We start from the raw sequence: 52,500 nt of genomic DNA on the forward strand, positions 1-52,500 counted from the left end.
TGCCTTTCTGGGGTTGCCACACAAAGGTATCCAATTCCCGGGGCCAAACGTGCTCCAGATGCCTTGGCAGGGCTTTTGAGAGGCTTGTAATGAGGAAGGCCTCCACAGCAAACCGTGGGCTGCCAGCCAAATACCCGCCCTCCCCCACCCTTAACTTCCACTTCAAAGATTCTTCCTGGGTTCTCTCTTTCTCTTCCCTTTCCCCGGCGCTGATAGATGAGGTTAATTTGCGATTAAGGGGGCCGGCCCCGCATACAGTCCTTGTATGGTACAGCAGGGGCCCCTCTCTGTATCAGACCGGCAGGAAAACCAACGGATAGGGATAGGTAGAGAGGCGTGTGGAGGTTGGATTAGGAGGGAAGGGAAATGCGGTGGGTAGGGGGTACCCAGAAGTTAAATCTCTCACCTTGTAGTGATTGTGTGCCCCCCCCCCCCCCCCCACTGTTCTTGTTGAGTCACCATCCCCCAGGGACCTCTGCAGGACTCCGGCAATGAGGCGCACCTGGTGCTGTTTTTCTGAAAGCCGTTGTGTAGGGCCCCTGAACACCCACCCACCCACCCCCTGGCCCTCACTTTGTATTCTGACATCCGCGCCAATAGCCCGAGATTAAAGCGAAGACCAGAACAATGGTTTTCCTCTTGAGGAGTACAAAAGAAACATTCCCCTGGACATTATTTGAGGTAATGTGGCTCCATGTATTTAAAATGCCTATTTTCCTGCTTTGTATATTAGTGCCTTAGGATAGGCATTGGCTAACCATTTTATTTTTTTCACTTTGTATAAAATAGTGTTTTATTTTTTGTGTGTTTTACCTTTTTGTATGTCTTTCTATAAATGGTTGACAAGAGATACATTTAAATAAAGACAAACTGTACAGTCAAATGTATACTTTGTGTGGCGTTTCTGGTTGTGTTGGTTGCCGCCTCGAGTCTACCTCGGTTGAGAGCGGACCCCCCGGGGAGGAGACCCGCTCCCACGGGGGGCTGTGATGTGTTCCTCTACGCAGACCCACTGGAAGCACACGATTTAATCCCATTTCCAGGGTGAAATGCGATTAAATCTACGCTGGTTATGATGATTATGAACTATTGTCATTCCATTGTGAGCTACTTTATTCATCCAAGTGGAGGGGGGGAAAACGTTGGTTAATATTTTTTTTATCAAGGCTTTTCTGTTGGAAAATCCGACTGAGTCATAAATTCAACCAGAAGCCTGAGAAGATGAACCACTTCAGTTTGGCCCTATAGTTCATCTCATCTCAACATGCCATACAGATGTCAGATACCACAGGGATATCAGATATCTCCACCCATTGTGAAGGTAACCAAAGCAGGTGGAGGTGGGGGAAATTCCGCTCATCACACATGTGATTTAATTGTGAATTTATGTTTGAAATTATCAATAAATCTCATTTAAAACAAACAAACAAGGGAAATGGTACAGGAAGTAAATACATTGAATGAGCATTGCCTACAATCTATGCATCTATACAGTGGCCTACACTTAAACATTCATTATTAAAGGCTGTTAATGAAGTTGCTTTAAACAGTAGCTTTATGATGATGAGATCGTTTCTGGATAAATTTACTTTTTATAGGGCGACCTGTTAATCATGGGATCAAGTCTGTGCCCTCACTATAACACCACAATCACTCTGCTAATAGATGGTCTGTCTTCCATAAGACCGATGGCTATGATATAAACTTCCGGCCAAATGTTTTTTTTTTACCATTTGCTTTAACCATTATTGTGTTTGATTAAAAAAATACTGCAGCTAGATAGACCAGGCAGTGCAGGCAGGGAAGTTGCTGCGTGCGTTTAATTTGGAGGAGATGAATTACCACGCGTTCATTTAATTGCCACGATGTAAAAGTGTGTTTATATGATTCTTGATGGAGTGTGACACAGATCACCAGAGCGTACACAGTTAGGGCCTATGGGCCAGTACCACCACAACACCCTGGGGCAGCAGATTCCAAACCAAAGGAAAAAATAAAGCAAGAGAAAAAGGGATTCACCCATTAGGGAAAACAGGACATAATCCTTGGCGCACTGCAACAACCCATAAAGCCGGGCTGAAGACTTGATTTATGATTGAGTGCTGAGTTATACCGTTTCAGCTCGGGCAGCAAGGAGTTTGATTCATGCTATGGCTCTCTTCGGCTATTAAAAGTCCTCTGTAAGTAAGCAGTGCGCGGCGGATCCCGTTGCTGCTAATTAAGTGTCAAGTGCCAGGGATCTGGGAGGAGGGGTTTTTAGTAAGAGTTCCCTCCCATCCCACCTCCCGTCCCTCGGTCGCCATCCCCAGCACCGGCGACCAGGGAGCGGGGAGTTATGGAACTGGAACGCCCAAACCAAAACAAACACGGGGCTCTATCCACACAAACAAGAAACCTATGGGGTTTTATTGGTGGGTATGGTGAGAAAACACTGTCATTCCGGGTTTAAAACACTATTAGTCATTCTGAGACTGAATATATTACTGCTTTGCTCTCTCCTGGGTCTAAAAGAATAGAAAATGGAACACATTTTACTGCTCGGTTAGTCTTGTGGGGTATTTAGTTCCAACTCTTAACATTTACTGTGCTCCACTCCGAATTATCGTTTAATCGATCCATTTTTATTCAAAGCGCAGTATCAGCATGCAAAGTCGTCCAAATACACTTTACCAGGAAAAAAATAAGAAACAGGACTAAGGACACAGCAAGCAAATGAAACAGATTAGAAAAAGAAAAAGGTTAAAGGGATGTTTGAAAAGGTAATGGACTCGACTGAGTTCTAAGACCCAGGGTAAGCTGGAATGAATTCATTAAAGGTTTTCAGTCTTGATTGAAAGATTTCAACTGAATGTGCTTCTTTAATCTGTTATGGAAGGGGATTTGTTGACTGAGGGAATGTACCGGAGCCGGGCACTGAGTGTGCAGAGGGCGTGCCAACACAGTGTAATTAGCTCAGGAGGTGGTGCAAGTCCATCTTAAGTCAGTTTCAATTATGTTGAATTATGTTCTTCAGTGGTTTGTGATGTGTCTTCAGTCGGTTTTAAAAGTTCTTCACGGTAACTGGGCAATTCATTTTCACACACACATTTTCCTGTGTGTGTTGTGGTAAATGAGCAAAATGTTCACACATCAGCTGCCCCCCACAAATACAAAAGTGGAATGTAACTTCCTTTGCAAAAATGTATGGATAAGAAGATGGTTGAAGTACTTTGGAAGGCCTTATTGAAACTCAAAAATACAACTAAGTGCAACATAACGTTGTCCATCAAAACCGACATGACGGGTTGTAAATCCTACGCCACAAACGGAAACGACGCCAGTCTCGTGAGACCAGGCAAATCCATGATTTCGGTGGCAGCCGTGGCATTCTGCTAAACCCCACTGGTCCAGGAACAAGCCACGTCTAAAAAAGTGGTTTGAAAAAGAAAAAAAAAACCTCAATGGCGGTGGTGGCGGGAAAGAGACGACAGAATCTGGTATTTTTGAGATGCACCGCAGAGTACTGCATTTAAGACGATGACAACAAGCATATATAGACGTCCCGTTCTGGCCTGTCTCCCAGTAGGCGGTGACTGTGTGTGAGGATCTGACTGTTAGATGGATGTGGTTTTCGTAGAGGAACATGGCAGAATGCTGGAACTAAGATGGATGCTGCTGGGTCCACATTGTCTCCCAGTCTGCTCTGTGTAACATGTTATTTTGTGGCTTCTGCGTCAGATGAACTCTGTTTTTAGCTCTGTTGCTTTGCATTCAGCGATGAGGGGTTGAGAATGTCTACAAGTGTTACACACATACCCACATAAACAAACTCACACATACACACAGAAATACAAACACGCACACACACACAGACGTAAACAAACTCACACCAACACAAGCACACACAGAAACAAATCACACGCAAACACAAGAATAAACATACACACACACACAAAGAAAGTAGCCCACTCAAAAACACAGAAACAAATACACGCACACACACAAACACACACTCACACACACATATATACACCTACACCACAGCAATACACAGTTATTGGCATTGTGGCCTAGAAAATAGCAGTTTCATTGGCATCGGTGCAGAAGAACCATTTTTATTGATCTAAAAATGGTCAAAGGACAAAACGGGTAAGACTGTATAGTGTCAGCCGTCAAATTGCAAGGCAATCTCCCTTGACATATTGATTTTTCCATGAACGGTCATTACAGAAAGTAAATCTATTTCAGAATCTAGGTTTGGTTTTGTTTGTCTTTCGTAGAGAATCTCATAGAGGGAAGAAAAAAAACGTGCCTAAGGTTTTAAAAAAGCTTTAAGTCCTATTAGATTTGATGCAACTCCAACAGGTTTGGAGATATAATAAGGGCTATGGGCAAAGGTAACACAGTCCTTGCTGCAGTATGTCATGAATAAGGATTTCCTAACCAGTGGCCCTATCCACAGTGTGCACTGAAAGGTGTTATGCTCTCTCCCTCATGGGTTTCTCATGCCGGTGGCCAGCGAAGACATTTTTAGCTTGGCAGTGTATTCCAGCAATTAAAATGCCTGCACAAAATGAGCAGCCAGTGAATACTATTTCGCTCTTCCTATTATAGACAGCTTCGTCTTTTTGTTGGCGGCCTACATTGCCAATTATACGGCTACGGCGCTGAGACACATTAATTACCGCTGTACACCCCCTCTATCCCACCAATAATTAATGCAAGTTCATCAACCTTGTCCTAGCAATGATACATTTGGAATAACAGCATGAATATGCTACTCCATAATTAATGTAACAAGACTGCAATCTTTATGAATGGACATGTTTTAATTGTTACTCTCATGTGCTAAAATAGATATATTTGTTGTGTGTTTGGCCCAATATAAATTCTGAAGGCTTGCAGTTGCATTCTGCCAACAATAGTCCAATCACAGTGACCGTGGTCAAGAGCACAAACTCTGTTTATATTCTTCTTTAATTATCACGGCCCGCCATGCATATAGTGGTCCTGTTTTACAGTGCTAGGACTGTAACACGCAGGGCCCTTGGAGAAAACTCCACCAAGGTCCACACAGAACTGGCCCAGTCCGGGGTGAACCCAGCCACCCTCCCGCTCCGAGCCAGAACCGCCTGGTATGTTTTCTCATTGGATGTCATCCTATTTCTTGCCCCCCACCCCACCCCCACCCCATTTTTCATCGGTATGCATCCGTCGCTTTCTCCCTCATGGACCTTTCAATTTTGTTGACATTTGGCTTTGCTGACAGCCGTTAATCAAAAGATGTGCTGAGCGGTGGGAAGAATGCGGCCGACAGGAAAGGAGAAGAGAGGAAAGTCAATGTTTTGTCGCACGAAAGCCTGGAGGGCCGAGGCCAAGGTCCTGGTACTCGGAGCGGAACCTCGCCCCGGGGTTCTGATGTCATGCTCTTTGCCTCACAGTGCGTCTTTATGCTGCGCTCGCATAAAGCGGTTCAGTCACATGCAGCCCTCATTGTGCCCAAATGGGAGAAGGGCAAAAAAGCGAATGCCTCCTGGTTACATTCAAAGTGATTAACTTATGTAGGTTCATTCAATTTAAAGGAGAAGATGGTTGCTAGTGTGTGGATACAGAAAACAACATCATGGAGTAGAGGGGATGCTTGCGTTGTTCCAGCCTTGGATTGATTCACTTCCGCAGCCCCTGGCTCCTGGCACTGCTGCTGCTGCCGCTGTGGAGGTCATGACTTGACAATACTGCACTTCTTCTTCCCTGGAGAGAGGGGGGGGGGGGGCAGAGACGGAGAGAGATGGAGAGAGACGGAGAGAGAGAGAGAGAGAGAGAGAGAGAGAGAGAGAGAGAGAGCGAGAGAGCAAGCACCAGCCTTGTCATCTGGCTGCTAGCCATTCCCCCCTGAATCCCACCACCAAATGACCCCGACGAGGGATTTATACATTTTATATGTTTACACACACACACACAGAGTTCTTGTCAGGTCCGCCAGGGGGGTCTGTGACCCTCCTTCCCTCCCGTAAGCCATGCCAGGCTTTATAGATTTAAACTGGAGGGCACAGAGCCGGCCCCGGAGGAATAATAGCACTGGCTAATGTAAACAAACGTTCTGCATAACTGAGGTCGGCCACCGGGGGCGCTGAGTGACAGGACCCCTGCAAAGGAAACGGCCGAAAGGTGCAGTTCTAGTGTGGGGGCCGGTGATGTCACCGTGGAATAGAATCACGCCTTTGAGGCCACATAGGTGAGCATACAGACATCCTTCCATAGCATGAGACACGAGGTGGCACGTGGCCTGTATACGTCATTTGAGACCTTAGGTGTAATACAATTTTTAAAAAAGAACCATCGCCAATACATTTGACAGTAAACCTTATATTCTCTTTATTAGGGATAAACTGCGCCCCTTGCAAATACAGGAAATATTTGGCCTGTTCTTTTGGCTCCAGATGTTTTGATAATGGTTGTATTTTTGTGTAGCCCTGTTTATATTGGATGGAGCTGTATTATATTAGGGGCCCTTGTAGATGGTACGCAGACCAGTATGATGTGGATTTTAAACATTAGGTTGACATCAATTATTTTAATTCCACGTGTTTTTCAATAAAGCTTGGATGTCGTGAGAAAACCAAAAATGTCCATTAACGCCTACTCACATGTCTACTATTAAAACACACAACCAAAGACGAATAACAACCAGCCTATCTTATGCTAACATTGATCGATGTAATAATGTAACCATGTTTTTTTTGAGAACTCATTTGCTGACGTTCTTTCTACGTGGAGCCAGCCGGGGTGGATGCGGTCAAGAGGGGGAGCCAAACTCACAACACAGCGTGGCGGGAGTAAATCAATGTTCTATGTGAGAATTTAGACCCATATGGGTTAGAACTTCTCTAGAGTCGATTAGAGACAAATGGCCAGTCCAATGTGTGGGGTAACAGGTTTAGTTCATGCCGATAAGGTGCCTTATTTTCATTAGTAGTCTGCAGGGCTAAGAATATCTGTTGTATTGGAGGGAGTCTGTCGAGTTTCCGCATGTTCATCATTTGCCTGTTTTTGGTAGTTCGTCTTTTGATATTGACCCTTTCACTTCTGATAGCAATGACATTAAGGTTTAAGTTAGTCAGCTAACTAGCAAATAAACAGTTTTCTTTTTAATGTTTTTAAAACTGTTTTTTCTCCTGGTTAATCTATTGGCTAACAATCGGTTCATTAAAACCACGATGGATATGGATTTAAATAGGCTCATTATTTTAGTTCTTACAAAAAAGCCGACAACCAATAGCTCATAGGCCTAAGCCTCACTATTTCCAAATGTAAAATTTTGCTATGTATTTACAGTGAACTAGCGACACTGTGCGGTAAAATGTGATCTTTTTTTTTTTTGCTTTACTGTATATACAACCGCCAAGTAAAGCCTTACCTATACGTGGCTATAGACAAGGATCGTTTAAGATTATGGGAGTGTACATGCACCATTGACCGTGTGTAGTTTGTCAAACGATGCGAAAGTATTTCGTACATTTTCAACGAGGGTATATATAATATTCCAAGTTGGAAACGCTATTTGACGGTGCTCAAGACGACGCCTAACAGAATCGTTTAAAGTTGTCATTTACTAATATGAAGGTTCTACCGAGATTTGAACTCGGATCGCTGGATTCAAAGTCCAGAGTGCTAACCATTACACCATAGAACCAGCTGACTAAATTGGTGAACTGTCCGTACTAATACCCATTTCTGCTCTGGACTATAGTCTATTTTTTGTCGCTTAACAAGCATAATACACAGTGTGTCAACAAAAATAACCACCATACAGCTTGTTTATAGGCCTGTATGTCCTCACACTTTGGACTGAAAACCTGACAGCAGTACTTGGGAAAACCACAGGATGGCAGTAGCGTGCAACTGTATACCAATGTGCTCCACTCGTCAAAGAAGAGGAGCAATCGTTGTCTCTAGGCCAGACAGCAGAGGATGTGAAAGGACGCTTGTAGAACGTGGGAGGAGATCCCAGGGGATCTTACTGGGTCCACTGAGAAGATAAAACCTCCTCCAACAGGTGAAGCTAACAACAGTATGTAAACCAAACAATGCAGGTAGTGGAATGTGTAGTGGTTTGATATCGAGCTCTATATATAAAGCTCAATATATATATAGGTAGCTCGATTTATGTTGAGCAAATATGTATAATGTATCTATATAATATATTGAGCTCTATATATATATATATATATATATATATAGAGCTCAATATACATTTAGCACATTATATATATATATAATGTGTGTGTGGGGGTTGGTGCATGCCAGCATGGTGCGTGCATGTGTGCGTGTCTGTGTGTCTGTGTGCCTGTAGGGTGTGTGTGTGTGTGTGTGTGTGTGTGTGTGTGTGTGTGTGTGTGTGTGTGTGCCTGTATAGTATGTGTGGGTGTCGGTGCATGCCAGCATGGTGTGTGTGTGTGTGTGTGTGTGTGTGTGTGTGTGTGTCTGTGTGTGCTTGTATAGCGTGTGTATGTGTGTTTGTGTGTGTGTGTGTGTGCGTGTGTGTGTGTGTGCGTGTGTGTGTGCATGTGAGCATAGCTGCTGCTGATGTGGGTCATTACCCCTTCTCTCCCCCCAGGGGCCATGCAGCAGGAGAGAAGTGCAGGCGGGGCCTGAGAGGGGGAGGGGGGCCAGCGTAGTGTGGAGGGGGGGATGGGAAGAGGGGGAGGGGGGGGATGGAGGAGGGGGGAGGGAGGGGATGGGAAGAGGGGGGAGGGAGGGGATGGAGGAGGGGGGAGGGAGGGGATGGAAGAGGGGGAGGGAGGGGATGGGAAGAGGGGGGAGGGGGCTTGAAGAGGAGGGGGGAGGGTTCCCAGGAGACTGAAGACCAATAAATCACCGTGCCGTCTCTGCCGTGACACCGGGCTTGTCTGATGAGGGGTGGGGGGGGGGGGGGTGGCAAGGGAGGTGGAATGAAGGGAGGGGGGGACTGAGGGGGGGGGGGATGGGAGGAGAGTGCAACATGACAACACTGTGGCCTTGTCTCCCTGTCACTCAGGCCCACACTGATCGGCCAACGTTCCCCATCCCTATTCAGTGTGTGTGTGTGTGTGTGTGTGGTAGTTGGGGGGGGGTGTAAAGTATTTAGTGGTAACCTAAAAACCTCACTTCACAAGCCTCCTCGTGTTCCTGGGTGATACCATTTAGTAACCAAGGATTCTCTTTGTGCTTTGTAGTTTGCAGCCACATCAGATCACCACGGTCTATCAGGACATCCAACAGATTATGCATTAACACACAGACCTTCTGATCACATGGAATGTGGTGCGGCTAAATGTGGTCTCTAAGCATGTACAATATAGTGTTGTGCGTGTGGTGATCTGATGCGAGGGGTTTGGAACCGACGGAGGGAGACCAATTAATCAAAATATTCTATTCTTAGAGTTCTAAGAAGAAAAGGGAGAAGGATCATAGTTAAGGTATTTGACATGACTCACAGCCACTGTGAAGGAATCCAGAGTGTGTGTGTTTTTGTGTGTTTGTGTGTTTGTGTGTGTCTATGTGTGTGTGTGGGTGTAGATGGGCTATGGCGTTCACGTATAGTACAAATGTGTGTCTGGTGTTAGGACTTTCTTTACGACCCCTTTGTAATTTGGCAGAAGACAAAGGTGTCCTCTCCCTACGTGGGTCCACTTTGATGTCTCAACATGTTAGGGGTTTGAAAGACACACAAACACACACACAGACCCACACATAAAAGCGCATACACACAGGCCACCAGTTTCGAGAGTAAACAGACACAGAGTGACACTTGACATGAATTAATATATGCACACCGACAGAAACACACCCACAAACACACATACTCACACGTACATACACAGATACTCACACACAAACACATACAAACACACACACACACACCCACACAGACACACATCTGACTACACACATCTGACCATCTCCTGTGCGCTGGGCAAACTGCAAAGCACTGCATTCTTCGTGCATTTTTTTTCCCTAATAAACGTGATCCCAGATTCCAGCAGTGAGAACAGTTCTCTGCATTAAAATTCATGGGGAAAATGGCAATAAAAACTCTCTCCCTCTCTCACTCCCTCCCTCTCACCCACATCCCCTCCCCCCTCTCTCTCTTTCTTCTTCTCTTTTGCTTCATCTCTCTCGCTCTTTGCGTGATTTGCCTCCCTGTGTCTCCCCCTCTTTTTATTTCCTCCCTTTCCCTTGTACTGCTGAGCACATTGCTAAACATGCATGCACACACACAAACACACACTCATGCACACACGCACGCACTCACGCACACACACACACACACACGGGTGAACACATATATGCCGGAGCCACACGCATACACGCAATCTTTTTTTCTTTCATCAGTCACTCTCTCTCTCCCATTCTCTCACTCCTTCTCTCACTCTTTCGCTCCCCCTGACTCGTCTTTCTCAGCATCTCCCCTGCTGTCTTTCATTCTTTATATTCCTCCAACTCCACCTCCCCCACTCACTTCCTTACCCCCCTCTCTCCATCTCTCACACACACCACAAACACACACGCACACATACACACACACACACACCACAAACACACACGCACACACACCTATATTTTCCAACTCCACCTCTGGCAGGTTGTGATTTTCACTGTCAGAAATTGCTTTTTCAATATCTCTCTTTCTCTCTCTCTCTGCCCCCCCCCCACCCCCACCCTCCTCTAATTATGAGCCCTGCTAAAGGGGTTGTACCACCAGAATACCAATTTTTACACCAGTTCTCTCCTTCTCTTCCACAGAATGTTTTTACTCTGGGTAACAAACAATGCACTATACCTCATATTTGCAGGTGGGGCTATCATGGCTCTGACTTCAGCCACCATTACATTATCACTGTTCGTATTCACATTGTGATTATTTTCGCATATTGTTTTGGTCTGAAGCACTTTTATAATGCTGTCAAGTGTTCTCAAGGCTATTTATCGTTGATACTTAGGTTGTTTTAGAACTCTGCAAAATCAATATTTATTTGCATATTGAGTATGATCTAATGCAGGGGTGGTAAATATAATATTTTTTTAAACGCACTGACGGTTTGTGGGAAGAAAAGGAAAACCGCCGAATTTTCATTTAGCTACCGCTATACTCCTTGTACTCAGTCACTAGCAGTACCCCTACAGGGTTAACTCTCTCACAGGGCAGCTTTGGTGCCTTTGATTGACGTGCAGCGTAAGGCGCTGCCGACTCACCACCAATCAGCAAACGGTCAGTGCACCCCACGTGGGTATTCTCAGTGCTCATTGGTTATTTTTACCAGTGTTTACCGCCGAAGCCGAGCCCCACGTGGAGAATTCATTCAATCATTAAACAATTCCACTGCGCCCTATTTGTATTGAGATTTTTTCTACTGTTTGCGAAATTTGAATTTTATAAATATATGAGGGGAAACAAATATCGTTTTTTTCAATTACATAAGAACAATCAGAGCTAGACTAGAATACTAAATAGGAAGAGAACCAACAAAGGATTTTTTTCACAAATATCATGAGGCTATTTGAAGAGTGGTATGTGTTCATGTGGGATGCCCTACATTATGCGAAATGTTTGCAGAACAATGCTGAATTGGTATCATGTTGTACATGGTGGTCTACGTTCTGTGGCTAAAATGGTTGTCCTCAATTCGGACTTAATAAACGAGGAGGCTACCAAACATAAGGCTACTTTAGGTTATCTCCCCAAAGTAACTCATATGTCCCATTGAAATTCTGGCGAGGAACCGAGAGAGGGGGTTTGGTGGGTGGTGGTGGTGGTGGTGGTGGGGTGAGAGAAGCGAGGGATTGGGAGTGTTGTGTGTGTGAAAAGAGTGTAGGGCAACGAGCGAAACAAAAGAGGCTGCGGCTGCATCGATGTGATGGTGGTGGTGTGTCCGTCTCGGAAGCCACAAGCAAACACACACATATCTGACCCGTATTCTGAATGGTTGGAAAGGTTTGGCGGAAGGGGAACGAGTAGCTTGATGATCGGCGATTAAAACAAGAAAAAAAAAACAGTTCGAAGAGCGAAGTTGCGAGGACTTGGACCGTCTTAGACCGGCGGGCGCATCTCTTCCCCTAACGTCGAGAGCAGTGCAGTGTGGGTTGGAGAGACAGCCCAGAACAAAGGAGTCTTGAGCAAGGAATGAGCAAGCTGAGACTAGCTTTGCCATTACCGCTTTTGAAATCAGGCCAATGCCTCTCTGAAACACCAACGTAGTAGACGGTCTACTCCATTTTAAACGAGCCCTTTCGCTCAAAAGGCAGAAAGAAGATAAGACACGAATAACCCGAACGCAAGTCGGCGGCCACAATGTTTCCTCAAAACCGTCCACCGGTAAGTAGGCTACTTCGCTACTATGCAACACCGGCAGCATTTCCATTTCGTCTACTCCTCGTTTCACGATGCTATGTTTTTTTTTTTTTTTTACGAACTCGGATCCCGGGTGAATGCACAATGCATGTTTAACACGAGTTAGCCGATTCTTGAAGCGAAAGAAACTCAGATTAAATAGGTTAAAACGAGCCCAAGTTAGTTCAAACCGGGATTGTTACATATCGTCTTTGTCATCCTTGCTATTTAGTTCCGGGATTTCCTTCGGAGATTGTGATAGCATACTCCAGACTTGAAGCTCGGAAATACATTTGATATGTTGTTTTTTTAAATCGTGATGACCATGTTATCATTGCATTTCAGTAGACAGATGGTTACGTGTTACCCATGTCCATCAGTTTGGATGTAGTCCCCATGAGTCCCTCCATAGACAACATCCACTTGAATCAGTTGGACCTATATTCTCCTTGTGGGCAAAGCCAACGTCCTTGGTGCCTAATATCGTCCGGGTAGAATAAGGAGTCTTGTATATAGATAGTTGACCCAGATGATGAAGTGGCTCTTTATGTTTGCCCTCCTGACACAGGGCGAAGGAGTGAGTGAGTCAGCTTGGCTTGTTGACACATTCTCTCAGTAATCTCCATTTGTAATAGGACTATTTGCTCTCTCCTTGTAATTATCCTTTCTTTTCATAAGCATACAATAGATAATGCACATGCTTTGTTGTTATATAAATGTGGGTTTTCTATCGTAGGACAACTACAACTTTTAGAAATCCTCTTTGGGTGGCTCATCTTTGGGATGTGCATAAGGAATGCAAACTAGAAACCAGCATGCTCTTATACTCCTATTTCTGCATGTGTAATGGGTGGACATTTTGTGGTGCTTCATGGCTTTAATTTGTGAAGATGACTTGGGTGGAGAGCGTTTGAGATGACGGAAATACATAAACACTCGTCCTCTAGCTTTGTGAAGTATCAATTAGGACCTGCTCATTTGCTTAACCCCATCCACAGCCATCCATCCCCCTCCATGCCACCCGGCACCCCACCCAACAGAGTGCTTCCTTAACCCCACTCCATGCATCGGTTAGGGGGCATTAATCTTGCTGTTGCGTGTGACTTTACACATGCATTTGCCAAGGGACCAATTGAAAAAGAACTTCCGTTAATAGATGGGCCTATTTAGTTACCTACATATTTCCAGAATGAAATCATTATAACGTTTGAATTCGGGGTTTGGCTTATGACCAACGGGGAAATGTTTACACTGTCAATCTGTGTAACAGTTATTCCTATTTTCCTCTATACCTCTTCTGGCAGAAGTGACGATGTGATGTATGCTACGCGCCGCGCCACGTGCATGTGTTTCACGTGTCGCCAGCTGTGTATATCATGTAGCTTACTGCAGGAAACCAGACAGGCAGTCAGGCAGAGGCCGGGCCGTGGCACTTCTGTGGGTTTTTTCAGTGTCAAAAAACGTGATCCCTCTCATCCCAGCCGCTGTGTTTCTGTACCGAGTCCAAAACCGCATATAAACGCATGGTCTGGCTTCCCGGGGAGTGGGAGGAGGAGGAGGAGGGGGGGTGGTCTGCCACTTCCCTGGCCTGGGTGGAAGGAAGGCTAAGGGGCCCGGCTCCCAGCTCTGCATCATTCCAGGGGCTTCCGCGGCCCTGCAAACTCAGGTCCCCAGAGAGTGTGTGTGTGTGTGTGTGTGTGTGTGTGTGTGTGTGTGTGTGTGGGGGGGTTCGGTGAGGCCCTCGGGGTCCCTGAGGACAACAGCTTAGCTCCACTCATGTGCACTTCACCGGTGACAGGACTGTTATCAATTGGTAACGGTGGCCGTCTCCACTCGCGGCACCGCGAGATGGAGTTGTGTAAGTGAATAATCTTTTGGACTCGGCGCCAACCAGGTTGTTTGTTGTTGAGCTAGAAAAAAACAAACGCATGCAGGTCAGACCTGAAGGTACGGATGCTTTAGGTGAGAGACGTGTAACAAAGTCAACTCTTGCACACCCACGTCTTATTAATTGTAATCCCTGACTCCTTAAAGTTTTAAAATATCCCAGGTTCACAATTCCACCATTTTCTTGGTGGCAACAATTTTACTAAGATGGAGGCCAGTGGTAGGATAAGAGACCACTCTTCTATGGTGGGTAACCACCAGTAATTCTGATATCCTCTGTCTCTCTCCTCCCCCATCGCAATGGGAGCCAGCTTCAAAGGTCGTTATTACGCATCCACAGAATGTGTACTTCAGCGAGTCACAAAATGCCACCAACTGCCACAAAGAGGACTGTTTTCTTTGCTCGGTTGGGTAACTTCTCTATTTTTCTGAGCAACATCGGGCCACATTTACAGTGTGCAAGTGTTGGGGTGGGGATTGCTAATTCAGCATTTGAGTGACGATAATGGGGGGCCTACTTGCCTCCAAATCCTAGTAGTTTTGTACCTTCTAGTTTTAGTGTTAAGAATACCTGCTCAGACTTTGTAAATCAATCACCAAAAGTTGTAAGGGAAGATCCATCGTCGTGTACACATAATATATTGTTTAATAAATGCATAATATGCCAGAGGATATGGGCTAAAAAGGAAGAGAGAAAAATCTGCAATAAATTAGACCATAACCTCTCCTTCTCAAAGATTTTGTCTCGATTTGAAGGTAGATACCTGCAACATTTCTCGGTGTTCACCGATCTTGTTCAAAACATTGATACAATCAAGTCAACTGGTGGAATCGATCGTTTGTTCTCAAATGCCGACAGGAGATGAAGGATAAATCCAAGGCTTTTTGCATTTCTTTGTCTTTTAATCTTTAACACATGGCCAATGGCCAAGACACATGTGGGTCCTCTCTGCCCGAATGTAACGTAATCCCAGGACTGCTGGCAGTGGGATGCGTATGTACCAAGCCGTCCTGTCCTGTGAGGTCACCCACCACATCTTGGCTCGCTTGACCCTGGTCGAGTTCCAACCCGAAAGGCTCTATTGCAGGCATGGGAAGGTTGTCCATAGGCAGGGTGAAGGATTGGTTACGCTTACAGAGAAGTCTAGAAAGCGGCTAAAAATTGCAATGCATCGGTTTCATCTGCCAGTATATCAAAGTATAATGCACATCAATAAATTGCGCACGGGACTAAAACCATTTTCTCTCAAAGGTCTGCTGGGTTGAAATCAGACAACATAAAGGTTTCTCTTTTATGATAGTCAAACGAGAAAAGAACCGCGTCCACCTGAAGTGGTAACCGGGGCTCGCTAAAGGTTTCAGCCGATGAACCCGGAGAAGAGACCCGCTGCACCCTCTGAGCGAGCTCTCTGCTTCCTGACTCACAGCATGCTTTCAGCTCTTTATCCCCACCGCTGTCCTGCAGAGAGAGCCTGGCTATCGATCAGCCACTCGCCTGCCTCCCTCGCTCTGCCAACAATTAGAAAGAGAGAGAGGCGGGGGGGGGGGGGGGGGGGGGGGGAGAGTGTGCGTGCGAAGAAGGCAAGGAGGAGAGACGGAGGAGGTAAAAGGAAAGGAGCTCAGGTTTACACAAGCTTTTGTGGAGGTGCGTCTCTCGGCGGAAGGAACAAACAAGCCGGGAGGGGGGTGGGGGTGGGGTTTACCTAATAAAGGAAGGCACCTCCAGCAATTACGCCAGCTGACAGCCAAACTGTGGCGCACCGCTAATACTGGCTGACAGCAGGGAAATTTGAATAACGAGGCTTGCAGGGGAAGCGGCAGGGTAGGGGCTTGGAGGCGGTGGGTGGTTGTAAGAAAATGGCAGAGAAAGGAAGATGTGTAATGCTAATGAAACAGGTGTGGGGGTGGGAGGGTTTCAGTCCTCCCTCTCCCAAGCTTTAAGCCTGCAAATAGACCTTTGCCTCCTGGTGTTGCAGTCGCGTCATGCATGCATGAGTCTTGAACTTAAACGCGTATGTTTATTATAAAAAAAAAAAATGGCGTTCCGGATTGCGTGTTGTTGTTTTTCGAGGCGTTGACCCCCGTGTTGAGGGGTGTACGGGGGCGTTCTCCATAAAGTGTGTGGGAGATGGGGAGACAAGTGAAGGATGAGCGTAGCGCGAGATGCTATTTTGGGTACGGAGACCTACCCTCGCTACCGTGTAACGTGGTAGACGGGCCAGAGAGGGAGACGGCGCTCAGTGGGTATTTACTCTAAATAATGATTGACTCTGTGGGTAAGCAGCGTAATTAGCGGTCTGGCTAATGAGCCGAGATAGGTGGTAGAGGCACGAAAAATCTGGTATGAGCAGGGAGATGTGGCTCCTCTTTTAAGCAATTATTTTTGCTTTACTCGAGTGAATGTAGATCTTCACATCTGTTTTTCAAAGAGTGCTGTTGCCCATTTTTGGTGTGTGATGTGATTAGTTCAGGTTTTAATTTGAAGCTCAGTCACGATAAGCTTTATGTTCCTTTTTGGAAGATGCGTGTTAAAATATTTATGTAATGTGAGACGTGTAGCCCTAAAGGTGGACACCATCCCATTCTTTTCCCCCAAACATGTAGGCTAACAGTGTTGTTGAATTTGTGTCACCTCTGCCACCTTTAAGACATTATGTAGAGAAACTGCGGTCTTTAATGGACTGGGGAAGTTGTATTGCAGCACCGTCTGCAGGAGCAGAAGTGTGATGTAACATCCCTGCATATGCTATAAGATTGTATCATCTAAATAGAGCAGTAAGACATAAGCAGGAAATGACCTGACAACTTGAATAACCTCAGACTTTGAGGTAGTAGCCTGGCTACTGTCTAGCCAGGCCTCTGGTCTCCTTGATACCATGTGGTTGGATGATCTTGCTATCTCATTTATTGAAACATTTGGCTGGAGTTCCACCGGACAAGTCATGGTCAAACCCATTGCAGAGCATTCAGCATGCATCCAAATGTTGACACCGTCTTATATTCACCTCAATGTTCTCTCAGTTATATCGGCAAGCGATATTTTCCCATTCATTAGTTTTGTTGTGGATGATGCAATGAATAGATATTTTGGGAGACTGTATCAACTTCAATATTTGGTACTATTATCATCGAAGCATGGCTTTAAAATGTTGAGCCAGTAAATACCTCTGGGACATTCTGTCTGAGTGACTGTGGTTGCACATGTGTGCACACACACGTGTGTCTTTGTGGGGTGGGACGGGGGGGGGGTTTACAACAGGGATATGAGGGCATGGTGGTTTGCTGCTTGTGGCGTCAACTCAAATGAAAACAACATTAATTACATTCAAGGAATGCCACACTCGCGCACACTGAAGAGTGTGTGTGTGTTTATCTGTGTGCCGTGCTCATGTGTGTTCACCCTTGAGTGTGTGTGTGTGCTTAATGCATAACCCGCCCTTTTAATAGCTGCCAGATCTGTTATGAGGCTGTCCTCATTTGTTGCACACAGACCTAGTGCTAGTGTTGTTCTGCTATTACTGACTGGCCCCCCTTCAACCACATCCAGACCAGGGTTAGGAACACGGAAGAGACATTCTTATGCCATGACCGCCGTGTTTAGTCTCCCTCTCGCTGTCCGACTCGTCCTCATGTGGTCCTTCTTTAATCACCACAATGGGCTTGGCGTCTCGTGGGTTCTGGGGCCGACGAGTAGTGTCAGTGTCTGCGTTGGGAACGCTCACAGGTTACAGGGTCACGACTGCTGGGAGCCTCTCCGTGCATGTGCACGGCACTCGGAGACTCGGTGGATCTGAAGAGAGACGATCCGGGTCTGGCACCCGCCCGACGGAACTGGCCTCATCGTCTGGCCTGGTCTTGGCACAGTTGGATCGGGTGGAGTGCTGATATATAACCGCCCCAGCTCCTGGCCCTGTCTTACCTAATGGGGCACATGCTCACCCTCTGTTATAAGATGGCCTGCTTGAGCGTCCCTTACAAGAAAGCTTTCTCCCTGTTTGTTGGATGGACTGCTGTGGTCTGTGGCTTCCAGAGAGAGATATGGGGGGGGGGGTTTACAAAGTTAATGTCGTAACCACTGATTCGCCAGTGATTGTTGAGGTTTTGCGGGGGGGGGGGGATTATGTTGGATAGAAGAAGAATCTTCTATATGATGTCTTTAACGTTGGCGGTATTTACATACATCAGTAACCTTGCCCATGTCCTCTCTCCCCTGAACCACCACCACAACCAGCACCATCCCCTCCACCCCCAGTATCACCAGCACCCCACAAACAACCCCTCAGCCAGAGCCTCTCGGAGCCCAAACGGCTGACCTGGCAGACGCACAGCGCAGCGCTTTCCCTTTAGTCTTAAAAGAAAATCCATTTCTTTTTCACTTCTCGGGCCGTTCCCCAGCTCCCCAGTGTCAAAGCTGTGGCTAACCTCCATCAGGGCTAATGGTGGTGGAGGTGGTGCTCTGATGAAGATTCTGCCTCTGTGTGCACCTGCACTCTGGAGCACGTGGCTCTGGGAGAGGAGGGAAAAAAGGAAGGCGGCGGGGGCTTGGTGGGTGGGTGGGTGGGTGAGGGGGGAAGAGTGAAATGGAAGACAGAAAGGTGAAAGATAAAGGAAAGCGAGAGAGAGAAGGGCAGCTGCCCCCTCCCTCCTCCACCTTTCTGCAAAATGGCGTGTGTGTGTGTGTGTGTGTGTGTGTGTGTGTGTGTGTGTGTGTGTGTGTGTGTCATCATGGGCATCTGTGCATGAAAAGTGCTGTGTGTATGTGTCATGCGAACAAGGCTTACAATTTTGTGCGTGTGCGTTAGACTGACAATGTGCGTGTGCCTGTGTTCTTGGAGGGGGATCAGGCCGACAGATTGAGAGCAGCTTGTTAGAGGAGAGGAACAATGAGGCCACAGCCCCTCTCCTCTTTCCCTCTCCTCTCGTTCCCTCTCTGCAGGGCTCCTCCTCCCCCTCCTCCAGTACTCCCCTGCTCCTTTACTCTCCATCCCAACCTCATTTTCTAAATCTCATTCTTGCTCTCCCCTTTCACCAATTAACAACCTTTCCATAATCTCCGACTTCTGCTCTCTCTCTCCTCAATCTCTCTATCTCTCCGCCCCTCTCCCCCCCTCCGAAAAAAATGTCCTCCTTCCAGTGATATCTGACCTTCCAAAATCCATTATTCATTAATCTTTCTTATTCTGTGCTTCGCCACAGTCACACATAACCCCCTCTCCCCTCCACACATATCCCGCTTGTACTCATCTTGCAGTCAGTCAGGACACCCACACACGTGCATACAGAGATGCATGGCTCGGCTTAAATCGACATCGGACATGTGCTGCTGCTGCTGCTGTGCATGTAGCTCCAGGGCCGGAGCCCTCTTTAACACACACATGCTTAAGTCTTAGCCATGCGGTTCATCAGCATGTCTGCACCTCCCTTTCTCTCCCAACGCTGCTAATCCAGCAGCAACAGGACATTCAACACACACACACACACACACACACACACACACACACACACACACACACACACACACACACACACACACACACACACACACACACACACACACACACACACATATCTCTAAACTCTCCACCCCCTTTTGTCTGCCTGTCCTGGAGCATTACCCTACCGGCTGTGCTCTCCTAATTGCTCCGGACCCTGCAGAGTATGGGGGGAGGGGGGGGTTATTGGGGGTTTGGGGTGGCATGGGGTGACGAGGTCTCCAGCCATGATGGGAGGTTCTCCCCCCCCCCCCCCCCCCCCCTTTGTCGCTCATTCTCCAGGCCCGCCGTGCCGCTAAACAAGTGTTCTTTTGGCTAAGCAGCTCTTGTACACACACATGTCCCTCCCATAACACACAATCGCACAAGCTGCGGACCAAGCATACACATGGACGGCATGTGACTTTGGTTGATTCCGTTTCCTAACCGCACGGGTTCCTGTAGAGATGCCGCTCGGATAAAATGCGCACGTGATAAAAGTCTGCGCAGCTATGGGAAAGGACACTTTGAACTGCTGTGGACTGCATGAAAATATGCCGCGGGGTGTGTGTGTGTGTGTGTGTGTGTGTGTGGTCCGTGATGAACATGACTCGGCTGTCCAATGGTGAGCTCGTGCACGACTTTTGCATAATATGTCACGCTCACTCCCGGCCCGGCGCCTCCTTTCTCCCCAGGCACCTCTGCAGGCGCCCCCCGGTTCCTCCGCCAATGCGGCCGCCGCCGCCGCCGCGGCCTCGGGAACCCCCCAGTCTCTGAAACTCACGTACCCAGAAACCCTGGACCGCATCAAGGAGGAGTTCCAGTTCCTCCAGACCCAGTACCACAGGTGTGTTCCGCCGTCTGTCACTCACAGGGAGGTGTAAACACAGGCTTTGGACCGGGCGGGGGGGGGGAATCGAAAGAGAGAAAGGACATATGGCGACGAGAATAAAGCGGATTTCTTTAAGATTATCTTGCATCTTGTATCTCCTTTTTTTTTTTTTTTTTTTTTTTTTTTTAAGTGGAATCCAAGCTTGGTGTGCACTTTCCTCCATGGCTGCGCTTTATTGTTTTTATGAGTTGTGTGGAGTTATGTCTATATAATGTTTTATAGTTATTATGTTTTGGCTTGGACGGAGCATTTTCCTGGCATCGTTTCTAAAAGTGTGTGTGTGTGTGTGTGTGCGTGTGTGCGTGTGCGCGCAAGACAATTAGCCTGTGTGGCTGACGGCATTCTGTGCAGGAATGTGTCCAGAATGCTTTTGAAAGTGGGTCTGTGGTTGGCTTTAGTGTCCCAGACCCACAGCGCTCGCTTGGCAATTCTTCAGAGGGTCCCCTTCTCCCCCCCCTCCCCCTTTCTCTCTCGACTCTCCACATCCCACTTTGATACCGTTGCCCAGGACTCCCTCTCCAAGCCCCTTTGTCCTCTCTCCAGCTTCTATTGTGTAGCACCCGGCCCCACTGTGGACACACACACACACACACACACACACACACACACACACACACACACACACACACACACACACACACACACACACACACACACATCGACTGCATGTTGTGCGTGCCAAGCCATTCTCGTTAGCCAGTAGCTTAAAGTCTTCCAGTCCAAACAAGCGGCTGACCTGGCCTGGAACGGCTGATTCCAGGCATACCTTCGGATGCCCCCGAGCCGTTCCCCGCCCCCCCCCTCTTCTGCTGCACTGACACACACAATGGAAAGCTAGGTAGCTCCGTACAGCTGCCGCCGCTAATCCTTTATCATATCATAACGCTCATTCAATTCCTGACTGGAGCCGGACGGACGCGGTTCGTCACAGTGCGACGTGGTCACGGTTTCCCAGCAGCGCAGTCAAGAGTCATGCCCTCCAGGAACGTAATCAACAACGCACACAAAAAGTTCACAGCAAGTTTCCAAACAAATTGAAATTCTACATAGCCCAGAGGGTGGTCTGAGTCTGACCACTGTTTGTGAAGACGCTGGCCTGATGGACAAACCTGAACTTCAACTTCAGACCTTTTTGGGATGTCCGTGGATCCGTTGGGTTGAGGGAAGGCAATACCCGTTTACCTGCTTCACCTTAAGACACCTGGCTCCAACCAGGTCCTCGGCTCCTTTTGTGGAGAACACAGGTGGCAGGAAACATGTAAAACACATAAAAGCTGAGATCACAGAAGCGGTTAGGGAAATCAGGGGAGGGGTTACATCAAAACCGCACTGGTTTTATTGTCTTTTTTTCAAGATGCCCATTAAAACCCATGCAAAGGGCTGGGCCTTTATACCAGGGTGCTTGGATGAGTGCTGGCTGTCTTTTACATATTTGATGGCTTGATGAATGTGCAGATAAACATCCTAGATGATGCTCAACGGTGCCAAGATTACTGCTTTCTTCTTCCCTTCCCTCTCCTTCCCTCAACCTCCGAAGCGGACATCGGAGTAGTTTGAGAAAGCGGAACGCCATGGCAACGTGGCGACTAACAGCCAAGAAGGTCGACAAATGATTGACAATAGATGGTATTGGATTGCCATTTTAGATCGCTCTCATGAAATGTTGATTTGACGAGGCCTTTTTGTGCGGTGGCGCGGTGCTATCCGATTTGCGTAGATTGATATTATATTGCAGGCCCGGGCGTTCTCCTTCTGGTTGCAGAGGTATAATGAACAGTGGCCATGGTGCCTCTCAGATTTTCAGATGGTTCTCTGTGCTTAGAGTGCATTTTCTATCGCTGGCTCTTTCTGAAGCCAGCATTCAAATCCACCAGTCAAAAGAGAACTCAAGTGTTACTCTTGGTAGAGCACTAGTTGATATGCTTAGTCATAACTGCATTGCCATCTACGCAATTACCTGAGTAAGTTATTGGGCATGATTTACAGGGGAGAAAGGCTGACTTTAATTCAATCACTGTTTTGGTCATTGCACATTTCGAAAGACGCTTTTCTGCTTCTGGCATTTATGCCCCTGACGTGCAGTAAGAAACACACAGACACAAAAAGACACACACACACACACACACACACACACACACACACACACACACACACACACACACACACACACACACACACACACACACAGACAAACACAGAAACACAAAGACACACACTCAAAGACGCACAAAAACACACACGCAGTATAAATATGCATGCCTAAAATGACAGCTAAACCCACAGACTTAGAGGGACTTTTTGCATGGCCACACACACGAGATCTCGAAATAGTAGGGCTTATCTTTGTATTTCTGTGTCGGAGAAGGTGGCTGGATGCTGATCGATGCTGGATTAGTGGGCAGGAAGGGGGCCGAAAAGAGATTAGTCTGGTGTGAGAGTGTGCATTCCAATAACGAGAACTATTTTGGTTGTAAACGTTGTCCCACTGTGTGTGTGTGTGTGTGTGTGTGTGTGTGTGTGTGTGTGTGTGTGTGTGTGTGTGTGTGTGTGTGTGTGTCTGTGTGTGCGCGTCGTTTTAAGCAACGACGAAGGGGAAGACGGCTGTGGGTTGGTTCAATAATTAACATTCTGTGGGACTGCGAGTGTGTCAGCTCTAAACGCTCTATAATCAACCTGCACGGTGGGGGGAGCCGACAACACAAAGCCTTCATTACTCTAACACACGTACGCACGCACGCACACGCTCGTGCGTCCGTAGCGCGGGGCTCACCATGCACTCTGCTGCAGTGACAGGCGGGCTGAGTGCTCCTACCCGCACGGCTCGCCCTCAGAGCGACGAGTGCACGGGGACGAGAGGGGCGCCCGCGACGAGAGGCGCTGCGTCCTCCACGCCTGAGCCTGAGCTGCTGTTCAGTCCCGCAAGGTCAGCAGCACTCCAGTGGAGACCAGCAACATTCCCATAATGGATCCATCCTTAATAATGTCCTCAATTAACGCCGGGCGCCGGGGGGGATAAGGTGTTTAATGAGGTGCCCGTCGTCATTTTTAATATGAAACAATATCTACGGGCCTTCTTGATCGCGGCCGAGGCGTGACACTTTCACTGGTGAGTCTGTCCGCTGGCCGGCGTTTTAAAAGGCCGGTTGTGTGCGGGGTATAGGTTTATGTGCGTGGGCGTTCTCCTGCTGTGTTTTGAGCGGTGTCCGACTGTCCGTCCGTCGCTGGTGCTTTGCAGGGGAAGCAGGATTTGTGGTCAGGGTCTTATCGACATGTTTTGTTTTTGTTTGTGGGTTTGTTTCACAGAGAAAAACCCTTCCTAATACCGTGTGTCTGTGTGTGTGTGCACAGGTCTCAAGGATAAACGCTCACAATGAGGGGTGTGTGTGTGTGTGTGTGTGTGTGTGTTGCACACACTAGGGATGGGGGGAAATAAACAAAAGTAAGCCAGAAATAAGAATGCAATCTTCGTGGAAACGTATTATGCTACCATCCTACAATGGGCATAATGGTTTGCCTAAAGTTGATTTGCACTCTTATAAACAAGAAATACACTCTTATATAGAACATTAAACCACACAAAAGATAAAATCACAAAATTTTGCATTATTTACAGAATCGCGATACATAAGGTATCCACAGTCAAAAATGACTGTATTTTATCCTACTGCTAGGTTCCTGTCCCTAGTTCACACCCTGGGGATGGGGAAAGACTTCCCCAAAGCCTACCGGGTGGGGGGTGTGTTTAGTTGTGCACGTGTGTTGGCACACGCGTGTGGGGGTTTTTGAAGTAGAAGGGGAAAGAGAGGAGCCGACGGTTTCCCAGTACTGACGCAGGAGAGCGCAGCACGGAGCATTAATAGTTGATGAGATGTAAAGTGAACATGCATATACCTGGAGGCTGTGTGTGTGTGTGTGTGTGTGTGTGTGTGTGTTTCCTTGTGTCTGTATTGGTTGATTTTGGAGTTGAAAATTGGGGATTTGGTGTAATTTTCATATAGATGGAATTATTACAAAGAACGGTTAGAAAAAATTCGTCAACAATTCACGTAAATGCTTTTATTTCTTCAGTGAAAGTTACAAACATTTGTTTTGCGGGTGTGGTATTGCAATTTGTTTTTCATTTGTTTTTTGCAGGCGTGTCATCCCCATGGTTACAGCTTAACACAACTTTGATACTTAAAATTAAAAGTTAAAATTAGCAGTGTTGTTTGCACTTATACTGTTAATCTAAGGGTCACAGAAGCTTACCCCTCTCTCGGACATGGCCATCAACCTCTGCTCAGACGGAGCTCCACACGTCGACACTCTCCTCGCCGCCGGCTTCCCTTGGTCATGACATCGAGGTGCCTCGGAAAAGCCACTCACACACCGCAAAAGAAACACTGCCGAAGTTCGAAGCAGGGTGGAACGTTCCCAAACTTGTTATTGAAGCCAACCAGTTTGTGAACAGGTTGTTCACAAACTTGTCGGAGACAACCCTGTGTCCAGCAAAGTTTCCTCTAAATGAAAGCCTTATTTCAGTAACTGTTATGAAATGGCATCAATTAATATTTTGACTATGATTTTTAGACGTATCACTATCACCAAGACACATCAATTTCTAAAAAAGGGCTCTGTGTGCTCTCCTACTGCCTGAAATAACTGCCTTTTTATTAAATTATTGATGATTGATGCTTAGTTGGTTCATATGAAAACATTGGCTAAGAAAAGGGCCCCTCTGATTCTCAAAATTCAGTAAGAAATTTGGCGTTGCTTTAATGATCATTTCTGGAGTTATTTAAAGGGCCGTGGAGTAAAGAACAATGTACAGCAGAGGTCCAGTAGCTGACATGCTAACTGTAGCATCTATTCTAGTTTAATCACCGTCAAAGGTAAAGCCCAAGAAGGTGTGTGTGTGTGTGTGTGTGTGTGTGTGTGTGTGTGTGTGAACAAACCATGGCAGGTCCACGTGGCCACCTGAATGCTCATGTATTGCATCCAGTCATATGTTAACATTAGTCTGTGTGACTAAATGGGTGTGTGTGTGTGTGTGTGTGCGCGCGCTGTGCTGACTGAGCTGTCTGGGGGCTGACAGGCTGCTGATTTGTAGTGCGTTTGGCTGATCATCTTATCTCCTGTCAGTGGCAGGGAGAGATTGGAGGGACCAAGTCTGCCATCTCCATCGCTCTCGCTCTCTTGCTCGCTCTCTCTCTCTCTCTCTCTCTTGCCCTCTCTCTTGCCCTCTCCCACTCAATCTCTTGCTACCCCTCTCTCCTGTTCGCTCGCTCTCTCTCCTTCTCTTGCTGTCTCTCCTGCTCCCTCTCTCTCCTTTTGCTATCTCTCTCCTATATCTCTTGCTCCTTCTCGCTTTCTGTCACTCATCCTCTTGTTTACACACACACACACACACACACACACACACACACACACACACACACACACACACACACACACACACACACACACACACACACACACACACACACACACACACACACACACACACACACACACACTTACTTCTGTCCTTGCTTCTTTCTCTCCTCTGTATTTTTTATTTCACTGCTCTGCCATTTTTGTATCTCTCGCTCTCTCCCTCTCACTCTTGCTCTTTATCTCTCTCTGAATAGTAGCGAGCCAAGGACTAATTATTACAGGCAATCATTTGCCCATGTAATACCCAGCCCCTCCCCACTACTATCTGCACCTAAAGACCCACCCTCATAGAGGAAAGACACTCACCAAGTACACACACACGCGGTCATTTCCTTTCCCTATAGTTGTATTCTCCTTACCTAAAGGACGGCCAGGGCTCTCACTAAACTGGATAAGCTATTGATGAATGTGAGAGACTGCTCTTTTCGGATGCATCCATTTCCGCCAGTGGACAATGAACGCAATGTTGCAGAAAAAGAAACCAAACATACAGACCACACACAGAGTAAACATGTTGTGCACCCCAACCTAACCCCTACTTCCTGTCGGTGTGTGAGTTTCTTCAGAGGTCTGTCAGCCCCCACAGTCCCGTTTCCTGTCTCCCAGCTAAGCGCTAGATAAGTAGCCCGATAACGTTGGAAGACGTTATCAGTCTATTAATCCTTTTTTAAACGTCTTTGCCGAAGAGTTCAAAACAGCCAACCTTTTATCTTTATCCTGAGGTTAACAGAGTGAGTTTGTGCCCATACTAGAATGCACATGCAATAATTTACATGATGCTATACACACACACACACACACACACACACACACACACACACACACACACACACACACACACACACACACACACACACACACACACACACACACACACACACACACACAGACAGACACAGCTCACAGTGCCGGGTTAGTTCCCACACAGTCCATCCCAGAATGACTTGTGCCGATAGGCAATTCCACTGTAATAAAATCTCTGGTGCGGGGGGGGAATGGGAGGGATGATGGGTGTTGGGTGCAGGGGAGGGGGGAAGAGTGTGATGGGGGGGGGGGGGGGGGGGGGGATTAATCCCCACCGCCTCTGCCTCTCCGTCCCTCTTCTACTCAACTGGATGGCAATGATAAATGAGTCAATTACGGGCGTATGTGTGCACAGGGCTTCAGCAAGCGGCCACGGATGGGGGCTGTTATTACCTGTTGCTGCAGCCGGGGGTAATGTTGCGGTATTAATCATATTCTAATTTTCATCCACCAAATGACCCCCCCCATACACACACCACCACCATGGGCACCAAACTCCCCCCCCCCCCCCCCCCCCCCCCACACACACACACACACACACACACACACACACACACACACACACACACACACACACACACACACACACATACTCATTCACTCACTCACTCCCCAGCTCAGCCCGGCACACTGCGATCCCTGCACCATCTATCAGAGGACCGCAAACAAGCTCACATAAACCGTTGGGGCCTAAATATACCGGCTCTCCTGTGTGTGTGTGTGTGTGTGTGTGTGTGTGTGTGTGTGTGTGTGTGTGTGTGTGTGTGTGTGTGTGTGTGTGTGTGTGAAGATGCTTGTTTATCCAGTTATAGGGGACACTTGGGGACAGTTAAGCCATGAGGGAGAGACGGGAGACAAAGACACAGAGAGGACAGACGCTGATATGGGACACATGGGAGCAGAGTGGTGTGCATGTGTGTGTTCTCGTATCACTCATGTGGTGCTGGGAGAGTCTTGGGATCCCACGGTGGCTGTAAACCACATTAGCCAATAACGACAAACCACACACACACACACACACACACACACACACACACACACACACACACACACACACACACACACACACACACACACACACACACACACACACACACTAATGTACACACACACTCAGGTCCCTAGAGCCAGGGTGGGTCGCTGTGAGGTTCTAAGGGAAACATCTGGTGGAAGGTGGTTTGTTTTTTATTAGAAAAAGAGTAGACCCTGTCACTCCTGGCCCACTTAATCAGAAGCCTAGATGTGTGTGTGTGTCTGTGTGTATGTGAATGTGCATTGGGGACAGTCAGGTAATTGTGAAGAATGGCGCAACAGAATGAGAAGTGGAGGGCACATGGATAGAGAAAAATAGTCCAGTGGGGGGGAGGGAGGGAGGGAGGGAGGGTGAGACCTTGGATGTGCCTGGCTGCAGTCTTGGCTGGATTTCAAGCTCCAAGCGTGAGTTCATCTATTTCTGATGTGCTCCAAAGTGATAATGGCTGTCAGCACCCAGTAGCCCTGCCCTCTCCTTCTCCTCTCTCTCTCTGTCTCTCTCCCTCTCTCTCTCCATCTCTCTTTCTCTCACCTTCTCTCTCTCTCTCTCTCTGTCCCTCTTGCTCCCCAATTTTCACACTCCCTCCATCTCTGTCTCTCTCCATGTGGTCCTCTCCCTGCATGCAGCTAGCTCTCTCTGTCTCTGTCACTGTCTCTCTCGCGCTCTCTCTCTGCCCTTCTCGCTCGCTCCATATCTGTCCCTCCTTCCCTCTCTATCTTTTTGGGTGTTTGTGTATCGGATCGGGTGGGAGTGAGTCACAGAGTGGGCTCATTTGTTGTCATGTTGTCGTATTGTGTTGTGGGTTTCAGTCTTGGGTATTACGTGAACCAACAGTGTACACTATTCCGTAGTTTGTTTCTTCTCCTCCCCCCCCCCACTGCTCCTCTATTCTCATTCTTTGTCCTCCTCTTTCTTGTTCACTGCAGTTTGAAGTTGGAATGTGAGAAGCTGGCTACAGAGAAGACAGAGATCCAGAGACACTACGTGATGGTGAGACACACATGCACGCGCACACACGCGCAGAATGAAATGGTTGAATGAAGGTTTGCATGAACTCACTGTCAATTTGCCCAAAAAAACAACTCACACACATAAGAAAAAAGCGCCTATATATCCGCTTCCGTTTACTTTCTTGAGGAACGTCGGACTGCACTTGGCAGCTTGAGTGGAGCTTTCCCATCTGTGTTGGCGAGCATGCGTCTAGCACACACACACGTATGGGAGCTTGCATTGTAATTATCAACAGGACTGCCAACCAAAATGACACCTTTAGCATGTTGACGAAATGCTAAAGATCATGCACCTGTTGTCTTGAATGCATGTGTCTCAATATGATTTGGTGAGATGGTGATGTTAATTATTGTAGCAGAATGGCTGCAGTGTGCGACTCGCAGCGGAAATGCTGGTGTCCTCAGGAAACCACGCCACCGGGTGCCCGTCCATCAGAAATCACTGCGAGTCTCCTTGGATAAAAAGTGTCAACAAAATGACGAGATAGGAACTTGGCCGCCGGCCACCCTAAATCAACATCGGATCTGTTGACTCTAGTGTCGATTTATGACCATAACCGTGTCCCTTGAGGTCATTCTACCCCTGGTACGGGTACAGCCCGCTGGCTGTCTCGTAGAGCCCAGCTGTACGACTGTCGGCTGCTTCTAGGGATTTGCGGTCATCACGGTTACCGTTGGTGACGTTACGGCGACCGGCCGAACCCAACGGCCCGTGTTAAGGTTCGACGCTCACGCCGCGCTCCGTCGGCGGCTTACCGGACGTCAACAAGTGTGTGGAGTTTGAATCCCGAGAGCAAAAAAAAAAAGAGGAAAAAAAAGTCTGCCAACGTGCCCCTGAGCCGGGCATTAAGTACACAGGAAGAAGCGCCCCGGTGGCCTGGGGTAGGATACCGCTGCTAATCACACAAGCTTGTCCCTAGGTTTCCCCATCCCCGGCGTGGCACAGAGAGAGGGCTGTGTAGCTTCCTTGGCACAAAGCAGGCACTTGTGGATCGAGCAGGGGGGGAGGTGGGAGGGGGGGAGGAGGAGGAGGAGGAGGAGGAGAGAGGGGGGTTAATTTGGCACGACGCAACGCCCAGTCCTCTGCTCCTGGCTGCCGAATTGGGGGAGTTTGGATGTTGCTAAGCAACAGGCAAAACTTGGCACGCCGACTTTTGAGCGGAGAAGCCAGCTGCCAGGAAAAGGCGTCTTTTATGGAGGCACACACACGCACACACACACGCACACACACACACACGTCCATGCTTAGAGAACACACACACACACGTCCATGCTTAAAGAACACACACGCATGCACGCACGCATAAAGAACACACGCACACATAAAGAAGCCGCATAAACAACATGGATACACGTATGCGCACACACACACAAGTGGGCACATGCTTAAAGGACACACACATACAGGAGGACACACAACACGCATATGGAGAACAACACACATAAATAACAAACACGGCACGCAGAGCGAAAGTGGGAGCCGCATATCCACAAAAACCAGCACCCACACATTTTAGGGAAACACAGATACACACAAAGCACAGCTCAAGACGCCTCCACAGTTACACTCTGCCACAGAAATGCCAAGACACACGCACACGCACGCACACAGAGACACAGAGCCAGTGTTAGTGAGGATGTGTGTGTGGATAGAAAGAGGACCCCTGCCATCGCCTCTTCCATTCTGCCAAGTGGTTCTGGCTGCCCAACTGCCAATCTCCTCTCCCCCAACCAGCAGTTGTGAAAAGTAAATGTCAGCCTGTCACTTTCCACGGCATCTGACTTTAAAATGCCCCCCCCCCCCCCCCCCCCCCCCCTATTCTCCATCTCTCTCCCTGGCTCTCTCCCTGGCTCGCTTTCCCTAACTCGCCCTATCTCACTTGCCCACTCTGTCCCGTCTCCCTCTTACACTTTCTCTCGCTCTTTCTTTCTCTCTTTCCCCTTTCTCTCTCTCTCGCCCTCACCTCTTTCACACTCACTCTCATCTCTCTCACTTTCTTTCCCTCTCTGTCTCTGTCTACCTCCATCTTTCTGTGTCTGTCTGTCTCTCTCCCCCTATCTCTCTGTCTCTCTCTGTCTGTCTGTGTCTCTCTCTCTGTCTCCATCTCTGTCTGTCTCTCTCTGGCTCACGCTCTGGCTATGGCTCTCACTCTCGCTCTCTCTGTCTCTGTCTCTCTCTGTCTCTCTCTCTCTCTCTCTCTGTCTACCTCTCTCTGTCTACCTCTCTGGCTCTCTCTGTCTACCTCTCCCTCCCTCTCTCTCTCTCTCTCTCTCTCTCTCTCTCTCTCTCTCTCTCTGGCTCAGTTGTTGCTCAGAGCGACCACGGGTCTCAGATAAATGGCGGCCTGCAGAATAGCACACATCAGATGTCATTATTGCGATAGTCCCTCACAATTCTCTGCCCAGAGGGGATTTGAGGTAGCCTGGCTGGCGCACTCCCACATTCCTAAAGGAAGTACTTGAGGGTCATTCTCAGTTCCTGGGCTTTACAGCAGAGCCACTGGTCCTTTTGTAGGTCTTTGTGGAAGACTCTGAGTAGGAATAGCTTAGTGAGGCGATGAACGGCCTGCGGCCTCCCACCAGCTTAATTCATATTTCGTTTTTTTGGTTTGCTGTTGGATGTACAGGTTGAATGCTTGCTTCATTGCTCGGTTTATAAATCCAATGCAGGAAATGGTTCATATGTTGGATATATATATATTCTTTGAATGCACAAGGCCGGTTTCCCCCGCACCATTTGACTGTTTTATCACGCCATTCATGTTCACATTAACATGTAATGAGCCATGTTGTTCTTTCTTCACAGTACTACGAGATGTCCTATGGCCTTAACATTGAAATGCACAAACAGGTATGTACTCAGACTTCCAATGGGTTATCTGTCTGTCTGTCTGCCTGCCTGCCTGCCTGCCTGCCTGTCTGTCTGTCTGTCTGTCTGTCTGTCTGTCTGTGTGTCTGTCTGTCTGTCTCTGGTCACGTCATTATTCTCTCTACTTAATGATTCTTCTATGAGCTCTGTTTTACATCTCCACAGGCCGAGAATAACGTGCACATGCCCACACGCAAGCACACATGCACGCACGCACACCAGACACATACACAAACACACAAGTCATTCAAGTTTATTCCATCTAATCCCAGTGCAGAATAGTATCTCTTTATCCCTCTCTGGCTACTTCTGTGTGTCTCTTTCTCTTTTGCTCTTCTGTCTAGTTCCATATCTATCCAGCTTTTTCCCTAGCTCTCTCTGTCTAGCTATCTCTCTAGGTCTGTCTCTCTCGCTCTCTCTAGCTATGTCTCTGTCTGGCTGTCGCTCTGTCTAGCCGTCTCTCTCTCTCTAACTGTCTCTCTCTCGCTCTGTCTAACTGTCTCTCTCTCGCTCTGTCTAGCTGTCTCTCTCTCGCTCTGTCTAGCTGTCTCTCCGGCTCTGTCTAGCTGTCTGTCTCTCTCTCTGTCTAGCTGTCTGTCTCTCTCTCTGTCTAGCTGTCTGTCTCTCTCCCTGTCTAGCTGTCTCTCTCTCTCTCTCTGTCTAGCTGTCTCTCTCTCGCTCTGTCTAACTGTCTCTCTCTCGCTCTCTCTGTCTAGCTGTCTCTCTCTCGCTCTGTCTAACTGTCTCTCTCTCGCTCTCTCTGTCTAACTCTCTCTCTCTGTCCTGCTATGTGGGCTGCCCCCAATCCCCCCCCCCCCCCCCCACACTATAATGTAAATGTGTGTGCGTGCGCGTGGGAGCCTGTGTGGAGGCGTTAATAGGATCCACAAACAGACTTCATCTCAGCACAGGCAGACGGATGAGAATACTGTGCCCTTCTCAACCCCCCCCACTCCCACCACTCCCCTCCATCTTCTCCTCGGCTCTTCCCCGTCATAAATCCCTGTCTGCTGCTCCTCCACCCTCTCCTCCTTTATGCCACACTCCTTTCTCCTTGCCCCTCTCTCACTTTCTTTCATGTCTCTTTTAATGCCCCTCCTTCTTAATCTCTACCCTATCCAGACGCGCACGCACGCACGCACGCTGACACACACACACACACACACACACACACACACGCCCACACTTTCTATTACTCATTCTGTTCTCCCGCTCTCTCTCTCCAAGACATACAGTCCATGCTGAAATTCACTTTAAATCAGGTCACTGCCTCTCTGGAGTTGAGGCTCGCTCTTTTTCTTTTTTTCCTCTCTCCTTTTTTTTTTTTTTTTCTATCTCTTCCTCCTTTCCTATCTCTTCATTTCAATTGCTCTGATTTTGAAATGACCGGGACACACGCACGCACGCACGCACACACACACACACACTCTCTAGCCCTCACATCGCCCCCCCCCCATGTGCATTATAATTCTCTCTTGGCTCTTCCGTTTAGCCTTGCATCCCTCCTTCAGACACCTTGCTGCACTGTCATCATCTTTCTCTTTCTCCTTCTGTCTCTCTCTATGCCTCTGTCTCTCTCTATGCCTCTGTCTCTCTCTATGCCTCTGTCTCTCTTTATGCCTCTGTCTCTCTCTATGCCTCTGTCTCTCTCCATGCCTCTGTCTCTCTTTATGCCTCTGTCTCCCTCTCTCTCTCGAAGATGTCATTTAGTTGCTGGCGATCTCCAACAAGAAATCATTGTGTCTCCCTGGGCTGGTGGTGTGTGTGTGTGTGTGTGTGTGTGTGTGTGTGTGTGTGTGTGTGTGCGGTGTTGGGAGGGAGGGAGGGGTGTCTGAATGTGTGTGTTTGGGGGCAGGAGGGTGTGTGTGGTGGGGGCTGGCAGATGCATTCACAGAGGGAAGAGTGGGGGTGGCGTGTGGTGGGGCTGGCTGGCTGCAAAATAGAGGGAAAAGGGAGGGAGAGATGTGGGCAAATAAAAGGAGTAGGGAGGCGAGGGAGAGGAAAAAAGAGGGAGGGTTGGAAGTTCAGCCCGGCGTCAATAAATCACTTAAGAGAGAATAGGCTACACACACACACACACACACACACACACACACACACACACACACACACACACACACACACACACACACACACACACACACACACACACACACACACACACACACACACAGCGGTGGCTAGCTGACAGAAAGACGAACAGCCTGCGGCCATAATGATGTTGTCATCATGATCTCTGCATGCATATCATTACCGGCCCTATCTGCCTTGTTGGCTCTGCTGTTAAGTGTGTGTGTGTGTGGTTTTCCTGATTACTGCACTAATACAGGGAAATAGTGGTAGTCTGGAACATGGGGTGATTAGGAAAACCGATAAATGGATAGAGGCCGGGGTGGGGGTGTGCAGGACGGCTGGAAGGAGGAGGGGAATGATATGCAGAATTCTATAAGGGATGGAAAGGAGAGAAATCGTTTGGCACACACACACACACACACACAGAAAACTGTATCAAGACGTTCAAGGATGCCTTCGAACCACATGCACACACAGGGGCAGAGAGCTCACACACAGACAGCCAAGATTCTTGGCTCGGAAATCACACACACACACACACACACTCACTATGTGGGCTGGCTGCGGCCACAGCAGATGCTGTCCATGAATATTTTAGCCTGGCTCCTTGGCAGAGTTTCCATTTGCATGGACCAGATGTAAGCAGCTGAAATATTTACCACACTGGCCTCGAAGAGAGGTGTGTGTGTGTGTGTGTGTGTGTGTGTGTGTGTGTGTGTGTGTGTGTGTGTGTGTGTGTGTGTGTGTGTGTGTGTGTGTGTGTGTGTGTGTGTGTGTGTGTGTGTGTGTTTGTGTGTGTGTGTCCCCGCCCTCCCTCCCTCCCTCCTTGGGGTCAGTGATTCTAGCTTTGTGTGCTCTGGGCACACACGCGCAACTCTCAGGTTGTGTGTGTGTGTGCCCATGTACATTTGCCTATGTAAACGCTGGTGATGGCTGTGTGTTTTGCCTGTCTCACAATCTTGTTTGTATTTGCCTTGTGTGCTCGACTTGTGTGTGTGTGTGTGTGTGTGTTTGTGTTTATTCATCAAAGTGACAGACCCCTGCCCCCCCCCCCCCCCCCCCTGCCTCTTTCAGACGGAGATTGCCAAGCGGTTGAATGTGATCTGCGCACAGCTCATCCCATTCTTGTCACAGGAGGTGGTACACCCACACGCACGCACACATGCATCCACACTCTCGCACACACTCATTCACACACAGTCTTTCTATCTTGCTGGCAGCCTATGTAAAAAGCGTGCGCATGCAATAACCAATAGCTCAAGGTGAAACAATTTGACATGCCCGCTCACACACACACACACACACACACACACACACACACACACACACACACACACACACACACACACACACACACACACACACACACACACACACACACACACACACACACACAGACACAGACAAAGCTGTTAGAGGAAAGCTTCAAAGACTCCCCCCTAGGGTCAAAGTATATCCCAGGTACATTGAGAAAATTAGTTTTTCCTCACAAAAATAACCTTAGGTATTTATGTAAATCCATACTCATATTGTTCCTTTTTTCTATAAAGGAGGACATACTCTTTTGCGCCAAAGTCCAAATCAAAGGAAGCTAACTTGTAGCTTGTGTGTAACCATACCGTTATAACTATAGCGCCTATACCCCCCTGCCCTCGCTGACCTTTGGTTTGTTCCACAGCACCAGCAACAGGTGGTGCAGGCCATGGAGCGCGCCAAGCAGGTGACTATGGGGGAGTTAAATGCGTCGATAGGGGTACGTGGACTCCCCCCTCTGGCTCATACTGTGTCTATCTCACCCTCACATCCCTTTTTTTTAAATATTTTCCCAGCCTTCGTAAATACATTGTCCTCATGGACAATTATTTCAAAATATGCTTTCTGAAAGTAATTTGGCGTCGTTGGCATGCAGGCAGTCTTAAATGAACAGCATTAAACTGATCTGAATCGTGCAATGAAATCCGAAACAACCCATGTGTGTGTGTGTGTGTGTCACTGAGCGTGTGCGCGCGAGAATCACTTTAAGACACACAGACTCCTGACTGCCTCACCAGGATCAATGGCTCCCAATAAATACCGATCCTCCATTAAATTCAGCCTCCGTAACCAAATTGCAACACTTCATCACTGACGCCCCCCCCCCCCCCCCGCTACTAAACCCTGCACCCCCCCGAGCCTCGCGGGTCTGATGCCCTGCGGAGAGCCTACTCTCTACAGACCCCCTCCCTTTAGCCTGGTCCTTTTACTCCATTGCATGCAACCTCCCCCCCCCCCCCCCCCCGCCCCATCCATTACTGTCTCTCCATTCCCAGCATGTATCCCCCCCCCCCCCCCCCAACTCCCTCCCCAAGCGCCAGTAATTGACCCAGACCCTCTCTCTCCTCTTCCCCAACTGTCCCTCTATGTCTCTCTCCCTGTGTCTCTCGGCATGCAGCAGCAGCTCCAGGCCCAGCACCTGTCCCAGCACGCCGCCCAGGGCCTGCCCATGGGCGCGCACCCCTCCGGCCTGTCGCACCCGGGCCTGGCGCTGGGCGGCGGCTCCAGCCTGCTAGCCCTCTCCGGGGCCCTCGGGGCCCAGCTGGCGGCCAAGGACGAGAGGGCTCACCTGGAGGCCGCCGCCGCTGCAGCCGCCGCCGAGCACCACAGAGGTAGGGGTGAAAGGGGGCGCAAGGGGTCCCGGGGAGGGGCCAGTGGGTGCCATGGGCGTGTGGGTGGGGGGCTGGGGATAGAGGGAGGGGGTTGTGGTTGCTGGGGCTGGGTGCGGTCGCTACATGGCCTCTTCATCCTCATCTATTTAGATCCAGATGGATAGATGGATACCAGTCAGGATACCGATACCAAGTCCGAGCACTTCAAAGTCCCCGTCGGCTTTGTTGTCGATTTCCGTGCCAGACATACCAAGGAATCGAAAAATGCGTTTCTCACTATACCACGGGGAAGGCGATAGAGTGCACAGGCACAACAGATAAAGATAAGACCTCTCCCAACACTAAAGGAAACCATAAAGTGCACAACAGATGAAGGCATTTACCTACCTAAAAATAAGCAATAATACACAAGAGTGCAAAAGTCAGTAATAGCAGACATATATCTATTGTGATGGTCGAGCCTTGGTAGAGTGATGGGAGATAACGTTGCGTGTCTGTGTGTGTGTTTGTCTTGTGTGCACGCTTCCTCCCTTTTGGTCTGCTCATGGGACGTGCGGCACTGCTGCCGGGGATGAACATGGACCGCGAGGCGGGGCCGGTGAGTAGAGAGCGCCGCCTTCACCGACGACTTCAGCGCCACGATCCTCATGGGCTCAAACACCACCACCGCATATAGCATTTAACGGCGCGTTCCGCCTCGCTTCCTCTCGATATTCACACCACCTATTCATACAGGAGCAATGCACTTTATAATACGGCTGCTGTTTTGTAGCGCCAAGTCGTCAGGTTGCTATTATTGTGTGGCAAAGGATTGCTGAGGTGAACTTTGCATCTCCACTACACTTTGAGATGGGAGCAGTGGGCATCCACTCAATAAACATTATGTGGGTAGCCCCCCAACCCCAACCGTTTGACCCCTCAGAGTGTTAAAGTGCCCTGAGGCTGTTTTGCATGGCCATATACACCCCCTTCCCCCCCCCTCCCTCCCTCCCTCCCTCCCTCCCTCCCTCCCTCCCTATCAGTGCTTGCTATGTGGTGAGCTGGAGCCGATCGATGCAGCCTGATATTCTCACATTCATCTCGGCTGCTCGAGTGCTTGAGATGATTTATGCAGTGTTTCTCACCTCATTATCACACTTCTCTGCCCCCCCCCCCCTCGCCGCGTGCCCTCTACACCCTCCTCCGAACCCTCCCTCCACCCGTTCTCCAACCCTTTGCCACCTCCCTCCCCCCCGTGTGTTTAATTGCTCTCAATCCTTCCGTCTTTACTTCCCCACCTCTCCCTTACCTCTGCCCCTCCTCCCTCGTGTCCTTGGCCTTTTTACCTCCTCCTCTCCTAACCCTCCCTCCCTCCTGTCCTCTTCCTCCCCGCCACTCTTCTGATCTCTCTCTCGCTCTCTCTCGCTCTCTCTCTCTCACTAAACGATCCCTTCATTGCTCTTCTCCACTCCTTTACCATGTTTTTTTTGTTGTTGCACATTTTCTTATTTTTCTATTCCATTCCATTATTTTTGGATTTTATTTCTATATTGTTGTTTTTATACTTTTTTTTCCTTCTTCAATCCTCCTCTCGCCCCCCCCCCCGATGCAGAGTTCTCTGTCCAACGGGGACAAGGGGCGTGCTGCAGACTACCTCAGCAACGGCAAGAAGAGGAAAGCGGAGGAGAAGGAGTTCATGACGGACTATGTGAGTACGCTGCGCCCCGCGTGTGGGTTAAATGAACCCCACAAATGGGGTGGGTTAATTTAAACCCACAAATGGGTTAAACCAATGCTTTAATGGTTCGACTGTGTGTGTTTGATTACACAGGAGGTAGTGACACCCACTCGGACGATGAACGTTCAAGAACAGACACGCGGACGATTTTGTCTCTATACTCGAGGCTTTCTCAGAATGTATTCTTAAACAACAGCAATTATCATCAATAAAAAAAATCATCTGTGCAGGAGCTCAGTTGAGAGTGGAGTCCAATCAACGCCAATTCAGATTCTACTGAAAAAGATGCTGCAGTTTTGTCTGGTCGGAAACTTTGACGAGTTGGTGACATGCTACTTTCGGTCTCCCTCCCTCCCTTTCTCTCCCCCTCTCTCAGGGCAGCGATGCGGATAAGAGCGATGATAATTTAGTGGTGGACGAGGTTAGTATGTCGCTGTTGGACTCTTGGGTCCACTGCACGTCACACTCTTTATCTGCACGGTTGTGCAAACACAGACGCACACAGACACACAGAGACACACACACACACACACACACACACACACACACACACACACACACACACACACACACACACACACACACACACACACACACACACACACACACACACACACACACACACACACACACACACACACACACACACACAGAGCACAGAGCCGTGCCGCCTGCATCCCAATGGGCCTCTCTGACCCACCCTCTCACACACCACACGCACACCATACGCACCACAATGGGCGCACACACATGCCCACCAACATGCTAAAATACATGGAAATGCAAAGGCTCATTCAGCCGTTTATTGACGTATTCAATTACGTTCCATTACATGCCATTTTTACTTGATGCGAAAAAAAAGAAAAAGACTGAAATATCGGAGGGGAAGGCAAGCTGGACCTCTGCCAAACAGAAAACAATAATCCAGAAATGTAATTCGTCGTTTTAACATATAAAGTGTTTTCTAAAACGCCTTCCGAATGCCCAGGACCCCTCGTCCCCGCGCAGTGTGCAGTCCTACTCCTCCAGGGAGAACGGCCTGGACAAGATGCCCCCCTCCCGCAAGGAGGCTCCCCCCCAGGCCAGTCCCACCTCCCTGGCCTCCTCCAGCAGCGCCCCTTCCCCCTCCAGGGGGAAGGAGCCCCCACAGGTAACGGAGGGACACACACACACACACGCACACACACGCACGCACGCAAAGTGCAACGCAATTTGCGTTTCTATATTAGCATGGCTGGTAAAAGCACGACTCAGAAATGTGCGCGTTCACACCCGTATTCCTACCTTTTTTCGATTTTTATTATTTGAGTTTCATGTTCACCTTATAGAAAATCTCATCTCGATTTATATTCCCCCCCCCCCCCCCAGAGGGAGAAGTCGAGCACCCCAGGGATGAAGCCTGGCACCCCCATGTCCCAGGAGTCCAACACCCCTGGACCCAGCGGACCCCCACAGTTCCGCCCAGTGCCAGGCAAGCCTGCTGTGGACCCTCTGGGTAAGACCACACACACACACACACACACACACACACACACACACACACACACACACACACACACACACACACACACACACACACACACACACACACACACACACACACACACACACCACACAAAACACACACACAGGACACAAAACACACACACAGGACAATACTGTTGAAACTATTTCTATCGAGTCCTTTGTAAATTGTATGTTCAAGTGCGTGTTGTGATGATTCAGACCGCCAACAGCCCCTCACACGGTTCGATAAACCATCAAGAACACTTATATGGTCTTTAAAGATCTCCGTCAAAGGGACAAAGAAAAGCCTAGCATCACATCCAGCGGCTAGCTGCCATCTTGAAACATGTTACCTTAGGCACCAAGTACCCCACCTGTACGTTGAATCTCATTGGTTGGATATCAGGTACCAGCCCCCCCCCTCCCACATACATGCACACTGACACACACGTGCGCTTGCACATGCACACACACTGACCACCATCTGGGCTTAATAAGTAGCAGTGGTTAGAAACGTTCAGTGCTCCTCACTTTCTAAATGGAAAGATTAGGAGGGGTGACGGACTGTGACTGTGAGCTGGTTCATAATAAGCCTTGATCTATTCCAGAGCCTCTCTCTCTCTCTCTCTCTCTCTCTCACTCTCTTGTACTCTCTCTCTCTCGTGCTCTGTCGCTCTCCTTTTTTTTTCCCCCTCTCCAATGCACACACACACACCAAGAAATAATGCATGAATCGTACAAATTGCAGGTGCACCTCACATGCATACACATGGATACACACACGAAACGCATGCACGTAGACACACCAAGGAGCTGCAGGTGTGGGCGGCTGCCAGCAGGGGGCAATAGTGGTCTTGTTCTGCAGACAGCCTACAGAGGCTGTGGAGGTGGCTGGGCTGTGTTCACAGGCTCTGAGCTGTCACTCTGGGCTGTCTCAGGCCCTGAGAGGCCCAGCGTGGGGATCTCCTTCATCCTATATTAGCATGAGAGAATAGCGAGGGGAAACACTTTGCATAACCTAACCTCTCGTTGTCTTGCTCTCCCCTCCACCCCCTATCTCCATCCTTCTCACCCTGCCATATCTCTCCTCCTCTCCCTCCCTCCCTCCTCCCCCTATCTCCATCCCTCCCTCCCTCCCTCCCTCCCTCCATCCTCCCCACTATCTCCATCTTATCTCATCCCTCCCTCCCTCCCTCCCTCCCTCCAGCCCTGGGTCTGAGGAACTCCCTGGCGGTCCAGGGAGCCTACCCTCCGGGGGCCTTCGGCCTGCCCCCCCCAGGGGTGAACGGGGACCTGCCCGGGGGAGCGGGCTACGGGGCAGCGCTGCACCTGGTCTCCCCCCAGATGAATGGATCGGCCGCCGCCGCCGCCGCCGCCGCCGCCGCCGCCGCCGCCGCCGCCGCGGGCTACGGGCGGTCACCTGTGGTGAGAGGGGGAGGGGTTCATGTTCTACCTTGGTTATCCTCGATTTGTTTTTGCATTCCCTTTTCGTACGGCTGCTACTGTTATTTTGCTGGCTTTTGACGGAAGGGAGACGGGAGACGGGAAGGAAGGAAGGAATCTCCCGCTTTGTTTTTAGTTTGTATATACAGTAGATAAGTGGATGTTGAAGGGATTTCTGGGAAATGTTAGTTTTGCAACACGCAGGAGCTCTGTATGCTTGCATGACATCGTGAGCAAATGTCTCTCCAGCCCTTCTACACATTAAAACAACGTGTTTTAGCGTGTCAAGGACAAAAGCACATCAATGCGGATTTTGATTTAATATTATATTTAATTGTATAATATAATTTGATGGACTGCCACCATTACCCTGTGTAACGCCATCAGGGCTGCTCTCGTGGTGGAGAAGGGGTGGATGACTTTTTGAACCTAGCTGATCTTTGAGGCGGGACTCAATCGGTCTACTTGAAGCCTAAAGTGGCGTACGTCAATATGTTTGTTTTACCTCCCGCGTTAATGTCTCCCGCGATGAAGATGTGATGTTTTAATTTGCCATTTTTTCGTAAGACGGATATGTCAAGAGAGGAAGGAGTGAATGAATGAACGGAGATGTAATTGTTGGATCTATTATTGAGCATCAATCATCCTTTTTTTTTCTTATCATTCGCACAGCCTTCTGTGTCTGACTTTTAATACCGTTTCCTTTCAATCACCACTCTCACGTCCACCTTCTCCTCGCCTCCGCTTTTTTCCTTCACCATTCTTTCCCTTCTCCCCTGTCCTACTACCTCACCCCTCTCCCCCTCTTCCTACTATCTTCTCCTCCTGCTCCCTTCACCCCTCTCCCCGTGCTCCCTTCACCCCTCTCCCCCTGCTCCCTTCACCCCTCTCCTCCTTCTCCCTTTGTCCCTCTCCTCCTACTCCCTTCACCCCTCTCCCCCTGCTCCCTTCACCCCTCTCCTCCTTCTCCCTTTGTCCCTCTCCTCCTACTCCCTTCACCGCTCTCCTCCTGCTCCCTTCACCCCTCTCCTCCCTCTCCTTCTCCCCTCTCCTCCCTCTCCTCCCTCTCCTTCTCCCCTTCTCCTTCTACTCCCTTCACCCCTCTTCTCCTACTCCCCTTCTCCTCCTTCTCCCTTCACCCATCTCCTCCTTCTCCCCTTCTCCTCCTTCTCCCCTCACCCCTCTCCTCCTTCTCCCCTTCTCCTCCTTCTCCCCTCACCCCTCTCCTCCTTCTCCCCTTCTCCTCCTTCTCCCCTCACCCCTCTCCTCCTTCTCCCCTTCTCCTCCTTCTCCCTTCTCCCCTGTGATCCCCCCCCACCCCCCTGCTCTTCACCTGCCCTCCCACTCACCTCCCGTCTCTCTTCCCTTCCTCTTCCTGTCTCCGGGTCTGAGCTGAGAGCCCCCATCTCCTGCCAGGGGTCTTAACGTCTGCCCCTCGTGTCTTCCAGGTGGGCTATGAGTCTCCCCACCCACACATGAGGGTTCCCGGGCTGCCTGCCAGCCTGCAGGCTGCCGCCTCAGGGAAGCCGTGAGTTCATTCATACATCCGTCTCACCCCACCCCATCCCTTCCTCAACCACCTGCAATGGCACCCTCAATATCTGTACATGTATTGTTCCTGCCCCCCCCCAAAACCCAACCAACCCCAATACTTTTGAATATCAACCACAAAATTTGACGTTTTTTTTATTGCTGCAAGAGATGTCCGATGTTTTGTGTTCCTTTATCCATTCAGTCAATCTCTTTCCACTAATGGACTCTCACATTCCTCTCTCTCTCTCTCTCTCTCTCTCTCTCTCTCTCTCTCTCTCTCTCTCTCTCTCTCTCTCTCTCTCTCTCTCTCTCCTCTCTCTCTCTCTCCTCTCTCTCTCTCTCTCCTCTCTCTCTCTCTCTCTCTCCCCCTCCCTCTCTCTCTCTCTCTCCCCCTCCCTCTCTCTCTCTCTCCAGGGCCTACTCGTTCCACGTGGCGGCCGACGGCCAGATGCAGCCCGTGCCCTTCCCTCCGGACGCCCTGCTGGGCCCGGGCATCCCGCGCCACGCCCGGCAGATCCACACGCTCAACCACGGCGAGGTGGTGTGCGCCGTCACCATCAGCGCCTCCACGCGCCACGTCTACACCGGCGGCAAGGGCTGCGTGAAGGTGTGGGACATCAGCCAGCAGGGCAGCAAGAGCCCCATGGCCCAGCTGGACTGTCTGGTGAGTAGGAGCCTGCGGGGGGGGTTTTGTGGGTAAATGTGTGCGTTGCCGACAGTCGCTCTCTCTCTCTTGACAATCCTCAGTGCACCTTTGTTGTCTGCTTCGGTTGCGAGTGATGCGTTAAGCATAAGAGAGCTCGTTATTATGTAAATACAAGGAAAACACTGGGGATTTCCCGTTCTGATAAAGACCGCAACACACTCAAACCGTCTCTCACACGTGCACGCACACACACACGCCCACACCCACAGCCGCGGAGCATCTAAATTACCCCAGCGTTGTCAGCGAGGTAATCTGCTACATTAAACATCGCCAGCGTCCTGCTGAGACAGCACATCTTAAGTTTGGAGCTGATAAATGACTCGTCTCCCCGAATCTTTTAAGAGCGCACAACCCTCATATTTATTTATACTAATATAAATCTGCCTCTACAAACATGCATTTGTTTAACAGGAGATCTGTTTGTCTCTTACGCCCGACACAGAACCGGGACAACTACATCCGCTCCTGTAAACTCCTCCCCGACGGGCGCACCTTGATCGTGGGCGGGGAGGCCAGCACGCTGTCCATCTGGGACCTGGCCACGCCCACCCCCCGCATCAAGGCGGAGCTCACCTCCTCGGCGCCCGCCTGCTACGCGCTGGCCATCTCCCCCGACAACAAGGTCTGCTTCTCCTGCTGCAGCGACGGCAACATCGTGGTCTGGGACCTCCACAACCAGACGCTGGTCAGGTGAGCGCAGCGCTGGGCCTCTGGTTCACTGCTCGGGCCACGCCTTCCCCCACAGCACACTCAGCGGGGCGGACAGTGGGCCCTCGGGGACCCCTTCTGCCGGGTGACCCCGGTCCGCTCAGGACAGGACAGAGACGTGATGGAGGGGGGTCAGCGGCGAGGAGTCGGCTGGGGGGGGCGGAGTCACAGTGGCTCAGGGTTTCGGTCACCCCGGTTCCTGACCTCAGTTACGAAGCGAGGAGCCGAGCGAGGCGAGGGACCCGGCACTAGAGAGCGTGTGCCGGGGGTCAGAGACAGGAGGTGTGTGTGTGTTTTGTGTGTTATGTGTGTGTGTGTGTGACTCCCGGTGCTGTTGGGCCCATGCAGGCAGTTCCAGGGCCACACGGACGGAGCAAGCTGCATCGACATCTCCAACGACGGCACCAAGCTGTGGACGGGGGGTCTGGACAACACGGTGCGCTGCTGGGACCTCCGGGAGGGACGGCAGCTGCAGCAGCACGACTTCACCTCACAGGTACACACACGCACGCACGCACACGCACTCACACACAAATGATCTCTACATCGAATCATGTAGTAACACGCATACACACACGCACACAGGCACACGTACACACAAACACACACATATACAAACAGATACACAAAGACACACACACACACTTATACACACACACACATGCACACACACATACTTACACACACACACATACCAACATTATGCATACACACATTATATACACAGACGTACGCAGATACACACAAAGAAACGCACACACCCACACACACACACGCATGCACAAACACAACTCACACACACGCACACATAACTCACCCACACACAGCCCACACACGCGCGCACACAACTCTTGCGCAACTCACACACACGCGCACACAACTCGCATGCATACGCACATCTATACGCACGTGTGTACGCACGCACACACAGATCAAGCTGTAGGTTTGCTCTATGTAATGCATTTAATTTGATACCTACACACATACTTCAAACACCACAACACCAAAGACCCCCCACCTAAGTGACACACACACACACACACACACTGACAGCCACGCTCGTACACAAGTGTAGGAAAAAAGGCGGTCTCCTTTTCAGCTAAAATGTGTACACACACAGTCACGCTGGCGTACGGTCGGCAGTTCATCTTCACACAGTTTTACTTCACACAGTCACGGTAGTCACACAATCCCGGCGCGGCTTTCATCCCGGCGAGAAGGCTCCCCCTTAGCGAAGAGGCTCGTCGAGCAGGTGTTGAGTCGTCACACGAGCACGCCTTTATGGCGCCCTTCGGCGCACGTGTACTGCCGCTCAAACCCTCGCTCGTTCTTGCATCCTCATTGCGGTCGTTTCCTTTTCAACTCCTCCTCCTCATCCTCCTCCTCACCCCTCTCCCGCCGGGGTCCCGTCTGCAGATCTTCTCTCTGGGCTACTGTCCCACCGGAGAGTGGCTGGCGGTGGGCATGGAGAGCAGCAACGTGGAGGTCCTGCACGTCTCCAAGCCTGACAAGTACCAGCTGCACCTCCACGAGAGCTGCGTGCTCTCTCTCAAGTTTGCCTACTGCGGTAAGGACGTGCACACACGCACGCGCTCACACCCGGCAGACTTGAGCGATGGTCTGGTTACATCTTACTCCCTAGGAGGATTATTTTCAGACAAATTGTTCAGACCTCCGCCCTCTTATCATGATTTCCAGGGGATGCCTCGTCTCCGTCGGACTGTACAAAGGCTGCCATTTATTCCCTGCATGTTGTCTTGGCTTCTCCAGAGGCTCATCTGTTAAACTGCGTGAGTGTGTGTGAGTGTGTGTGATCATGTTGTCTTCTCGTCTCCTAGGCAAATGGTTTGTGAGCACCGGCAAAGATAACCTGCTGAACGCGTGGCGGACGCCCTACGGGTCGAGTATATTCCAGGTAGGCCTTTGCTTTGGGTTTCAACCAGGGTTTTTATTATTGAGTCTTCCATCAATGGGAACATGGGAAGGCTAACCCCTAAACACATCCTCCTTGATGGAACAAAGAAACAAGTATTTTTTTCAATCCTGTGTTAAAAAATGCATCAATCAGAGAATCTTAAACTCATCCATATATTTCGGGGAATACTTATTTTGATCATTTCAATATCAAATGGAATTGACGTCAGTTTAGATGTGTACTCAGAGAATCGACTCCTATTATTTCACGATCCATCATGGGGCAATAGTGTAAACGCCGGCCATTTGTTTCTCTGTCGGAAAATGTACTTGGTACAAAGGGTCGTCACTAACTCGACTCGTCCCTTCTACTTCCTGTCCTCTGCCACAGTCCAAGGAGTCCTCCTCGGTCCTGAGCTGCGACATCTCCCCCGACGACCAGTTCATCGTCACCGGATCCGGGGACAAGAAAGCCACAGTCTACGAAGTCATCTACTGAAGCGGAAGCTGATTGGCTACTGGGAAGAAATATTATATAGACGTGGGCGGGGCTTTGGGCTCCCCCCTCCCCCCCCTCCCCCCTCCCCCTCCCTCCCACACCCCCCACACCCCCCCACCCCCTGTGTACCAATGACTGTACAGAGAGATGGTTGGCATGGAAACAAAAGACATTCACTTGTACTTTGTTTGTTTTATTGACGTTTGTGAAGGGATGGAATGACAGACAATGAGGGCGAGAGACTGAAGCGAGAAGAAGCGAGGGACACACAGTCACATCTCTGGAGATCTCTTGATGGTTGAACATGGTTTCCAATGCTCTGAGAATGCTGGTTAGTCTAACAGTTGTGTGCAGATGTGGGATACCTCCAAAGAACTTTGTTGTTTTTTTTTTTTCCTTTGTTTTTTTTTGGTTTCTTTTATTTTTAAAAAACAAAACAAAACCTCTGTAGTGACCAAGAAATTAGCAAAAAAAAAAAAAAAAGAATAATATTTTTTTAGCTTTTAAAATTTCTCTCGGCGGAGGTTGGGGCTCGGACCACCGCCACATGACGGGGGGCCATGGCGGACAGAGGTCGTGGAATTGAGAGAGCAAGAGGAGGAGACGGGGTGGGGGAAAAGGTTCAAGGAGCAAGTGGAAACTTGCGTGGAAGGGGCAGCGGCCCCGCGGAGAGTCGGTCTTCGCCAAGCCCCCTTCCCCTCTCCAACGTCCTCTTCTTCAGCACTTGGCTGTTGGACGGGGTAGGGAGGGGGGGAGGTTTTTGGGGAAGGTGGGCTGATGGATTACAAGACTCTAAACATTTGTTCCGGATGTTTCCCAACTCCTTCTCTCCCGGTTCTCGGTTTTCAGCGGCATCATGATTGTATTATCTATCTGGCACATATATAAATCTGTGGACCGGGGACGGCTGGATGCTCTAACTAACCCCTCCCTACGTCAAGATGATCCTATCTCTGTGTTTTCTGACGACAGAAGACTCGTTTTGGTCCTACGATGCTTTTTTGCAAACCCTAGCCTCGACTAGCCAGGCCCAGGAATGGAACAAGACCACACACGCATTCATCACTAAGGGTCTACATTGACAGCCGGTTCGCTCAGATTATCAGGGACATGGCTACTACAAAAACAGTCCATTCCAATGATGTGTTTTTCTATCGTCTTCGTCGGGGGACACATAGGAAGACAGGCATTTCCCACCTCTCCCCCCCTGAATTCATTCGTGAACCTTGACCTTGCTATATATGGACATGTAAATAAAGTTCTCTAAAAGGCAAAGCAGGATGTCATCATTTGTGACTCGGGATTCATTTGCAGATGTCTGATACTGTGAAGCGTTGGGCCGAGATATCAGTTAATTCTGGCCATCGTTTTTTTCTACCGCTATTCTAGATTTTCTTGTTCTCCCAGCTATTTTCTATTTCTTTTTCCTCTATTTTCACATTCGTTTTATCTTTTTCAGTAAGGAATGAAAAGCGTAACCCTGGAATCTAACCCTAAAAGAATACTAACCCTGAAACCTAACCCTAAAAGGAAAACGTAACCCTGAAACCTAACCCTTAAAGGTAACATAACTCTGAAACCTAACCCTCAATGGAAGCCCAAACCTTTTCCAGAAATCTTTCCGCACATTCGGTCTTTTTTTTTTTAGGCTCATTTAGACACATTAAGATCATTGTCTCTTTTAGATGAACGCAGGGCAGAGTTCAACTTATTCTCCTCAGGGTTCACCTATTAAATATTAAATACCCCTTGTCACTTTACAATGAAGCACACTGTCGGGCCCAATATGTTTTACTTTTTCATTTAAAACGTGATTTTTAAATCGTCTTTTGATATATATAGTCTTGGCAATAATGGGCAGAAGATTTGGCCAAGAAAGCGTTTGGAAGTAAGTAGCGAGAAAGCAGAATCAATGTTGGCCTCCTTTCTCCTAACTGATTGTGATTGTAATGCCGTCATAAGGAAACATATTCGGGGATTGGCCGTGCAGCCAAAAGCACAGCTTCTACAACCCCATTCAGTCTCATGGTTTGAGTCGGTAGCCAGATTATTAAATGGTTGTCATCTTTCAGAGGCTGATGTGTCTAGACACTTTGGTTGCCCGCGCTTAAAGTCATGGCTGCAGAATATTATTGGCTGTTATTCATACACAACGGTTTCGAATACCATAGAGGTTGCCCTAAAGTGATTATATTATAATCTGATAACTACTATGATCACATCTGATCTATAAATGGACAGCTGGAAACCTGGAAAGGCCCACTCTTTAGTTGGCATGGTAACAGAGAGCAGCCTCGTGCAAAACATGGGTTATCAAGAGAATCAGAGTAGAACACAAATAGACTGACCAATAAACTGGTCTGGCTGGGAGTAGACATCGTTCTCACCATGTTAGATGGGGATAACTTTAGCACAGCTTCTTGAGAGAAAAAAACGAAGTCAGTCCACAATAAATGTTTTAAAAGTAGAAACTCATTTCAGCCGCCAATTAAACCGGACAACCTTTGAAGACGCAGACTGGTTTCTTTACATAATCTGAAGCCCATCATGTCAACAGCTTTCTAAGATTGAAAGTGGAATCAAACAAGCTCTGTGGAATCTGTAATGTGCATGAAGGGACACAAGAGCTGAATTAAATAAGACGGTGCTCTTGATGTATAGAATCATGAAGAATATATATTCTTTACATCACAAAATTAAATGAGGTGTAGCCATTTATACTTTAGGATTTTATCTGTAGACATTCTAGTGTTTATATTCATTACTGATTGTTTGTGTAGCTAAGATGAATCACTGGTTCGCCTTTTCATTAACGCCTCAGGTTGTGTGTGCAACAAGTTATGCAAGAGAGATGACTGTGCATTCCAAGTAGAAGTGGATTCTAGTTTTGATTGTGAAAAAATAATGGTTGTAAAGTTTTGATAAAGTTGCCCTTAAAGAAGTAATCAAAATCCAAAAGATAATTTAATATCAGCATCTCTTAATGGTATAGCCTTCAAAACTGGTATAATCATCTGGTGAGGGTAGGATTTGTTAAGAATTAACACAATTTAATCAACATAAATTATGAGAACTATGGCCTCAGATAAGCACAATATGTTTGAAATAGAAATTGAATTGAAAAAAACTAGATAGGAAAGTGAATTATACAATACATACTTCAAATTACATACATTGCATTTGCTTCATTGGCGTGGAATTTTGAAATCCGACGGTTTGATATACAGCGACACCTTTAAAAAAATCTGTTTAAGGTGCTACACTTATTTACTATAGACCATAGCAGACGACAGTCTTAATCTTCATACAGGAACTAAAGAAGACGGAGGAGGTGGATCACATATAGTGTCGAGCCGAACACTAATGCAACGTCGTGAAACGAGAGCGATTCCTCCTTTATCTGTGGCGTTTCATTTATCTGCCTCTGTGCGCCGATTTCTTGGACAACTAATTAACTTGTTTAGAGTCGACCAGGGAGAAACGCTTGTGCACTACGCTCTGCCACAAACCCCTGGAAGGGAGATGTTTAAAGGGGTACCGTGGACTGTGGTCTGCGGTACTGCCTTGGGGATTTCACTTGACCAGATTACTGCCACAGGCTCAGTGTTAAATCATTGAATCCACCTCTGAACGTTAACCCCAACAAAACTGCGATTTATGTTCCTCTCTTCTCAGATAAAACATGACACAAGAGACACTTAAAAAGATGAACACAATTCTTCTTTAATTTTATGCAGTATTTCTTTTATTATTTTTTTTTACAGCACATGGGAACGGTGTCAGGGGTGGGGTGGGGCGGGGGGTGGGAGGTAAACAGTGCATTAAAAACACACAACAAAAATATGTTCCTTGGCTTTTAAAAGTACAAGTCATAAGCTTTTTTTTCGTTTTTGTTTTTTAAACTTAAGTCTCTTTCATTGGAACAGAGAAAGCACACGCAGAGAGACAAATTACTGACATTGAAAGTACAGCATTAGTATAAAATACTCAAACTCTAAAAGCTAGCATACCAGCAGATGCATAGCAATTAATCAGCATCCTTATGGGTAGTGTGCAAAAAATTGGATATATGGTACATCCATTAAGGTCTGCTCGTGGCAGAAATAAACGGGTAGAGAGGCAGGCAAAAGGCATTACAATACACACACATCTCTTCAGTTTTCTGCCCGCTCTATAAGCACAGGGCTTACATTTCTGGAGCTTTCTCTGCACGGCATTCAACACTTCAATAGAAAAGTCTAACGCTCGTTTTTTTTTTTTTAAAGTGATGTTTATGCAAGACTCCTCTACATGATGAGTCTTGACAACGTGCCAGCCAGGTTGCTGATAGGCCAATGAACTGTTCCTAGCAATGGCTCAACGCGACTAAAATCATTGTCTCGGTTTGAGTGGGACTGGAGAATATCATCGGGGGCAGTAACAATAAAGACTGAGGGTCACATGACTCGTTCTCTATTGTCACGCCAACGTCTCATCTGATGCAAAATGATGACACAAAACTCAACAGAAACGCATAAGGTATCAAGTTCTTATTTACATCGGGGACTAAAACGGGAACACAAACTACACCAACCAAAACAGAAATAATGAACACAATTATGATAAAAAAAAATGAAACAACCAAAGAGCACAACCAAACGTTCTTTCCTTCTCAAGAGAACGTCAGTTATTTCAGTGCAGACACCGGACCACTAGCTGTCACCATCACCATCATAAAAAACACAAGTTTGAAGAGTAATCCAAAGGAAAACACAATTGGACACAAGCTCCCTCGTATTTGGCTAAGGTTGTTGTGTGTTGTCTGTTCTCTGCCTGATCACCCAGCCCCAGATGTACTATTATTACCACCCTCTCATAAACATAAACATATCTTTACATAAGACTAGCAAACACTTTACAGATTAAATATCGAAAAATAAATGAGCCAAAACGAAAAGAAAAAAAAAAGAACAAATCCGTACATAAGTGATGCAGATTCTACCGGATGAGTTCAAATATACATTTGCTGAGCCGTTCCCCTCTGGTTTGTAACATGATAATAGGACAAGAGCAGATGATGCCTTCTGCTGTATAGCAACCGATAGCCTAATGCAACAAATATGTAGTGCAAGAGCACCGGATATGCTAATATGTTAGCGTGCAGTGTTTGGGGGCAGTGTCCTGGGTGAGAATCCCCTTTTCCCTTTCGCGATAACCGCTACCTCTGTCCGACTCAACACTAAAACAGATATCAAGCAGGGAGCGTCCTGTTTCAATATTCCATTTGGTGGTCTGCGTATACATACACTTAAAAGAGGTGGTGTGAGAGTGTGTGTGTGTAGGTGTGTGTAGGTATTTTTTCTGTGTGTAGATTAGTCGTGATGCATAGATCTTTGTATGCGGTTCAACACATGCTCCTGGGAGCGAATGTACACAAACATGTGAATGTTTTTCGTGTTAGCCTAGCTGCCACCACCACCACCACCACCGCCGCCGCCACCACCGCCGCCGCCGCCACCACCACCACCACCACCACCACCACCACCACCACCACCACCAGCAGGACCAGCAGAGAGCAGCCAGTGTTTCCCCAGCCCCTGACACCTCTCGCTGGGGAGAGAGAGCCGTGGCGTCGGCCTCATTAGGGGCTCCACTGTCTGCCTAATGAATCGATTGTGGGGCATCAGTGCTCCCTCTCTCTGCTGCTCCCGCCGGGGCTCCTGCCCCCCAAACCACACACCTCCCCTTCCCTTCCTCTATCTCCCCCCCCACCCCCGCTCTTCTCCTCCTCTGGGGGCCCTCCCGACCACTGAGCTCTTAATAATCAGGAAACAGCTCTAATTACCCCCCCTCGCCCCCCCCCCACCATAACACCCACCACCCCCACCGCGACACCCCCCTACTTCCTTTCACTCTCGCTCCTGGTTCCTGTGCCTTTTGCACATTTACCCTTATTTCCCTCACTCCCTTCCCTTCCCTCCCCTTCTCTCTCTCGCGCGCGTTCCTTTCTCGTTGTTATCTTCACGCTCAACCAGGCCCTGTCTTTG

General features: G+C 48.6%; 2 protein-coding genes across 3 annotated transcripts in view; both read left to right on the top strand.

The window, feature by feature from the left end:
• Positions 1-150, top strand: part of plpp2b (phospholipid phosphatase 2b) — a 16,906-nt gene extending 16,756 nt beyond the window's left edge. The window contains exon 6 of the mRNA XM_079739702.1: positions 1-150. This exon is cut by the window's left edge and continues 1,729 nt beyond it. The gene's annotated coding sequence lies outside the window, so the exon portion shown is untranslated.
• Positions 151-12,044: 11,894 nt separating this feature from the next.
• On the top strand, positions 12,045-47,075 carry tle2a (TLE family member 2, transcriptional corepressor a). Of its 2 annotated transcripts, none has more exons than XM_079740373.1 (20): positions 12,045-12,334; positions 20,403-20,554; positions 28,778-28,841; positions 31,668-31,712; positions 34,878-34,940; positions 35,482-35,556; positions 36,235-36,447; positions 36,984-37,046; positions 38,040-38,135; positions 38,542-38,586; positions 39,154-39,315; positions 39,534-39,660; positions 40,879-41,096; positions 42,563-42,642; positions 43,062-43,311; positions 43,796-44,043; positions 44,410-44,557; positions 45,478-45,628; positions 45,900-45,976; positions 46,367-47,075. In XM_079740373.1, the coding sequence occupies exons 1-20, from the start codon at positions 12,311-12,313 to the stop codon at positions 46,472-46,474; spliced, it is 2,409 nt and encodes an 802-aa protein (XP_079596499.1). In that variant the 5' UTR covers positions 12,045-12,310; the 3' UTR covers positions 46,475-47,075. The 2 variants fall into 2 exon arrangements, with proteins under 2 accessions (XP_079596499.1, XP_079596500.1); XM_079740374.1 differs by having other exon boundaries at positions 35,482-35,523.
• The last annotated feature ends 5,425 nt before the right edge of the window (positions 47,076-52,500 follow it).

The sequence above is a fragment of the Pollachius pollachius genome (assembly GCF_949987615.1).
Source record: "Pollachius pollachius genome assembly, chromosome: 7".
NCBI classification, from domain to species: domain Eukaryota; kingdom Metazoa; phylum Chordata; class Actinopteri; order Gadiformes; family Gadidae; genus Pollachius; species Pollachius pollachius.

Coding starts and splice junctions, on each gene's coding strand:
- tle2a (XM_079740373.1), top strand. CDS start 12,311: ATGTTTCCTCAAAACCGTCCACCG. Junction 37,047..38,039: donor TGGACCGCGAGGCGGGGCCG/GTGAGTAGAGAG, acceptor CCCCCGATGCAG/AGTTCTCTGTCCAACGGGGA. Junction 41,097..42,562: donor GCTACGGGCGGTCACCTGTG/GTGAGAGGGGGA, acceptor CGTGTCTTCCAG/GTGGGCTATGAGTCTCCCCA.